At 43.4% G+C, this 72,089-nt stretch overlaps 1 long non-coding RNA gene across 5 annotated transcripts; it reads left to right on the top strand.

Annotated features, from left to right (window-relative positions):
- Nucleotides 1-33,013: 33,013 nt before the first annotated feature.
- Nucleotides 33,014-36,619, top strand: LOC125511262. Of its 5 annotated transcripts, none has more exons than XR_007284939.1 (6): nt 33,014-33,491; nt 33,582-33,636; nt 34,099-34,156; nt 34,694-34,802; nt 35,815-35,890; nt 36,388-36,619. It is a non-coding gene; the product is annotated as an uncharacterized LOC125511262 (long non-coding RNA). The 5 variants fall into 5 exon arrangements; XR_007284938.1 differs by having other exon boundaries at nt 33,014-33,408; XR_007284936.1 differs by lacking the exon at nt 34,099-34,156 and having other exon boundaries at nt 33,015-33,491.
- Nucleotides 36,620-72,089: the final 35,470 nt, after the last annotated feature.

Here is a 72,089-nt window from a genome sequence, read left to right on the forward strand (position 1 = left end):
TATCATTTTAGAATTTGAAAAAATATTTGCATTTTAAAAAGTTGTTCACTGGAGTACCTCCAAATTTTAAAAAATGATAAATGTACGAAAAACGTTTGTGTTTCAAAAAATGTTTGCTGCAGTACCACCTAGGTTTGTAAAAAAAATTTGTGTTTTCAAAATAAATCTTGTTTAGAAAAATATTCGTGTTTTAAAGAAATGCTCGTAAATTCAAAAAAAATCTAGTCTTCCTAATATCTTTTTGAGGAACAAGAGCAGATGTTTTGCATATTAAACACCGCTTAGTTTTAAAAGAATGTTGTCGTTTTCCAAAAATGTTCCAAGTTCAAAAAATGTTTGTGTTTAAAAAAATATGTTGCTACAGTACCTCCTTGGTTTTAAAAAATAATTTGTGCTTTCAAAAAATGTTGTCGATTCAAAATGTTCAAAATTTGAAAAATGTTTGAGTTTAAATTTTGTGTTCAAAACTTTGCAAAATATTCACTTTTTTCGAACAGAGTGTTTAGCCTTTTTTTAGGATCTGGCGCTGCTATTAGTTTGTGACGTTGCCTAACGGACACCAGTGGTCGTTAGTTCTACTGGCTATCATCCCACGCTTGCATCTGTAGCTGGCGCTTTCGATCCCTGCAGCACATGCTTTTCATCTGGAGCGAACTCTAATGGGGTGGCCTATTGCGACTAGTGGGTGCGGAAGGACCCTGGAAATGAAAAATCTCCCTCAAGCCGCAGTCAACAATCCCGGCTTTAAGCTGCCACGTCAGCAATCCCTGTTTGGGAACGCACTTAGGCGTTGTTTGGATAGAAGATATATACAGAATCCGTACTCTATAAACTAGGAAAACGGTTCAACCGAACAAAACCTCGTTTGGCTACTATAACAAATCCATGTTTATAGGAAACTTGGAACTGTACAACCCAAGATTTCGGGCTTATAGAAAAACGAGCTTTATCCGTTTTTCCACAAACACGATTGCTATATGCGTGATCGCAACAACTTTTTCCCGCCCGCTCGCTTCTCAACAACTTTTCTGGCGCCAGTTCTGCGTTTTGCTGCTCGCCCTCCCGCCTTTTTCATTGCTTATATACAGGCCCCATCGCTAATAAAACTGGCTGGCCGTCAATTCCATTCACAGGCGCTGGCTGGGAGACGCTGGCGCTGGTTCTCAGCGGCTTCTTCATCAGGCGGTTCTCATCATCTTCCCATCTTCAATCAAGTTGCACGCCCCTGGTAAGATCAATCATATCCTGTCAATATAAGTTGTAGTCGATGTACATATTTCATGATATTGTCCATTGATCAATCATCCAGATCAACAAATTAGTCCATATAAGTTGTAGATGCACAAATTTCATGGTATTGTTCATCGATCAATCATCTTGATCAACAAATTGGTCCATATGAGTTGTAGATGTACAGATTTCATGGTATTGTTCATCGATCAATCATCCTGATCAACAAATTCGTACGTATAAGTTGTAGATTTACAAATTCATGGTATTGTTCATCGATTCATTTTTTTTTGGTAATGAAGCTCATTTTGCAGAAAGAAAAAAACTCCGGTAATCTGAGATAGCCAATTCGTAGATGAAACTAGAACCACCAGCTTGGCAATTTGTCCCTTCCTCTCTCTAATTGGAAACACACCTTTGTTTGATTATAAAAGAAACCCACTACACTAGTTACTTGCTGCTGTACATGAAAACCAGGTAAATGCCAGATATGAAAAAAGAGTAAATGGCACGCTAACTCTAATTATATATTTATATGGTATTAATAGGCACTAGGCCAATCTGAACTGTGCGATATAAGTATGTATGTTTGTGCTGTAGTCTATATTGTATACACATGTATCATAGTCTAGTATGTAGGCCAATCGTGTACTCCTGGATATAAGGGGCCCTCAAATATAAATTCAACATGCACATGCAGCTTTACCTCTATAAAAACAAATGGTAAGCCAACAGTAGATCACTGAAATACAAGCCATCAGTTCCTTTGTCGACCTGCATTGTGAAAAGAACATAGGAATACACGTAGAAATCAAACAATTAGTAGTAAGTGTTGTCATAGGTAAAACATTAAAGATTAGCTCAGTCCTAGACCCCCATTTGTCTACTGCAATCAGAAGAATACACGCCAAGAGATCACACGAATGCAGTTGAAATATTATTATCATGTTCATTTCTTCCACTTAACAGTGTTCTTCTCAACCAAAAAACTCACTTTGCAATATGGCTTGTTGTAAGTACAACTTTAAATTGGAGGTTTTGAAATGTCAAGAGAAATTAAGTTTGTCAATCACATACTCATTTAAATTTTTTATTTTCTTGTAGATAAATATGGATGATCAGAAGGACCCAAAAAATAGGAAAGAAAACCCAGATAAAAAGAGGCATGTATGGAAATCTTCGGAGGACAAAATACTTCTCACTATACTGAAAGATCAAACTTTACACGGAGGGAAAGAAGGAACAGGTTACACAAAGAAAGCATGGTGTGATATCTTAGAACAATTCAATGATTCAAGAGTAGACAAACTTGAATTACAACAATTGAAAAATCGCCATAAGTACTACAGGAGTTGCTATGCTGCATGGATAGACTTCTTAAACTGACGGGATTTGGTTGGGACGACGATGACAAAATGATAAAAGCTTCAGAAGAAACTTGGGAGGAACTAATTGAGGTAAGTTTGTGCGAGTAGGATTCATATAAAATTGGTATATTATATTTATTAATAAAAAAATTTACAACTTGCAGAAGGATAAGTCACTCCAAGAATATCGAGAAAAGGTGTGGCCTAGTTGGGAAGATCTGCAACAAACGAAAATAATTTGCTACCCATGGTGGTAGCTATGCATGCATGCAACGGCCGACACATGGCCCTGACACACATGCACTTACCTGGTGGCTATTGACACAAAGTACAGTGTGTCATAGATATGTCAGAACGGGTACAGCCTAGGAACCAGGAGTAACAAATTGAGCCCACAAGCCCAGCTAGACGCAAAGCCCAAACCATCTCCCATCCAGGATACTCAAACCCATCATCTTAATAGGCCAGGCCCATTAATCAAACAAGCACCCAACATCTGAGAGGCTGATGCTATAAATAAGCATGTGACCCCAAGACGTAAGCCATACCTAGCACACCATTCCTCAAAATAGGAAAGGAAAAACCTAGCACACCAAGAACACAATGGCTACAAACAGCCAGCTGAAGAGTAGCAACCAAAGCTTCAGCTCCACCACCGCCTTGACAAGCCCGGCATCATTCGCCACACAGAGCTCGCCGGAGCAGTGGAGCGAAGCCCCACCCACGCTGTTGTGCGCGTGTAGTCTGCCGGCTACTGTCTTCACCGCAAACACGCCGAACAACCGTGCTCGTCGCTTCCTCAGATGCGGAAACCCATCGAGGCGGACGGTCAGATGCCAATGCTACAGGGGGGTTCAGGTGCGCATTTATCTTGCTCGCTAAAAAGCTCTCCAATTTTCCCACCTATTACGGCATATAATCCCACTCCAAACACAGGGTTGCTTCCTCTGGATCTGGCAGGATCTACTCGAGAAGTATGCCAGCTCAATGGTGGCTTACAAGAGCAAACATCAGGCAATACAGCAAAGAGAGGCTGCAGAAGCCGCGGAGCGACGACAGTGCAGAGTAGAGGAAGAGTGGGCCTTGACACAGATCGAGCTCATAGAGGCCAGGAACAAAATAGCGTCACTTGAAGAGTCCAACGCCACTATGGCACACCGTATAAATGAAGCAAAGAAAAGCATCCGGAAAATAAGGATGTTTTGTGCATTTTTTATGTTCCTAGTTGTAGCTAGGCTAGCCCTATCTCCTATCTGACTTGTAACCCCGAACAGATCATGATGTTTAGCAACTTCTTTGGAATAAAAAGGGCACCGAGGCACTCTTATTTTTAATTTTTGTGTTCGCCCCTTTTTTGTTTGTTTTAGCACTCATGAATGGCAGCAAACCACACGGTGCAGCCTAAACGTCAAAGCGCAAGGATCAACACAAGCTATAACACATGCATGGAATGTCCGGGCAAGGATTGGCGAAGAACGACGTACGGACACATAAATCATATCTTTCTACTAAATCTCTCGTTTTCACACGGCTAGACCATTTTTTTTCAACTTGAAAAACATGAAACACACAGACATTGGAAACGTAAAGGCATGCGACTACACGTCTAGTCACTAGTTTAGCTCAACATAAAACCAACAACAAAGAACTAGCCAAGTTCAAGGTAAATCCATGCAGGAATCTCATTCCTCATCGGATGACAGGTAGATTATTGGAATCTCTCCGGATCCCGGCGCGTTGGAGGCACACGGTGGTAGGCAGGCCACCGTTGGCTCACCGGAGACGCCGTCGACCTTTCCACCACCGCCCACCATCGGCAGCACTGCCCCATCGAGCTTGGCCCCGCCGGTGAGCATCTCCCTCGCCTGCTTAGGCTCGCCGGTGAGAAGCTCCTCCGCATCTTTAGCCTTGCCCGCCAGTAGCTCTCCAACAGCTTTAGCATCGCCCGCGAGCAGCTCTCCAACGACTTTAGCCCCGCCCGCGAGCAGCTCTCTCGCTGCTTTAGCCTCGCCGGCCAGCTGTTCCCTTGCCTCGGCGAACACCGCCTCCCACTCCTTCTCTTGCGCTTCCCAACGCTCCTCGTCACTATCGGTGGCCACCCAGCTGGCAGCTGCAGATGAATCCGCCATAGCATCATCCACACCTCCTCCATCCAGCTTCCTCTGAAGCTCGGACCCCCCAACCGCCTCCTCCGACAAGCACACATGGCCGTCAGTGTCATCCGCCGTGAGCGCCATGACAACGCTCAAAACGCTCTTCGACATGGAGGCGAGAGGCTTGGTACGTTGTTGATGGAGGCTAGGGGAGGAGGGGGAGGACCGGAGGAGTGGGGTATTTTTCACGAACAAACCGTTGCTTTTTTAAAGCACACATCGGACCCATCTCGCAAACCAGATGACTAGTAACGGGTAGCACGCGAGACATGGGAAAAAGAAGCCGATCGTACTAACACCCCACTCCCATTGGCTGGGTTACAAAGCTGCACCCATTGGCCGATTTGTTTTTTACAACGCTGCAACAGCTATATAGATGGGACGCACAACCATGTCCCTTTTTTTTGCTTTTGTTTTGTGAAGTCACTCATGCAGTAGACATGCAGCCTACCGTTTTATTAGGCACGCGTAGCCCATGTAGAGTCCATATACAATTGTTAGTAGCTGCCTAGGGTCAGGTCGATCAATGGGAAGCACGGACAAGCCAGAGATTGAAACGCTCGTTATATAAAAATATAAAGGGGAGACGCATGACACGCAGACCACTGAGGAATCGACACGCACCATTTGGCCATGCAGCTATAGGAAGCTATGTAGAGAAATAAGATAGGCCATCCGGAAACAATGGGCAAAGGCAGATGTTACGATACGAAAATGACAAATACCGCTTTGACAAGTGGCAGCTGCCACGACCCAAACAAATGATACACTGCCCCGTCTCATCTATTACGATGGAGACAGTAGCTTTTAGCAAGGAAAAAAGATAGCACTAACACACCCACCCCCCATTGGCTGATCGTACGGGAGATACGGGAAGAAGAAGCTGATCGTACTAACACCCCCCCCATTGGCTGGGTTACAAAGCTGCTCAGCACGATGGGAAAGGAGAATCTAACATTTTCTATGCGGGGTAGAAAATACGAACCTGCCGAACTGTCCATCGTGCCCCATCCATACAGCTATACCCTAGGCGCCATCCTATGCTGCCAACAGCTATACTATAGGTAGGTGCCTCGGAGTATCCATTGTACAAAACCAGGTCGACCAATGGAAAGGAGGCCATCCCAAGAACCAATGGTCGCACGCGAGAGAGACATGACGAGACTAGAGGAACTGAAAACCAACACAAACTGGTAAGCAACACAAGAAGAAAGGAATCCCAAGAAAAGTAAATAATAAATCTAGACAATCTTTTATACAGGCTGTCGCGGACACGCACGCAAGCGCTCAGGACATGTTATAACCACCATTCGGAAGCAGGAAGCAAGCAGCCAAGCACACACAACAGCACACACACTCTTACGTGAATCAACCTTTTTTCGTTTGCGAAAAAAATGGGAGTGATACTGAACATCGAGGTCGGCCTAAACGACCTTGCCTTGGTGACCCCGGTGTTCAAGTGCGCATGCGGCATGCCAGCGGCGAAGAGGGTGTCTTGCTCGGGGAAACATGAAGGGAAGTAGTTCTACCGTTGCGACGTTGACTATGTGGAGAACAGCATAACCAACTTGGACACCGACACGGAGGATCCAAGCTGGGAAAGAGTAATGTTTCATTTTCCCCTAACCCATTCAACAGTTTTTATAGTGGCTTTCTTTTCTATGACGTTTTATACTAATTGTTATCCACTAAAAAACATTTTTCCCAGCACTTGGCATGTGATGTGTGGGTGTTGGCGGAGGTTATAGACCAGTTCGCCAAGGATGTTTTTGAAGTGAACAAGCTTTCTGATGCAGACCTCAGGGCATCTCTACTAGGAATCGAAATCGGCAGGTTCACCATGGGAGAAGACTAGGAATGAACGACATCGCACGAATAAATAAGAGTCTTGTGGGAAAGCATTCATTTTCTGTTCCCCTCAGCGGAAACATGTATCATTTTTGCATCTTATTTCATAAGTAGAATTTTTATTCTTCATAAAAATAGAATGTTTTTCTTCACGAGCTTAATTAGCATGGCAATACCAGAATTTCCACATTATCTTTTTCGACATAACCAGTATTATATTTTTTTACACCACATGTACTTTCGAGCGCTTTCAAAAAGCCAAGTATTACACAAAAAGAACAAGTCTCAAACCGATGAGGAATACACGAACACACAACTTTTTTGCGAAAAAACCAAACAGAACGTTCTACACCCAAGTTCACCTGAAGTGCAAAGCATCACAAGCATACATAAAAATTTAAATCGTGCGGTGGACACGCCACTATCGTACTATTCCTTCTCTTTACCGGAGCCCGCCTGATTTTTCTCGCTGACAGTTGAGAAGTCCCCGTGCACGCCCTCTGAAGGACCAGCACCCTTGGAGACACAATGTCGCTGACAGTTGAGAAGTCTTCGTGCACGCCCTGTCAAGGACCAGCACCCTTGGAGACGCAATCGATCGTCACCGTTGAACCTTAAATCGATCTTAAGTAATTGACACCACATCTAATCTATAAGCCAGAGAAGGTGCACCTGACATTCTCCTAATCGCAAACGCCGCAAAAGCGGCAGCTGGAGAGGATCAGCCCCCCACCGGGGGGGGGATGACTATCTGGTGGTGCTGGGAGGGGAGTTTGTAAACCCTAGCCCACCAGCCCGCCGTTGTGACATAACTTTTCACAAAGGGGAACCATTTTTAGCGGCACACCATTTTCATGAAGGGGAACGATGCGCGCGGCCTCCAGCCACAGCCGCCATGTACCAAGCCAGATAGAGAACACTAACCATCTGCATCTGAAACAACCATATGTCGGAACCTTTAAATCGATCTAAATGCAGGGTAGAATGCCCCCTCCCCCCCCACACACACACCAAAAACAAGCCCATGTCCCAGGCGAATCCGGAATGGTGGTCAGTTACCATATGTCGGAGGCACCACCCCCACCCCAAACCGCCACATCGGACCATATCTACGTGCCCGCAAAATGAGGATGGCTATTTCGCCTACCCTACCATGGAGTCGGCACGCGTGCGGAATGCTCAGAAATGTAAAACCGGGACGAACGACTAGGAGGAGGGGGAAACGCAACCGAAACCCCCCTCTGTCGCCGATCAACGACAACCACGACGGCCACACGGGCCATGGCAAAATACATCCAAGTAGGATAGAACCCCCCCCCTCGCGCATGAACGACACAAACCCCGTCGCCCGACGTGCCGGTTCTAGGATAGAAACCTACTACAATGCAAACCAACAAGAGACAATAACTGAACACAGTATGCCAAGTAGTTTGAAACCCGTTTTTAACACGCTAGACTTGGTGTGCAAGAAAGCCGAGGAAGACCAAACAGGGAACCGGGGCGGGAGGGGGGCGGTGATGCGTGATCGCACAACAGCAAAAGAAAGATCACCCCAAAGTGCAACCATGATAGGGGGGGGGATTACATAAGCAGCTAAAGTCAAGCATCACGATACAAGAGAATAGTTCAAGGAGCAACACACTGCAAATTAATAGTGTTGGCCACAAATAGAAAAATACCGATAGCAACCCAAAAGTAAACACCAACAGGTCACGCAAGCTAAAGACAGATAGGTAAGCAACAGCGTGACATCCGTCGTTTCCACGCGGCAGCAATCACTGGGGCTTGGGAGCGATGGCCCTGCACCTCTTCTTGGCATTGGATGCATCGACACAAGCCTTGTAGTAGCCAATGTTCAGTGGGCTAGTGAGAACCTTGTAAACGAGATCCTTGGTGGTCTGGTACATGCAGAAAGAGTTGGGAGCAGTTGACCCTGACGCGCAATCAACCACGCGAGCGCAAGTAAGTGAGTAGACTCCGCTCGAGTTCCTAAGACACAAACCAAAAAAATCATCAGCCCTGCTAGTAAACATCACTCAAATACTAGGATATAAGAAGATTTTTGTAAAAAACAATGAGGAAAACACACCCTTGGATGTTGATCCCGAGGCAATCATGCGCCAAGGTAGTCCAATGGCCAAAGCCATATAACTTATTATTGTGTATCTGGCAAAGAGCGTCCCTGAGATGTGAGTTTATGGCAAAAGAGGGTTTTTTGTGCTTGTCCTCTATGCGCTGGACACTACTACCATACTCCACTGGATCAGCAATGGTAAAATGCGTCTTATAGAAATCCCAAGAATAGCATGCCCAAGAGTTGTTGACTGGCACCACAGCAACAAACTAAAAAAAGATAGAGAGATATATAAGTGTTTTTTTCAAGAGAAAGAACACAATGGCACACACAGTTTCTGCGGAAAAACACACCTCATGGCTTTCGCGGACGTCATACCCAACATTTGCAGTCGAAAGCATCTCAACCAAAGAAGCAACAGAGGTGTTTTTCCCAAGGCAAGCAAGCTGAGTTAAACAAGAAACAAACAAGGTGAGAACAATGAACCAAAAACGTAAGAAGAAACGAAGCAATGGATAGGAAATCTAACAATGTCATCATACCACAAACGAGGCTGATAAGTAATCGCGCGGCGAACGATGAGTTTCCACAAAGAGTGAATGGAAGAGTGTGTGGATTGGGGAGGTTATATAGGGCTAGGGATGGGTAGACTGAATAAACTACCAGCCATATGTGCATCGCTGTCCAGCAACAAATGCATACCAAAAGCCCACAAGCCCAACTACCAGCCCACCGTCATGTTCAAGCCCAAGGGGAACTTTACAGGTCAGCTAGTAGCTAGGTTGTGGCAGGAATATGATAGCCTGGCAATCACAGGGGCAGGCAGGACTCTGCCAAAAAGTGCAATGCACGATGGGGCGAATCGAACGGCAGCTGCTGCATGCGTAGCTGCCACCCCCCGGTGCACAGCTACCACCATGCACATAAATTCGCCTCTCCTGCAACAAATATGTGCTAGTTCAACGGCATCTGGAGTTGGTGCTGTATCTAGCAAAGGGAAAGATGGTTCATGCACAACTAAATCATCTCAAATTGATCTCAATAAGGATGTTGAAGTACATGAAATCGAGTCTGATGAAAATAATGGCTCCCCTGGTGTGTTCACTAAGAAGTCGACAGCCATTGAGCCAGAAAAAAGGAAATTCCCTGGAAGTGGATCAAAAGAAACTACAAGAGGACAAAAACGTACAGCCGATGATGCCATAACCGCAATTGATCGTCTTGCAGATGAATCACTCAGCATTGCTGAAGCAAAGAAAAAAACAGCAGAACAAAATGACACTTACTCGGTTAAATCATGCATGTCAGTATTGAATAGTATGGGTAGCCTCGATGCCAGCACAAAAATGAAAGCAGTAAAAGCATTTACAGATGGTGACAAACGCACCATTTTCATTGAGATGGATGAAGAAACTCGAAAGCTTTGGATTCTTGATCCTTAGTTATTTTGTGATACACCATTATTTGATTTCAGTAATTGTCGTTTTATGTATTTAGAGAACAATTTCCATTGCTTTTTCTGTCAGTTTGTGTTGCAACAATCAACTGTACTTTCAGTTTGAGAAAGTTCATTTCCAACTATTTTATATATCTTATGAAATATTATTCTGAGATGATACAATCAATAGTGTACACTGTGCAGGGAACCATGAACAGTTTGTATGTGCCAGATGATGAATTTTCTGATTCCGAGCAAGTTCTTATTAATAACATTTCTGCAGTGTCCGTGTTTCGTGATGTGTTGTTCACAAGGTTATTCAAAACACCTCGTAACACCTCCATATTAACTGGTGCCCAGAAAACAAAAGAGTTGCTAGAGGGACATCCTGTTAGATTTTATGAACAAATTCGTCTTGAGAAGCACATATTCTACTTGCTGCGAGATGCTTTGTGTGAGAGAGGCTTACTGAAGGATACAAAGCGAATGACAGTGGACGAACAACTACTCATGTTTCTACATACCATTGGTCACAATGTTAGGAACCGTGTCATCCAAGATAGATATCAGCATTCTGGTGAACCAATCAGCCGACACTTCAACATTGTTTTAGATGCCATAAATGGGTTGCGTGATGTTTGCATAACAGATCCAAGGAATGAAACCCCAGCAAAAATATTGGGTGATGCAAGGTTCTACCCATATTTCAAGGTATTTTCCTATCGCAAACACATGTTACTTTTAAATATGATTAAATACTATGTCATGGAAACTTAAACTTCATTGTTTGACTAACAAAAATCCCAACAGAACTGCCTAGGAGCAATTGATGGGACACACATTGAGGCCAAAATCAGGCTAGATAAGCAAACTCCTTATAGAAATAGGCATGGTTACCCCTCTCAAAATGTAATGGCAGCAGTGTCATTTGACATGACATTCTCATATGTCGTTGCTGGATGGGAAGGTTCTGCGTCAGATCAAGCAGTTCTAAGATGGGCTGTTACTAGTGGGGGTTTTGTTGTTCCTGAAGGTAGAAATTCAAACATATTAACTATATATTGATTAATCTTATTACATAAAGATTCTGACCGTGCTATCAAACCTTACGTGCAGGTAAATTTTATCTTGTTGATTCTGGATATGCAAATACTCCAAAATTTATTGCCCCGTACCGTGGAGATCGTTATCATATTGCTTCTTTTCATGGAAGTAATCGACGATATACTAGTGAGAAAGATATGTTCAATCATCTGCACGCACAACTACGAAATGTTGTTGAGCGAACTTTTGGTGTTCTAAAAGCTCGCTTTCCAATTTTAAGTAGGAAATGAGAAATTCCTTATCCATATAAAACACAAGTCAAAATTGTTATGGCTTGTTGTATTATCCACAACTTCATCCGGAAGGTTAATCATCATGATGAGTTGTTCGAGCTTTATGAGCATGGGGAAGCACAACAACATGTTGACCATGGTGATCAGCAAGTTAGAGGGCAAGCAAGAGAAGATGAACGAGCTGCTGGTGAGAGAGTTCGTGCAGGCATTGCTCGACAGTTGTGTAGTAATCATCAACAGCGTTCCGCTCAACAACCAGAAGATGATTGAGCATTACAATATTATTTTTTAAAATTTTATTTATAGATTCATTACAATAATAATTGTTACAATTTTTCATCAATTCATAGGTTCCAAAACTTCCCGTTCTGTATTACAAGATGATAGTAATGCTAAATTATTTTATGTACAACTGTGTGCAATAAATTTGTCATTCGATAAGAAAAATGGCCATTGCAGACTAGAGAATGAAGTTGAAGAACTGAAACTGATATATTTGTGAAAAGAGCCAATGCAGATGAAGGTTATGCATTCAGCAACAAAAAATAAGCACATTCAAGAGATTACGAGAAAACCTTCACATGTGGCATGAGGAATCTGTATGGACCAGCAACCATCATTATCCTCTGCATTGTCAACTTGCCACTCCTTTGTCTCTATGAGCAAAGGCTGTGTGCAACCACTCTCCAAATTATCACTTCGTCGCTATTATGGGAAATAATTAAATCAACGACTTTACCATGTAGCTAATTGTTAAGCCCTATAAACTATGAAGTTTTTTTTTCTCTTGGCAAGTAGAATGGCATTTCTTATTAACACAAGTAGAATCATCATATGAATTGTTCAAGCTCCCAGCTCACATAATTCAACCTTGAAATGCAAACAAAGATGAAATGTTTACCTGCTCCGCCGAATCATCGTCCTCACGCTTGACCTCCAGCCCCTACATGGCCGCTATCAGGGTGGGCGGCGTCGAGCACTCTTTTGAGATCTGAACTTCCATGTACGGACGCTGCTGGACGGCCAGCATCAAGGGGCGGCGTACATCTGGGATGAGCTCGAGAAGAACCTCTCCCCGAGCGAAGCCTGTGCAGGGCCGATGAGAGAGGTCGCCCAGGGGCGGCGGACCTACGGGATGAGCTCAAGGAGCAGATCTCGCCGAGCAGAGCCTGTACGGGGACGACCAGAGTCGGCCTAGGCGACCAGGGAAAGCCTCCGCGCGCGGAGTCGTCGAGGCCGTCCCGACGGGAGGAGGGCACCGGTGTCTGGCGGTGAGGACGAACGACGGAAGAGGAATCACAGGCTGGAGCCGTTGGAGTCGAAGCTTTGGGAAGTCGTCGTCAATGGCCAAAATTGGGGAAAGTAAGAGAGAGAAGGCAAGGGGAGGAAGTGAATCGGTATCCTCCTACCCAAACAAGGAAATGTACAAGCCAGTTTTATCCTTTCCAAACCCAAACGTGTTTCTGTGCAAATTAGTTATCCAAAAATTCATTAGCAAAACCAATTTTGCTAAAATCCGGCTACAAACTCGTTTACCATGTATCCGGCCCTATCCAAACAACGCCTTAGAGTTTAAAATAGACCCTGATTTCAGAGATTGGAAGTTGAGGATTCGATTTAGCTTTTTTCTACAAGTTAAAGATTTGTTTCGAACTTTTTCCTATAAAATAGGGACCGACCGACGGACGGGCGCAGGCCATCGCATTGAGTGGAAAGCCTTTTGAGCCTTTGTGTCCATGCAATTGAATGAATCAGGGAGAAGAGGTATATATACCCTACCTACCTGCCTACGTGAATACCTGGCAGTGGTACGTACAGGATGTTGTACCTACCTACCTACCTACCAAGCGGCCGAGCGAGGGGAATGATAGTACCTACTTACTTACTTAGTATTATGTAGGTATAGGTAGGAGTACAACATAGCACATGCACTGGAGCTCGTGGTGGTCCGTCTGTCCGTCGATACTACTTGATGGATCCATCCATCGCTAGGTACGCCGACGGACCGCCGACGCTCGCCGGCCCGCCCGCGTACGGCACACAACAGTAGTAATCCTGTATGTATGTAATTTCTGTCGCACAAAATGTGATTTCTTGGTTTCATAAGTAAAAGCACTTCGCACCTTACAACTTGCACGTAATCCATGATCAAAATGTCAAGTTGCTAACCCATTGACAGTACACCATCTCAAACTCCGTCATCAAGTATTGTAGTGTAATTGCGCAAGTGAAGAGAACGAAGGTGGCCACCTGGCACGGCAATCAAGGAGATCATATGTTTTGCTTCTTGTTGCTCTACATGTTGGTCAATTTATTGATTCACTCAATGTTGCAACTTGGTGATCATCACATTGTATAGCTCCGGATGTGTCGCCACGCTGTACCATACAATGGAGGACAGGCCCATTCACGTTGATGCATTGTTGGATCAAGTTCAAGGGACATAGCGTCTGGATGACCAGCATTTCCGGATACTGACACATTGTTGGGCTCGAATTACGTTGAATTGGGATTGATGATTTTGAAAAACTTTTTGAACATCCGGTTATATTGGATGTAATAATTCAATTTGAGTGCTCTGGACGCTGGACGAATTGTGCTATTGCTCAATCGTCTTATAATTATTTTGAGTGCTCTGGACATATGAAAAAAAATGATGGCAAATGTTTGATGGATACGGTTTAATGGCAATCTCCTGTATCTGTGTCCCCAGGCGTATTGTGAGCCCGATTTGCGGGATGCTATTGGACATTCCCTTACCACTAGCAAATAGGTGATGCATTCGGTAACACAGTGCTGCCTTTGTTGCTGGACATCTTGAAAAAAATAGCGCAATGTCTTTAGGCCTTTGCCCTTCCAGCCAGGATGACTCCCAAAATTTGGCTTTAGTTCCATTGCCAAGCATTACCTTAGTGTCCGTTGTGAAGAGGTCGCGATCACCGTTGTTGCATGGCGTCCCCATACCACACCAAGACCTAGACATGTCATAGTAGCCAAGACGTAAACATCTTAATCGAAGCATGGTGGCGAACTTCCCGAAATTAAGAATTCCCAAACCACTATACTCCTTGGGCTTGCAAACTTACTCCCAATTTAATTTTGCAGTTGCCATCATTCGTCTTACCGGTCCCTGCCCAAAAAAGGCATGCCTCAGGCTATTAATATTTTAGCCACTTACACCGGGAGGTCAAGCGGTGTAATATGATAATGGCCACTGTCGTGAGTGTCGTCTTAACCAAAATGATGTGACCTACATGGCAACATGCTCCTCTCCAAGGTGCTAATTTTCCTTCCACTTTTTTCATCCAAGGGTTGCAAGTGGATTCTCCTTAGTCTTTTGACCACAGGAGGTGAACCAAGGTACCAGATGGAGAACGATGAGCGGCATGTTAGGAAGGAACGAAGGATGCCATAAAGGTCAATGTTATATTTCTATGACATTACTTGCTATAGGATGATCTTTTATGATCCTCCATAAAGTAAAAACAAAAAACAAAAAGATATGTGTTGAAGATTGACTATAATAGTAAATTTCCCCTATGGAAAACACAATGATTAGTCCTCCATCTGTTGGAGATCATTCGCGAGGGCAATAATCTTTGTTATCGCTGCCTCCTCTTCACCTAGTTGCACTTGTCCATTTTATACATGCCCTCGTGCCTGTCCGTGTATCCTCGCACTACTTGCGGTTGAAGATGTCTAATAGTCATTCTTACGTCATGATGGGAGAGGTGAGAATAGGGAGGGTGACTCGGTATCTCTTTTTGTCGGAACTATTGACACATAAAAGTCGGCATCACATTGAATGGTGGTGGAGAGCCAAACAGTCAACATGAGTCAATTCAGCAGGGTGCATAGCTAGGGGCATCTGATTTGGCCAAGGGTTGTTGTTGCTCTTCCAAGCGGTGTGTTTGGGAAAAAAAGCGACAAGAGCGAAGGCATCCATCCAATTTACATTAATTCATTATAGCAATTTGATGTATGTTCCTCTGTCCACTTACACAAGGCCATGTGGTAGTGGATGGCGAGATCATTTTGTAAAAGAAATGGCTAAAAGAGTTGTCAAGCATTCAATCGATCAAGAATAACAACAATTCGGTCAGGTTGTCTATCTAAACCAAGGTTGTCTATCTAAACCAGGGTGTCATGTAGCAACACAAATCAAATAGTTTCAATGCTTCATATTCTTATCGTTTGAATTGAAGCTTGGTTGGTGATTTCAACCATGCTCATCCTTTATGCTCCTCTACTCAGATGGTACATACCGTCACTTGTGCTAAATCCCAAATCAAACAGACGTTCCTTCAAATAATCAAAACCAGTTAAATTTCTTGGGCAGATATCAGATTAAGGTTCTGGAGGTGTTGTTTTTGTCAATCCAGCATGCCAAATTTCCGCCATGCATCTGCAACATTCAAAATCATCAAGTATTCAGCTTCAACGCAAACCAGTATCTTCTGACACATGTGGCTGAATTATGAAGAAACCTACGATTTCGTGCTTAAAACCTAAACCCAAAATTTGATATTTCCTAACTCGTTATCTTTGTAGACAAATCTTCATTGAATCCAGCAAAAAGAGAGAGAGAGAGAGATAGAGAGAGAGAGAAACAAGCACACATGATCAAACCCTAAACCGTTTTATCTCTGCTAAAACCCCTCTTTTTTTGGCAAAACATCAGATTCGAAAACTATGAATTTCGATTAGCGGGAGTGTAGAAAACAAAACTACTCCCTCCGTCCCATAATGTAAGATGTTTTTTGTCACTAGTGTAGTTTAAAAAAACGTCTTACATTATAGGACGGAGGGAGTAGATTTGAACCGTAGACGGCAAAAAATAGAAAAAAGGCCGAAGACGTGGCGTGTCACAAACTTATGTTATTTGAGTGTAAATTGAGAAGATTTTGAGTAAATCTATCTATGTATTCCGTCCGGGTGAATGGTGTTGGCCCGGTTGGGTTGGGTTGGTCCCAAAACACAACCTGTATCCTAACTAGTTGCCCCCGCAACCTGTATCCTGGCCCTCCATCTAAGGTCCTGTCCAATCAACCTTCTCCATCACGTTGTCAGCCATGCACTGTATTCCCTTGGCCCACATGCATGCTGCGGCTACTCCTACTCCATGTGCATGTCGCCTCTTCAAACAAAATTGCAAGATAAACAAATATGTCACTATTAATTTGAAATAAATTGTGCAAATTTAAATTCGTTAATGTATTTGAATTTCTCACGCTCAGCTCTACAAAACAAGTCCAATATCAATATATTGCAAAAAAGTTCCATAAACTTTTCATTAAAGTTAGGCCAAGCTATCTATAAGTTCTTTGGTTCAAGATACATTTTCCAGCAAAGTTCTTTCATATTTCTAACAAAGTGCCGACCCACTATTTAGAAAGTTCTTCAGCCCCTTATTCTGTTTATTTAGCACTTTACAATAAAAATTAAAAGTTCTTTGCTGTTTAAAGCAAAGTTTCAAAAACATATGTTTCAAATGTATCCAAGACTATACTTGTTCTAAAGAGCTTAGCGTCATGAGTTCAAATATGTAAAAATATTCAAAAACAAATTTTCAGTTTTAAAGATACGTACCATCTAAATTGTCAAAAGAAAATGAAAAGTGATGGAGTAAGAGGAGAGAGGAAAGATAATATAGGCCATGCATGTGTCAGAACTTGCATAGGAAGAGAGAGAGAGAAAAGCCCATGCACATGCAATGGCTCGCATCCCCATGGACCAGCAACGACACTGATTCACGTTGCGCGCTCAACTAGTTAGGATTCGCCTTATTCACCTACCACATTGTCCGCCCTGTTAGCTTAAAACCCTACCATACCTGTATTTTGTGCCATGGCATCTGATTTGTCATGGTTGTCGAAGGCTCTGCAATGGCTGTGGTATCGACGGAGTACCATGAAGGTTTCGCCGCCTTCTCGCATGATGTCCACAACGATGCTCCACCACATCATTCTGTTGTGGCGAGTGCGGTGTTGTGGTGTGGCTGCTATCCGCAGAACTCCGCAAACTCCAGTGAATTGAACTCACCACTGCGATCTTATTGGCACACCATCGTCTTTAGGTTCACTTGGTGCTCTCCGACTGACTTCTGTTAGAAATATAATTATGTTTAAGTTAGAGATTAGGGGTTAGCTAGAGCGAGATAGAATAGGGTTAAATCGTGTATGACTTCCCTCTACTCCAAGTCTCTCTCCCCATATTATACTCTATATATACCCCTACGAAGGTCAGATCAATACAACACATAATTCTAGGATTTCATATTGTCTACATGGTATATATTAGAGCGGTTAGTCTCACGACGTCGATCCTATGTTTTCCCACCACTTCCCCGCCCCTGGGGAGATTAATCTCTTCTCCTCGGACCAAAGATCGGATCGGTTCTTTAATTAGATAGATCAATTTCGAAATTTTCTGCAGTGGCCGCAAATAAATTCCTAGATCTCCACGACCTTGTATCCGGTGGAAACCAGCGCAGATTCATCCTTGACGGCGAGCGCTCCAAGCGACGCCGAGCGGTGACAAGAGGGCGGACTGACTCTCGCAAGCTGCTGATCTCTCGACCTCCAGGGGCGGCCTCGCACGCACACGCCCATCAAGCAGCAGACTGATCCAGCGCACGGTCGCTGGACGGGAGCATCGTTCGAGCGAACGAGCACGCGATGCACGCTACACCGACCCGGCGCATCGATCTTCACCGACCTCTGGCTCTGACCAGCACGCCGGGCGATAGGCGGTCCACGCATACCATCGATCGGTTTTCGATCGGCTTCAACACACAGCGATCGCATCGGCAACTCGGACAGGGAGCCGGCACTTGCACCCATCCATCGACAAGTCAGGAACTCGATCGGAGGCCGGGAGCGTGCACAACTACATCGGCAAGCACCTCCATCGACCCATGCAGCCATGCACAAAAACTGCACGTAGAGTACGTACCTGCTATATCAGATTAGGACTCAAGCTTGGTATCGATATATTCCGCTAGCTTCAACGATGCAACTCCGAGGGCCCGGCTGCACGTGTCTACATCATCCCGACGCACGGCGACTCCGTGGGCGCATCGATCAGCTGTCTTCGTCGACTTCCAACACACGAGCAGACACAGTCTGCACCAAGCCGACTCCATCGACCAGACCACTCGCGCGCCGCCATGCCATCTACACCGAGCCGACACATCGACATACACCCAGCGATCTGCATCAACATTCATCGACCCGAGCCGAACTGCATCTGCATCTGCATTAACCTGTACGACTACGTTCAGCCTATGAACCACATACTTCGTCGAGTACATCCACAAGAAGCATCAACCACACGCAGATCGATGGGTGTGGATTGTGGAACATGACTTCATGTCCGGCAGCAAGGCATCAACACACGTCGTGAGCAAGGGACGCCTTCAAGCGACACACCACTTCACGCATGTTGCCTCGTTGACGACACTGCATCACCAAGGTCTTCATCATCGACTCGTGGTCTTCATCAACACACCGCTGATGCCGCCTCGTCTACAAGATGGACACCTAGCGTTCACTGACAGACTTTTCTGCAAGACGCGACCTCGACGACGGAATCGACCGTGTCATCCACGATGGCACGACTGCATCGAGACGGCGTCACTACAGTGACGACCCTAACACGGTCACACGGTTCTGGCAAAACCGATGTGTGCTCGATGGGCTTCCTCCGGTCTTGGCAAAATCGTTGGACTCATTGCTGACGGCACCCTCTGACATCCGCAAGGTGCATCGTCCACATCTGCAGCTCCGTCATAGCGCATTTTTTTCGCCTCTGGCTTTGTTCGGCTTCATCATCCATGACGACTACACCATCAACCACAGTTACATCACCATCATCGGCTACCTCGACATCGACATTAATGGCTTGGTCTACAGCAACTCATCGGTAGCTACTCCAGTCAACAGCGTCCGCATCGTCACTAGCGTCCATGCCACTTCTGCTATGACTGCGGGAGGGAACAGAGGAGAGACAAGGAAGGCACCAGAAAGGGACGCAGTCACCGCACTAGATGTCGACCCATTAGAGACGCAGTTGATGATGACGCGGCAGAGAAGATGACAGAAGCGCAAGACTTCAAATTCAGTCGCAATTGTCCGCTTCACTCCCGCTACGACTGAGGGGAAATGTTATAAGTATAATTATGTTTAAGTTAGAGATTAGGAGTTAGAGATAGAATAGGGTTAAATCGTGTATGACTTCCCTCTACTCCAAGTCTCTCTCCCCATATTATACTCTATATATACCCCTACGAGGGTCAGATCAATACAACACATAATTCTAGGATTTCATATTGTCTACACCTTCATCTTCTTGAAGAATTTCAGGGCTTCGTGCTTTGTTTTGAGAACTTCCAACCACATGTGTTGTCTATGATCGTCAACAATGAGAAGTAAGTAATTGTTAGCTCCTTGAGTCATTGGATGGATTGCTGTGCGTGGGCTCAACCCGCTCCTTCGCGCGGTACGTTGTGGCGCCGTAGCCCTTGGTGCTGCTTTCCCAATGATCACCCCTCGCATAACTGCTCGTTGCCTACAACCATGTTTTTGGCGACGATGAAATCGTGCAGGATGCGGAAGTGAAGATGCCCATAGTGGGACATGCCAACGCCATGCATTATCCCTTGTTTTGCAAGCAGATAGATCTACGTCTGTCAGGTTGAGGTGGGCGAGTAGAGATGGATTTTTCATCCACCTCGTGCACCAGCACAAATCTCTGCCGATTGAATAGGCTCATGATGTCGTCCTCGACCACCATCTTTAGGCCGATTGAATAGGCTGATGATGTTGATCTGGAGCCGAGGTATGAAGTACACCTTAATCAACACCCTGTGGTCGCCATTATTCCACTCTAACAACACAGACCCAAGACCCTGGATCTCAATTGCAGAGCCATCTCACAATTTTGTTGTACCTTTCACGAGCTCACTGAGGCAGGTGAACGTGAATAGCGGCCCGTTCATGTGGTTGTCGGCCTCTGCATCAAGGAACTAGCACTCGTCGAAAGGAAGCCACATTTTTCGTCTAGGAACACACACTCCTCTCTATCGCTTATGATCGTGGCTGGAAGTGCTGCCATTGTAGCCACTTTGGCTGCCAGACTCACTACAAGCTCTGTAATGGCAGAGGTTTTGCCACCAATGGGCCTTGTGCCGTGACATGAACTTACTACCATGGAAGTCGTATTGGCCCTCGAATGGGCCAAAACGCTGCCATGGCAGCATGTGCTGCCGGTGCCAGTGCACCCGTCGGCTCCAGTGTTGTGATGATGTTGCCAACCACCACGAGTAGCAGTGCAGGTGCATCCTCCTAACCCTGCACGGCATACAGTGCAACGTGAATTTTGGGAGAAGCAACATAATTGTGCCATTCTGTACACGTGTCCCCGCTTCTCAATCTCAAGCCATGCAGGAGTACTAGCCAGTGCAACTGCAAGGCCAGCATTTACATATTGGTGTTCATCATGCAGTCCAAGATATTGATCTTTTAACTGATGTGGCTTCAAAGGAACAGCGACTTGGAGTGAAATCTTCAAAAAGTACACGGTATCTTATATTGCAAAAACTTTATTCCGTTGTATCTAGTATCGTGGTTATAAATCGAACAAACAAGCAGGGGATAAACTAAAAAAAGGATCAAAATTAGCTAAGAAAAAGCATACGGCCCAATTCTGAAGCTCTTTATATGAGAGCAACCATTGCCTCTTCTGGCTGTGGAGCAGTATAAACTGGAATTCCTTTCTAGAAACAACAATGTTAATGGTAACAGAAGATACCACAAATTCTTTCATGCATCTGCTTCACATCGTATGCCCAGCATTTTTCATGCATGCATATTTTTCTTTTCACTTCTACTTGTATTTTGAAAATATTAAATACATATATTATGAAAAAATAGTTATTTTTAAGTGGTCGTTGCACATTTAGAAAATGTGCATGCAGTGTAAAAAATGTTGGCTCAACATTTATAAATTATTTGTACCATTCAAAAAAATGAATGTGACATTTCAAAAATGTTCACGTGTTTCAAAAAAAATGTAAGTGACATTTGACATTTAAAAATTGTTTATAAAAAGTTAAAAAAATGTCAATGTGTATTTGAATTTTTTTAGACATACTGAAAAAATCAAAACATCGTTTGAAAAAATGTTAATCCTGTATTTGAAATATTTGCAAAAGAATGTTAATGATGTGTAACACCCTCGATGCGGCTATATCTCCCACGTGTCGAAGCACGACTTAGAGGTATAACCGCATTGAAAGCAATGTCGCAAGTGAGGTAATCTTCGCAAACAACCCATGTAATACAATAAGGGGAAAGAGATACATAGTTCGCTTACAATCGCCACTTCACACAATTACATGAATAAAACATTACATCAACCAGATACAAACAAGGTCCGACTACGAAACCAAAATAAAAGAAGAACCCCAAATGCGACAAGGTCCCCGATAGACCCCAACTGGGCTCCGCTACTGATCAACTGGAAATGAAACAAGACTACGGACACGATCTTCATAGAGCTCCTCCTTGAGCTTGGTTGCGTCATCTGCACGGTAACCTCGGCACCTGCAAGCTGGTTTTGGAAGTATCTGTGAGTCACGGGGACTCAGCAATCTCACACCCTCGCAATCAAGACTATTTAAGCTTATGGGTAAGGTAAAGGTATGAGGTGGAGCTGCAGCAAGCGACTAGCATATATGGTGGCTAACATACGCAAATGAGATCGAGAAGAGAAGGCAAAAGCACGGTCGAACAACTATGATCAAGAAGTGATCCTATGACAACCTACGTCAAGCATTACTCCAACACCGTGTTCACTTCCCGGGCCCCGCCGAGAAGAGACCATCATGGTTACACATGCGGTTGATGTATTTTAATTAAGGTCAACTTCAGGTTGTCTACAACCGGACATTAACAAATTCCCATCTGCTCAGAACCGCGGGCACGGCTTTTGAAAGTTTAAATCCCCGCAGGGGTGTCCCAACTTAGCCCATCACAAGCTCTCACGGTCAAAGAAAGATATTCCTTCTCCCCAGACATTCTGATCAGACTCGGCATCCAGGTTACAAGACATTTCAACAATGGTAAAACAAGTCCAACAACACCGCCCGAATGTGCCGACAAATCCCGATAGGAGCTACACATATCTCGTTCTCAGGGCACACTCAGATGAGCAGTCCATAGAACTAAAACCAGCCCTCGAGTTTCCCGGAGGTGGCGCTGCAAGGGGCTCTAGTTTGGACCAACACTCAGAGGAGCACTGGCCCGGGGGGGGGGGTAAAATAATGATGACCCTCAGGAGCGCGACTCCCAAGGGAAAAGAAAAAGCTAGGTGGCGAATGGTAAAACCAATGTTGGGCATTACTGGAGGAGTTTTATTCAAGGCGAACTGTCAAGGGGTTCCCATTATAACCCAACTGCGTAAGGAACGCAATATCCGGGAACATAACACCGATATGACGGAAACTAGGGCGGCAAGAGTGGAACAAAACACCAGGCATAAGGCCGAGCCTTCCACCCTTTACCAAGTATATAGATGCATTAATTAGATAAGAGATATTGTGATATCCCAACAAGTAAACATATTCCAACAAGGAACAACATCTCCATGTTCCAACAAGGAACAAACTTCAATCTTCACCTGCAACTAACAACGCTATAAGAGGGGCTGAGCAAAGCGGTAACATAGCCAAACAACGGTTTGCTAGGACAAGGTGGGTTAGAGGCTTGGTACAACAATATGAGAGGCATGATAAGCAAGTGGTAGGTATCGCAGCATAGGCGTAGCAAAAGAGCGAGCAACTAGCAAGCAAAGATAGAAGTGATTTCGAGGGTATGGTCATCTTGCCTGAAATCCTACAAGGAAGAAGAACGAGTCCATGAAGAAGACAAACAGACGTAGACGAACGGGTCCTCACAAACGCGACGTAATCGGAACCAACCCGAAGAAGCAACACCGGAAAGAAGCACAAAACATAGTAAACAACCAACACATAAACAAGGCATGATATGCGGGATGCGGTATCCGATGCAGATGCATGATTTGGAAAGTAATGATTGAACCTGGCCTCAACATGGAAATCCAAGAGTGCCACTGGAAAGAGGAGGTGATTTCGGTTGAAATCGATATAAAGATCACCGGAATTGGATGCACAGTTTGGAAATGGCAAGCAAAACAAATATGGCACCGGTCTGCGATAAACAGCAAGTAGCCATCTAAATGCAACAACATAAATATGCTACATCACTCAAACATGGCAACAAAATACATGGCAGGGATCCACTCAAGATGCTTGACAAAAGATGAACACTTAGCTACGGCTAATTCATCCATTAACAGGTCCAAACAAGCATGACAAAAGTGCAAATGATAACAGGTTTCAGACTAAGTGAAATTAACACAAGTCTGGAATTTATCATCAGGAAGCACACTTTAGAGCATGAAAACTACATGCTACAGGGACTTAACATGGCAAAGCAAGGCATGGCATGAAACTACTCAAAGCACTTAACAAAAGTCCCTTAGTGACCATGAGTCAAAAGGGATCAGAGAATACAATTGCAAGCATGTGAACATGGCAAAAACATAAACAGATTCAGACTTAGTGAAAAACTGGAGCATGCAAAACAGTAACGAGTAGGCATGTATACGATCTCGATGCACTCACTACAAAGCATGGCATGACAAACTAATCATACATCCATCAAGAAGACATGGCATAGAAGCTAGACATGGCAAGAATAATAACATAGCATGCATGGATCAATAGCAACATCCTCGGCAAAATCGCTAAACATGTCAACAATCTGCCAGGATCATTTTATAGGAAAAGTAGAGCTCGATTGACTCAAGCTAGGTTACTCCATAATTGCAAACAAAGGCATGGATGGATAGCGCACAACAATATTAACAAAACATCCTTACTGATCATCCTCAAAAGAGGCATGGATCACTAGGAAACAACATGAACATAAGGCATAACAACAAAATCAGGATAAGGACTTTGTGAAATTCGAAGTCCCTGAAATCAGCATTACCGATTACGCTAATTTGCAAGCTTGTGCTAGTCACCACAAATATCACAAAACTACATGCCATACACCCCTGTAAAGATGGCATGGCATATAACAAAACACATGTAGAGCTGAGGATCATATCATGCACACATTAAACATGGCAAAAATGACAAAAAGCTATTTGATGAAACAGATCTGACAAATTCATCACATAGCCCTCTTCCAACAGCATTTCCGGCATCAAGATGAGCTCAAATGAAAATGGTGCAATGAGACAAAATGATGTACTCGTCGAGATGAACATTTTGATATGCTACACACACAAATGGGAATCACGGATGATGAGTTATGATGCTGTGAAGATTGCTAAAAAAATATAACGAAAAAGGGACTTAGAAAATATATCGGGTCAACCTCGAAAACGGATCTGGATCTGGACCGAGGAGTTCGCCGGAGACTTAGCCGGAGCCGGGACCGGACGGGGAGGACGCCAGCAGGCTCGAGGACGGCGGAGGATGACGAGGCTGGAGGGGAACGGCGACGGGGAGGCGCGCCCACAGGGTCGGCGTGGTCAAGCTGGCCGGTTCCGAGCGCGGAGTTCGCCGGAGCTCCACCGGCGAGCGGCGATGACCGGAGCCAACGGGGCAGCGCGGACGCAGAGGTGGAGGAGCGGCGACCTCGGGCGGGCGGCGCGCTCGGCGCGGAGGCAGAGGAACGGCATCGTCGGGCGGACGCCGCACTCGGCGCGGAGGCAGAGGAGCGGCATCGTCGGGCGGACGACGCACTCCGGCGAAGCGGCGGCCGGCGGAGGCGGCGCGCGGGCGGCGCGGCCGGATGGCGAGGCGCGCGAGGCGGCGCTGGTGAGCGGCGACGGAGGGCGAGCCCGCCCCAGGCCGAGGGCGAGCCCGGCGCGGCCCGGTTCGGCCCGGGGCGGGCCGGATCTGGGCCCCGGGAGGATGGCGGCGAAGTGGGCGCAGGGGAGGTGAGGTGGCGGCTCCGGATTGGATGTGGGCGGCGGCGTGGTGACGTAGCAACACGGGATAGGCTGGAGTGATGTGGCCAACGGCGGTGGACATGTCCGGCCGGTGCGAGAGGAAATGTCCGGCGGCGCGGGGAGGAGTTTTTAGGGTTTCATCTGCGCGAATTTCGGAGGGGATCACATATTTATAGGTAGAGGGAGCTAGGAGAGTCCAAATGAGGTGCGGTTTTCGGCCACGCGATCGTGATCGAACGCTCTAGATGATGAAGAGGGTTTTGGTGGGCTTTGGGCCACTTTGGAGGGGTGTTGGGCTGCAACACACACGTGGCCTTTTCAGTCCCTCGGTTAACCGTTGGAGTATCAAGCGAAGTCCAAATGACACGAAACTTGACAGGCGGTCTACCGGTAGTAAACCAAGGCCGCATGGCAAGTCTCGGTCCAATCCGAAAACGTTTAACACCCGCACACGAAAAGAGGTAGAAAGGGACACCGGATGACATAGGAGCGCCGGATTGCAAAACGGACAACGGGGAAAATGCTCGGACGCATGAGACAAACATGTATGCAAATAAAATGCACATGATGACATGATATGCAATGCATGACACGCAAGCAATGACAAGGCAACAACAGTGAATAACTGGAAGACACCTGGCACATCGGTCTCGGGGCGTCACAACACTCCACCACTACGAGAGGATCTCGTCCCGAGATCTAGAATGGCACTGGAGGGAAAACGAAAGAGGAAGAGGAGAGGTAAAACTAAGTTGCTTCTTTGACGAACGAGTGAAACCAAGGAACCTTGAAAAGGTTAAGCCATTTTGAGAAAAGAATACAACAGAGATGAACAAAGTTGAAAACACTCCGTTAGGAAAAAAGAATAAGGAAGAACAAATTCGGACAGCACTCCGATTGAATAGGGATGCAAGATTTGATAGGATGAAAAGGACTTGAGCAAAGGACACAGCACTCCGGTTAAATGGATAAACCAAGAAAAGAACACGATCCTGACAAAACAAGAAGATGGGTTGAAGAGAGCAACATCACAATGCCTTCGGAACAAAAGTAAGACTGGAATGGAATGAACGAAGGGAAACAAGATCTTGAGAGAGCACGCTTACAACAAATGCTAGAACAGAGTTGTTGGAAAACCAACAACGAAAAGAATAAGCTTGATATGGTCTTATGGAATACATCTCAAATTATTAGGTGACAACCTGCCGCTAACAAAACCAAGGTTGGATTGATATCAACAAGGAGACGAGGAACTTATTCACCGGGAGGATAAAAGAAGAACTTGGGTCACTTATAAGCACCATAATTAGCAACAATCCTTAGGGAAGGCTTTAGGTGAAATATAACCCAAGATAACTCCGATGAAGAGATTGATTGATTTAAGATACCTCATTCTTGACAACATGTGAATCATGAAACATGAACTCAGATTATCAAGAATGACATAATACAACCTTCAGTGATACGGTAGAAAGAATTGCACTCCGGATTGCAAGATGAAGAATGCTTGAGCTCCTCTGAAAAGAATCTCGATGAACACTTCAAGAAGGAATTAAATCCTTTATGAAGCATCATGTAGAGCCTCCATGAAGAACTCCTTTAAACAAAAGAATGATCAAACGGAAGGAAAAAGAAGTTGAAAACACAAGGTGAATCCTTGCGATGATTTAGATGTATCTCCGTGATGATATAATTGCGAGAGCTTGGAACTCCGGAAAAGAAAGAAGAACAAATGAGATCAAGAATTTGATGAACCTCCGGAATAAGGAATTGAATAAACTCGATGAAACAAGAATAAGAATTACATTATGCGTATCCTTCTCCAATTTAACTGATGACAAGCAACGGATTTGGCATACTACTTATTCTCGTGGAAAGGATTAAGATAGATATAGCGTCAGACTTGGGAAGGTCTTCAATGAATCGCTGGTAGGATTGAAACAACGAATGAATTGATACGTAACGAAGGAAGAGATCTCCTGACGAACCACTGTAAGAATTGAAAATGAATGAAGAAAAGTGATGAATCACCTGGTAAGAATTGTGAAATGAATGATGATACTTCATGGAATTTAGATACAACTGAAATGAAGAGATCACGAGCTGATTAGAAAATATTTGAGCGCTGCACCGGTAAGATTGGAGAATGACAACTGAAACCTAAGAATGAATAAACCTGAACTGATGGACTCCGGATAACAAACTGAGAAGACTCTTGAATTGCTCCGGATAGGTGAAAAGAATTCTCACAACTAAAACAATTATGAGAGGATGGCAACAAACTAGAATGACGAATCTCTTAGAGAACGGAGCAAGATTGAGAGAAAAAATCTTCTTCGGTCTTCAAAATCCGAGAATGACGACGAGAAACACCACCATGAATTGTTGAGATACTCCGGTAAGAAAATTATAAAGGTTGAACCAACGATGAAAAGAATTTGAGAGATCTTGGAGGAAAACACATTTAACTGATGATAAATCATACTTACGTCAAACTTTAAGATGAATTTGAGGGTAGCTCCGGGAAGATTAGAAGAGTCGGGTAAGATCCTGGGAAAAGACCTGTGGGTTAGGGCCCACTCAAAAGACACACCGTAGAACGATTGCTCGAAAGAGAGATAGCACCGGTAGAATTAAAATGGCTTGAATGATATAACAATCTCGAAAGAGTTTGAATGAATGTAGAGTGGAAACACGAATCTTAGAGATACCTTGAGCACCCCGGAACAATTGAATAGCGAGAGATGGATGATTAAGAGGTGCACCGGCATGAGAAAGCATTAGAACGAGGAAAAGGAATATGATCAACACGAAAAGCTTGAATTAAGACCACCGGAGAAGAAAAGCGAATGAAGAATAATGAACTAGTAGAGCATCTTCAAGAGAACCACCGGGTAAGAACGTTGATTGAAAAGAATGGAGAGACTTCTCATCAATAAAAGGATACTTGATTAAGAAATCTGCATCCTTGAAGAAATAAGGGTGGGAGGGCGGGAAAAACAAAGACAGCTTCGGACGGAAGAAATGACCACCGTTGAGAAGAACTGATAATTGATCTTGCGGATGTTGAAAAGATCGGATCCACTTGAAGAGAAAACACGCCGGTTGAGAAGGATTGACATGACAATCTCAATGATCAAGAAGGATTAGTATCCACATAGAAATATGAGAACAACGCTTAGGAAAAGTATGGAATCAACACTCAGACATTGAAGCAATTCGAATACCACAACTCGAAACAAAACCAAAGGATTGGCTCGTAGAATAAGCCAGAAATAACCGCGTGATCCTAAATTTTTTTTCGCGAAATATGAGAAGAGAAGAGTCAAAACTCTACGTCAGGATACCTCACCAGAGCGACGAAGGGACTGAGGAGTAAAAAATGTCCTAACTCACCGATATATATATAATCCCTAAAGGACTCAAAACCGTTTTCTAGAATCAACAACGCCAACGATTCGATCAAGCAGGGGGCTCCTAAGGTCGGGAAAGGCTCTGATTACCAACTTGTAACGCCCTCGATGCGGCTATATCTCCCACGTGTTGAAGCACGACTTAGAGGCATAACCGCATTGAAAGCAATGTCGCAAGTGAGGTAATCTTCGCAAACAACCCATGTAATACAATAAGGGGAAAGAGATACATAGTTGGCTTAAAATCGCCACTTCACACAATTACATGAATAAAGCATTACATCAACCAGATACATACAAGGTCCGACTACGGAACCAAAATAAAAGAAGAACCCCAAATGCGACAAGGTCCCCGATCGACCCCAACTGGGCTCTGCTACTGATCAACTGGAAACGAAACAAGACTACGAACACGATCTTCATAGAGCTCCTCCTTGAGCTTGGTTGCGTCATCTGCACGGTAACCTCGGCACCTGCAAGCTGGTTTTGGAAGTATCTGTGAGTCACGGGGACTCAGCAATCTCACACCCTCGCAATCAAGACTATTTAAGCTTATGGGTAAGGTAAAGGTATGAGGTGGAGCTGCAGCAAGAGACTAGCATATATGGTGGCTAACATACGCAAATGAGATCGAGAAGAGAAGGCAAAAGCACGGTAGAACAACTATGATCAAGAAGTGATCCTATAACAGCCTACGTCAAGCATTACTCCAACACCGTGTTCACTTCCCGGGCCCCACCGAGAAGAGACCATCACGGTTACACACGCGGTTGATGTATTTTAATTAAGGTCAACTTCAGGTTGTCTACAACCGGACATTAACAAATTCCCATCTGCCCATAACCGCGGGCATGGCTTTCAAAAGTTCAAATCCCTGCAGGGGTGTCCCAACTTAGCCCATCACAAGCTCTCACGGTCAATGAAGGATATTCCTTCTCCCCAGACATTCCGATCAGACTCGGCATCCAGGTTACAAGACATTTCAACAATGGTAAAACAAGTACAACAACACCGCCCGAATGTGCCGACAAATCCCGATAGGAGCTGCACATATCTCGTTCTCAGGGCACACTCAGATGAGCAGTCCGTACAACTAAAACCAGCCCTCGAGTTTCCCCGAGGTGGCGCTGCAAGGGGCTCTAGTTTGGACCAACACTCAGAGGAGCACTGGCCCGGGGGGTAAAATAATGATGACCCTCGGGAGCGCGACCCAAGGGAAAAGAAAAGGCTAGGTGGCGAATGGTAAAACCAATGTTGGGACTTGCTGGAGGAGTTTTATTCAAGGCGACTTCAAGGGGTTTCCCATTATAACCCAACCGCGTAAGGAACGCAAAATCCGGGAACATAACACCGATATGACGGAAACTAGGGCGGCAAGAGTGGAACAAAACACCAGGCATAAGGCCGAGCCTTCCACCCTTTACCAAGTATATAGATGGCATTAATTAAATAAGAGATATTGTGATATCCCAACAAGTAAACATGTTCCAACAAGGAACAACATCTCCATGTTCCAACAAGGAACAAACTTCAATCTTCACCTGCAACTAACAACGCTATAAGAGGGGCTGAGCAAAGCGGTAACATAGCCAAACAACGGTTTGCTAGGACAAGGTGGGTTAGAGGCTTGGTTCAACAATATGGGAGGCATGATAAGCAAGTGGTAGGTATCGCAGCATAGGCATAGCAAAAGAGCGAGCAACTAGCAAGCAAAGATAGAAGTGATTTCGAGGGTATGGTCATCTTGCCTGAAATCCTGCAAGGAAGAAGAACGAGTCCATGAAGAAGACAAACAGAACGTAGACGAACGGGTCCTCACAAACGCGACGTAATCGGAACCAACCCGAAGAAGCAACACCGGAAAGAAGCACAAAACATAGTAAACAACCAACACATAAACAAGGCATGATATGCGGGATGCGGTATCCGATGCAGATGCATGATTTGGAAAGTAATGATTGAACCTGGCCTCAACATGGAAATCCAAGAGTGCCACTGGAAAGAGGAGGTGATTTCGGTTGAAATCGATATAAAGATCACCGGAATTGGATGCACAGTTTGGAAATGGCAAGCAAAACAAATATGGCACCGGTCTGCGATAAACAGCAAGTAGCCATCTAAATGCAACAACATAAATATGCTACATCACTCAAACATGGCAACAAAATACATGGCAGGGATCCACTCAAGATGCTTGACAAAAGATGAACACTTAGCTACGGCTAATTCATCCATTAACAGGTCCAAACAAGCATGACAAAAGTGCAAATGATAACAGGTTTCAGACTAAGTGAAATTAACACAAGTCTGGAATTTATCATCAGGAAGCACACTTTAGAGCATGAAAACTACATGCTACAGGGACTTAACATGGCAAAGCAAGGCATGGCATGAAACTACTCAAAGCACTTAACAAAAGTCCCTTAGTGACCATGAGTCAAAAGGGATCAGAGAATACAATCGCAAGCATGTGAACATGGCAAAAACATAAACAGATTCAGACTTAGTGAAAAACTGGAGCATGCAAAACAGTAACGAGTAGGCATGTATACGATCTCGATGCACTCACTACAAAGCATGGCATGACAAACTAATCATACATCCATCAAGAAGACATGGCATAGAAGCTAGACATGGCAAGAATAATAACATAGCATGCATGGATCAATAGCAACATCCTCGGCAAAATCGCTAAACATGTCAACAATCTGCCAGGATCATTTTATAGGAAAAGTAGAGCTCGATTGACTCAAGCTAGGTTACTCCATAATTGCAAACAAAGGCATGGATGGATAGCGCACAACAATATTAACAAAACATCCTTACTGATCATCCTCAAAAGAGGCATGGATCACTAGGAAACAACATGAACATAAGGCATAACAACAAAATCAGGATAAGGACTTTGTGAAATTCGAAGTCCCTGAAATCAGCATTACCGATTACGCTAATTTGCAAGCTTGTGCTAGTCACCACAAATATCACAAAACTACATGCCATACACCCCTGTAAAGATGGCATGGCATATAACAAAACACATGTAGAGCTGAGGATCATATCATGCACACATTAAACATGGCAAAAATGACAAAAAGCTATTTGATGAAACAGATCTGACAAATTCATCACATAGCCCTCTTCCAACAGCATTTCCGGCATCAAGATGAGCTCAAATGAAAATGGTGCAATGAGACAAAATGATGTACTCGTCGAGATGAACATTTTGATATGCTACACACACAAATGGGAATCACGGATGATGAGTTATGATGCTGTGAAGATTGCTAAAAAAATATAACGAAAAAGGGACTTAGAAAATATATCGGGTCAACCTCAAAAACGGATCTGGATCTGGACCGAGGAATTCGTCGGAGACTTAGCCGGAGCCGGGACCGGACGGGGAGGACGCCAGCAGGCTCGAGGACGGCGGAGGATGACGAGGCTGGAGGGGAACGGCGATGGGGAGGCGCGCCCACAGGGTCGGCGTGGTCAAGCTGGCCGGTTCCGAGCGCGGAGTTCGCCGGAGCTCCACCGGCAACCGGCGATGACCGGAGCAACGGGGCGGTGCGAACGCAGAGGTGGAGGAGAGACGACCTCGGGCAGGCGGCGCGCTCGGCGCGGAGGCAGAGGAGCGGCGTCGTCGGGCGGACGGCGCACTCCGGCGAAGCGGCGGCCGGCGGAGGCGGCGCGCGGGGCGGCGCGGCCGGATGGCGAGGCGCGCGAGGCGGCGCGGGCAAGCGGCGGCGAAGGGCGGGCCCGGCGCCACTACACCACGACATTGCATTCCCTTCAGACGTGTGTTGGGAAAAGTCACTTTCGCCGACCGACTGTTTGCTGGTAAAACTGTTATTAGATAGTTGGTCGGTATTACTTGCATGTAACCACCAATTGTCGGTCGGTAATACTGAAATCTATAGCATCGAACCATTGGTCGGTAATAGTCGCACTCTTGACACACAGTCGGTCGGCAAATGTTCCCGACCGACGGTGGGTCGGCAGCTGGGCTGCCGAAAATATCAGTTCGCTCGCCTGCGAAAACTTAGCGCGAAGCCCATCCGAATTTTCATGCCGCGCGCCCCCACAGCCCAACCTCCTAATACACCGTCCACTTGAAAAAAAAACACCACACTGCTATCTCTCTGCTCTCTCTCCCTTATCTCTTTCTCTCCCAATCTGAGCGGCGGCGGCGACGCTCGCATCTGGCGAAGCCCAAGCGCCCGGTGAGGCCACCTCTCCCCTCCGTCCCATGGCACCACCGCCCCAACCCATAGCCAGCTCCCTCTCCCCCCTCGCATGGTAGCAGATCTGAGCGGGACAAGGCCCCTTCGGTTCTGGTGGTTCGGAACGGGGCGGGTGGCCTCTGCTCCCTTATCTTCTAGCGACTAGGAGCGTGGCGGCTGGTGCCCCCAGCCATCCATGGCGGCAACGACATCCATAAGCCCCCCCTTCTCTGTAGATTTTAACTCCCAGCAATGAACCTTCCATAGCTCTGGTGGTTGGTACGCCCATCTCTCTGCAGATTGTTCTCTTTAAAAAAACTAGTACTGCTTTGATTCATGGAAATAAAGAAGCTTTTGAAGCAGTAAAGTTCAAACCCTAGCCATCGATTACTATTACTGTCTATTTATATTGTGCGATTGTTAGACACTGAATTGGATAATGGTTTTTGCAGGGCTACCTTTAGAATCCGCAGGTAGAAGATTTCTGCAAAGATAAAGCAAAATGAGGTACAAAAAAATTCATTGGAACTTCTCTAAGCTTTGTTTATAAAATGTTGTGTGTCCAATTTTTTCTTTTAGTATATGATGTTGTGATTTAGTAGCGTGGAGGCTGGCACTTTAATTCAAAACTGAGGTGAATACCTAAAATGCTAAATAGAAAAGTAGGAAATAGTGGCTAGCAAACATATATTTATAAAATTGGTGAGCTGAATATCCAGGTAATGCATTGTTTATAACTAATTTGGCTGCTAGATTTATTGAAGTTGTTAGACCGTAGTTTGATGGTTATATATTAGAGCTAAAGAAGAGTATGCACTTTTACTCTTAACAGAGCTTCTCTAAGCTTTTCTAATATGTTATCCTAGTTTATTCCTAGCAGCTCCCAGCCAATGCAGTGTGTGAACAAGTACTAAATATTTTGTTTAGGCTCTGATTCTTGTGTGATTTTTTCTTCAAAAAACTACACAGTGGGCATTGTTCACCTTCAAGTGATCATCCATTTAATGTGCTTGTTGCAATCACTCATGTGAGTTTCTCCACCACATGTACTAAGGCCCTCCTTATCTGTGGATGTCATGGCTGTATACAATGCCTTTTCACACTTTCGATTTTCCTTAACACCGATCATGCATGTTGATTGCTTAAGTAGATTACTTTGACGGTATTGCAAGTGTTTTCACCTACATATGACATCTGAACTAGCAGTTTTGTCTAGTACAGTCTCTCTTCTAAAACTTTGAAAATTTTCCATTGCAACCATCAAAGTTTGTCCACCCTGCGATTTAACTCCTAGATATTTCTCATGGCAATCATAATCCAATTAATTCTGTTGTTCATGACCACTTCTTATAAAGAAAGAGATGCTAAGTCTGAAAACCTCTCACTTCTAATAAAGAAAGAGATGTCATTTGATTCACAGGAATTTTTCTTTGTTGAATTGGCTATCATATGCTTGGTCTTCCTTGACAAATAACAACTTGGGTTTAACTTGTTTATTTCAGATTTTGATTTCTTATAGTTCATCTTGTATGGAAAATGTGACACCACCTGTAAAACCTCGTAGGTGAACATTTAAAACACTGCTCAGCAAATGAAGGGTGGAAACAGTACTAACCAGGAATGCCACTATTCAGTGATGTGGTAGATGCGAATGACGCCTGGAATTCCGAAAGGTGGATTATTATGCTTTGTTTTGATATTAAGTCATACCTGTAGGATCAAATATATACACATGGTATAGTTATCCCTACGTATTTCTTGTGTAGCAATAATACATTCTAAGGCAAACAAAAACATGAGATTATACTGATATTATATATGTATATTCATAAAAGGAAAATTTGTGTCTTCGGCCTATTTCTTGTCTCTTTCAGTGAAATTTAGCAGGCAATTTGGTTATCCTTCACTAAAGTTCCTGGACTTTTGCTGGCTATTCCTACTGCTCCTCCTCCTGTGTAGACCATGGGCAATATATATAAATTGTGCCATATATGTCATTCCTGGCCATTTGCTGTTACTATCATGGCATACTAATCTCAGGTGTTAATCTGAAACTACCACAATAATTAGCATGGTTGGTATGTTTGAAAGTTCATCCAAGAAATAAACAAAGAGAAGATTGGGTTACATGTAAACAGGAAACTCTAATATACTTCCCTATTGTCTTCTAGTTACTACTGTCCAAGTGCTGAGGTTGCATTTCTTGCAGCATGTTCCCCTTACTCCTTGAGTAAAAGGGTTTCTTTCTTTAAAAATACGGTTTTTATGCAACCCTTTGCAGGCACTGCCAGGGTTGTCGAGTGGCAAAATGTTATTCCTTAGGTTCATGAAATGGAGAAAAATCATATGAGTTTAAATTTTCTAGATTACTGCATCAATAATTTAAGCAAATAAGTTCTCCTTTATTAGACCCCTCCTGTTATGTACTTTTGCTGCCACTAATCGTGAACTATATGCAGCATTGAGCATTCTAATTATTCTTCTGCATTGTTCTCTCGACAACTACTATAGTGCAAGCTGAAGCTATGGCATGTATGATTGATGTAATTCCATCTCAATAAGAACAATTTTATGCATGGTATATTGGTTCCAGCCTACTTGCTGTAATATACTTTGGTGTTGTAGCTTCTTCTCTTCTTACTCATTTTTTGTGTTTCATTTGTTTTAATTCCTATTTCCATTCAGGATGAAAATGTTGGGAATTGTTTGGACACATCTACCTTTTAAGTGTTCTCTCCCTTCCTGCCCAAAACAATGTAAGGTGAGCCAAGACAATACTCATTTGGAAAGAATCACATATATAATTAGCTTTCAGCTTGCTATATCCAGTGTGAACTACTAGAAACATCTGTACATCTACTGAAAGAGTCACAGTTTATATATATCTAGCTTTCAGCTCACTGTATCCACTATTTATAAAGTTGTATGTTGGATGCTGGTACCTATGTACAGTAACTTAAGTATATCCCTAGGACACTATATGATCAATCCCTAGGACACTATATGATCAGCAATCATGCAAAGTAAATGATGCATTTCCTTTCAAATGGAGAGACAAAAAGTGGACGGAGGGCTTCTAGCCACATCCATGGCTACTACTAGAAGTTGATTAGCAGTTTTCACGTCCAGAAATGCTAGTTTTGTAGATTAGGCAAGCGTATTCTTCATTTTCTGCTGTTGTGTGTGCACAGTGCACATGTGAATTCTGCATGCATTCATTTTCATTCTAATAATTGGGACTTGTTTAACTTTCTGTAGGAAGCAAACATAAGGAGTGGACTCGTAATAAACCATGAACCAGTGATCCGTGTCAACTGGATGTTTTAGTTTTCATTTTGTACAACTGATATCTCATACTTGCAGACTTTAAGTGTCCTTTGTTGAACCTGATGTATGGTGTCTTGGTGGTTATGTTTAGAACCGACTGAAGTGCATGTATGTGACAATTAGTTAATGGAATAAAAAATTGGTGCACCTGATGTGAACCTGATGTATGTTGTCTTAGTTATTATGCTTAGAACACATGAACTATATGTATGTGGCAAACAGTACGTACCATATGTTAATTAAAGTTGTGTTGGATAAAAAGAATGTTAATAAATTGTTGGCTGCAAATGAAAACACCGTCTGATTGTTGGTCGGCAAAACAAACCTTGCCCGATAATCGGTTGGGAAAGGCTACCACTAGGCCCAACAGAATGTTGGTCGGGAAAGAATTCCCATCTGATAGTTGGTAGGGAAAAGCCCATGGCTACCTCAACTGACTGTTGGTCGGGAAAGGCCCATGGTAGGCCCAACAGATTGTTGGTCGGGAAAGATATACCATAGCCATCAAGTAGTTGGTGGGAAAGATATGTCGGTCGGGAAAGGGTTTTCCGGTCTGGACTTTCCCCAACAGACATGATTGGTCGGCAATAGTCTTTCCCGACCGACTGTCTATTGACGGAAGTTGTTTTCCCAACCAACTTGGTTGTTGGGAATGTAGTGTTGTGGTGTAGTGCGCGGCCCGGTTTGGCCCGGGGCGGGCTGGATCTGGGCCCTGGGAGGATGGCGGCGAAGTGGGCGCAGGGGAGGTGAGGTGGCGGCTCCGGATTGGATGTGGGCGGCGGCGTGGTGACGTAGCAACACCGGATAGGCTGGAGTGATGTGGCCGACGGCGGTGGACATGTCCGGTCGGCGCGGGAGGAAATGTCCGGCGGCGCGGGGAGGAGTTTTTAGGGTTTCATCTGCGCGAATTTAGGAGGGGATCACATATTTATAGGTAGAGGGAGCTAGGAGAGTCCAAATGAGGTGCGGTTTTTGGCCACGCGATCGTGATCAAACGCTCTAGATGATGGAGAGGGTTTAGGTGGGTTTTGGGCCACTTTGGAGAGGGTGTTGGGCTGCAACACACATGAGGCCTTTTCGGTCCCTCGGTTAACCGTTGGAGTATCAAGCGAAGTCCAAATGACACGAAACTTGACAGGCGGTCTACCGGTAGTAAACCAAGGCCGCATGGCAAGTCTCGGTCCAATCCGAAAATTTTTAACACCCGCACACGAAAAGAGGTAGAAAGGGACACCGGGTGACATAGGAGCGCCGGATTGCAAAACGGACAACGGGGAAAATGCTCGGATGCATGAGACGAACATGTATGCAAATGAAATGCACATGATGACATGATATGCAATGCATGACACGCAAGCAATGACAAGGCAACAACAACGAATAACTGGAAGACACCTGGCACATCGGTCTCGGGGCGTCACAGATGTATTTGAAAAAAATGTTAATGATGTATTAAAAAAGGTTAATGATGTATGTGAAAAATATAAAAATATGTATAAACAGATTGAAAATTTGTTCCTGATGTATACGAAAAATATACAATGTCTATGAAAAATTAGACATTTCTGAAAAAAGAAGAAGGAAAGAAAACCGGTGAAAACCGAAAAACAGGGAAAAGTAAACACAAAAGAAAACCCGAAGAAAATAGTTGCAAAAAAGTGAAAACCCATGATTAACTAGTAGAATGCCACGGGCTCTTGAAATAGTTTACAAGAGTTACATGTTAATTTCCACACGTACAAACAATATATAACAAACAAAATTATTTAATAACTGAAGCCCATTTTTGCAATGTAAATTGATAACATAAAGAAAATTAACGACATGTCCATGTAACAAACTGAGCGATGTTCCAACTAAACATCTGTTACAAAACTATTAACATCTAGATGATGCGCTTAAGAAATTCTTTCACAATATCAGAAAAGTTTCCTTTAGCTTCATTCCCACGATGTTTTAGCAAGTATAGTAAAAACTGCTTCTTCAATTCATATCCATCCTGCACAAACAATACATGTAGTTAGTATGAAAATTTCACGCCGAAGGTCTTAAAACATGTAAGGGACAATACTCACCGCGCAAATCGGCTTGACCAATTCTTTACCATTCCACCAGAGCATAAAATGAAAAACAAAATAGCCAGACACATTCCTGCAAAATTTTAAATTAATAATATAAAGAATATAGTGATGACAAAAGTAAATGTTTTTGTTATGAATTCATTACCCGTCTATACTCGCTGGAACACCGAACGGAAATAAACGTTGCCATTTAGATATATCATAATTCCAACACATGAAAAAATTAACAAAATTTCCAGCTTAGGTAAACCGAGCAAGTTAAATATAAAAAATGGAGTACATATAGCACGAATGATTTAATTACTACATTGATAAATTAGGACACTCGTTTGAACTTACAAGTAGATATTTAAAACACATTACTATGGAATTCACTTGCAAAATTTCACCTTTCATGTTACGAGACCAAAGAAGCATCCCATTTAAATAGACCTTGTGCCTCCGCAAGCACTTGCAGTAATGTCGGTTACTGGTCAGAGTTAAAATAGCTTTTCATTAACAATAATTCTTTTCCATGATACCCTAAGCCTGCTGCGATTCCTTTCCACAACTGAATTTAATCAGACCAATGAACAACACAGTTGGATCAAATAGAGATAGGTTGTGCAAGTGAAGAATGCAACAAATCACTCATCAATCTAAGGTTCAAATAGAAGACAGTTCAGATGCAACCAAATGCCCCAAAATCTTCAATGTACACAAGAATGCCGATAAAAGCTAGTTCATCTTGTTGTTCCCTTCATGCTTCGACAGTTCCTATGATTCATGTCCATCAGTCTGTAGGGCATTCCCACATGCACATGTGAAGTCAAGCACCAATCAAGAAATGAACAAGCTAACAAAAACTATACTAAGTGGAGGCCATCAAAGTTAAGTTGAAAGAAAGGTCCAATAGTTAAGTGATATTCTCATATTACAAGTTTGGCAATGTCAATTTCAATATCTACATCAAACAAAGCCTTTTAAGAAAAAAAATCATATCAACGGATTTAAGATGGAAAGAGGATTCTAGATAGTTGGTCTCACTGAAAATAGAGGTGCCGGGTTGTGCTTTACACTGATGCGATAGTAAAACAAAGACATCCAGACAATTTTAATGCAGGGCATGCACTGACACGCCGCTGGTATTGTAGCCCTCCACTCTATGTGTGATTTCAGATTTATATTTGTTTGATAGAAGAAAGGTGGTAGACAATACAACCATCAGGTTGGGCACTGTTTATGCATTGGAAGGTAATTACTAAGGCAAATAAAAGATTCATTAAGGACATGTAAACAAAAAATAAAATGAACTCCGGCCGTTATCACCCAACTAAAACCATTGGATAATGTACAACTCTATATTTTCAACATACCTTGAGTAACAGTAGAGAGAAGATGGCCGCATGTCAGTTCTGAATGGGAACATCTTAAGAATCGCATGCCCTGTAGAAAGAATAGCAGGATGGGAAGTTTATGGCTCAAATGGATCAAAGAATATTTTTTACAATCATACAACTCTAGGATTCGATTCGGATGAAGTAGAAATATAGATAAACATAATTTTTTTCAAGAACACAAATATAGATAAACATAATCAGTATGAAGGAAACACTGTTATCATTTTTTCACCGACCAATGTACTCACTGAATTCGAGCGACCTGTGAACAGTGCCCAAATCATGATGGTTGTGCAAAATTTCTAGTAACATTACTTCTAACAGTACATGAATTAGTAACGTATAAATATATTTTTTCAGTCAGCTTGGAATCGGCAAACCAAGAGAATGTACAGGTTTTTCTTCTTTAGCTTTTTGGCCCAGCGTTGTCACAGATTTTTGTGATATTCTCTTTTGGGATCCTCGATTACTACCTTCATGTAAAGCATAACCATCTACAATAGATCTCGACTGTTGAATTTCTAGGTAGTAGGTATCGGTTCACATAAGCAGGCAAACACAAAGCTCTAAAAGTAACATATCCTTTCTTAGTAGGACCGGAATTCTATCATTTATCTATTCAATTCTCAAGGAAATATTATCTCCTAAAGCCTAGCTAATTCGTGATGAATTTCAGACTGCAAGTACGCAGTTGCAGACACAAAGGACATATGCAGTTGACCATGAGGCTCTTAAAGGCAATTCATCGAATAACAATACTCACGGTTTGGAGAAATGGGGTGAGGTCTTTAGGCTGGTACAGCTGCGCTTGATGCCCCCATCGTCACATCCTTGCGCTAGTGTGTGGGTCGCTACGGATGTCCCATGCCCAGGCCTTCTCAACCCAACAATGCCTGCCGTACCCGATGACCTTTGTCGTATTTATCAGCGCTCGCTTGCCACAATCAACGAAGCCTGATGATCTCGCTCGATGAAACTTTTGTAACCCCTGCGTTGGACCATAGCCATGGAAGCAAAGCGACGAGGAGTACCCAACAATAAGAGAGAAGCACATGATATGTGTGTGCTTGTAAGGTGAAAATATGCGTCGATGTTTTATGTTCTTAGCTTTGTGTGAAGGACAGTCAATTTCAGGACGACGACATCCATTTTAAAGCAAATGTTAGTTGGTAGAAATAAACATGCAACGACACTTAACTGCTTTACCATTTGTACTTCACAAAAAGTTTTAAGCTTAAACTGACAAAAAAAAACCTAGTTTGCAGGATTACAAAAGTTGTAAGTAACTTACCGGTAATGATCTAAAAATTTATCCACCAAAGTCAGTGCCAATTCTTCTAGTGATAACATGAACATTGTGACAAGGTAAACCGAGACATTTGCAATATTAATTTCGGTTTCCTCAGTGTACTGGATTGAGCTATAAACAATCGTGCAATTATCCTCCTCATGTATGGCTAGAGCAGTTTGTGTTTCCGTGTAGAAGTACTAATGTTCAACTATGCACTCTACCAAGCTCCCCCATGGCGTTTCGTGCCCACTGTTTTCACCGACAAGCCAAAGGTTAAATCAGTATTAGTACAAAAATAGATCACATTAATTTTTTTTGGCATAAGATCACATTAAAATATTGTTGAAGATGGAAGAGCCAATACATTTTGACAGAACAAAAGTGTAATAGAACATTTGATACAAACACTACATTTGATAGAAATACTTAGTAAAACATACAGTAAACCCTTCAACTCAGTGTTCTTCGGATCAAAGTAAAACATACAGTAAAATATACAACAGAAGTGCAATATATAAGCAGTCCGTACCAAAGGAGGTCCCCTCGTCAACTCGGTGTTCTTCAGATCAGCACCAGTTTGGAGTAAACCCTTCAACTGGTTAAAACCACCATAAAAGGCAGCACAATTTACTCTTCAGGTCAGCTCTGCCTATTGCCTCCCTGTGGAATGTGATGTGTGATTTTATATGTTTGACGCGCCTGCATATCCATTGTTCTGCAGCCAAAGGCAAGCAGGCAGCACATCTCTGGGGTTGCTCAATTATTTTTCTTTCGTCAAGGAAATAAATCTGCAACATTTTTGCAAGGAGCATAAATCTTCAATGAGCCTGCATCATCGTTACTCCCCTACATCTCTGCCCCTGTTGGCGGAACAACCATTGCAGTTGGAAGAGAGTGACCTGGTGCTCCACATCCATAATCTTTAGAGACTCAAGCTTCATTTATGGCTCTCATGAGCCTTATTTATGTGCAGAAACAAACGTTCTGGGAAATGACCTGAAACTCCATGGAACTTACTTTTGGAAAATAAGAAAAAAAACTGGCGAAAGAATCAAGGCCAGGGGCCCCACACCCTGTCCACGAGGGTGGGGGGCGCGCCCCCTGCCTCGTGGGCCCCCTGGTGCTCCACCGACCTCAACTCCAACTCCATATATTCGTGTTCGGGGAGAAAACAAATCAGAGAGAAGAATTCATCGCGTTTTACGATACGGAGCCGCCGCCAAGCCCTAAACTCTCTCGGGAGGGCTGATCTGGGGTCCGTTCGGGGCTCCGGAGAGGGGAATCCGTCGCTATCGTCATCATCAACCATCCTCCATCACCAATTTCATAATGCTCACTGCTGTGCGTGAGTAATTCCATCGTAGGCTTGCTGGACGGTGATGGGTTGGATGAGATCTATCATGTAATCGAGTTAGTTTTGTTAGGGTTTGATCCCTAGTATCCACTATGTTTTGAGATTGATGTTGCTATGACTTTGCTATGCTTAATGCTTGTCACTAGGGCCCGAGTGCCATGATTTCAGATCTGAACCTATTATGTTTTCATGAATATATGTGAGTTCTTGATCCTATCTTGCAAGTCTATAGTCACCTACTATGTGTTATGATCCGGCAACCCCGAAGTGACAATAATCGAGACCACTCCCGGTGATGACCGTAGTTTGAGGAGTTCATGTATTCACTATGTGCTAATGCTTTGTTCCGGTACTCTATTAAAAGGAGGCATTAATATCCCTTAGTTTTCATTAGGACCCCGCTACCACGGGAGGGTAGGACAAAAGATGTCATGCAAGTTCTTTTCCATGAGCACGTATAACTATATTCGGAATACATGCCTACATTAAATTGATGAATTGGAGCTAGTTCTGTGTCACCCTAGGTTATGACTGTTACATGATGAACCGCATCCGACATAATTATCCATCACCGATCCAATGCCTACGAGCTTTTCCTATATTGTTCTTCGCTTATTTATTTTTCCGTTGTTATTGTTACAATCACTACAAAACCCAAAATATTAGTTTTGCTACCGTTACCTTTGCTATCGTTACCACTACTATCATATTACTTTGCTACTAAATAGTTTGCTGCAGATATTAAGTTATCCAGGTGTGGTTGAATTGACAACTCAGCTGCTAATACTTGAGAATATTCTTTGGCTCCCCTTGTGTCGAATCAATAAATTTGGGTTGAATACTCTACCCTCGAAAGCTGTTGCGATCCCCTACACTTGTGGGTTATCAAGACTAATTTCTGGCGCCATTGCTGGGGAGCATAGCTCTATTCTTTGAGTCACTTGGGATTTATATCTGCTGGTCACTATGAGGAACTTGAAAGATGAGAAAACTAAAATTTATCCCTCAACTACGAGGGGAGGTAAGGAACTGCCATCTAGCTCTGCACTTGATTCTCCTTCTGTTTTGAGTAAATTTGCGACACCTAAACCTGCTACTGTTATTAATTCTGATATGTCGCATGTTATTGATGATGCCACTTCTGCTATGTGTGATACTTATGATGAAACTACTTCTATGCTTGATACTACTGTGCCACTTGGTGAATTTCTTGATGAACAACTTGCTAGGGCTAGAGAGAATGAAATTATTGATAATATTGAAGATAGTGATTATGAAGGCTCTACCCCTAATAAATATGAATTGCCAGTTGTTCCTGAGGGCTATGTTATGGATGAAGAAACTAAAAGAGACTTTCTTGCTTGCAATGATAGAAGTGATCTTAAGAAATTAGTAGCTAAGCTTAAACAAAAATCTTTGAATTCTAGAATGAAATATGTGTTGGGGATCGTTGCAGAAATTAAAATTTTCTACGCATCACCAAGATCAATCTATGGAGTCATATAGCAACGAGAGATAGAGAGGAGTGCATCTACATACCCTTGTAGATCGCGAGCGGAAGCGTTCAAGAGAACGGGGTTGATGGAGTCGTACTCGTCGTGATCCAAATCACCGATGATCCTAGCACCGAACGGATGGCACCTCCGCGTTCAACACACTTATGGAGCGGAGATGTCTCCCGCGCCTTGATCCAGCAAGGAGGAGGGAGAGGTTGAGGAAGAGGGCTCCAACAACAGCACGACGGCGTGGTGGTGGTGGAGCAGCAGTACTCCGGCAGGGCTTCACCAAGCTCTTAACGGAGGAGGAGAGGTGTTGGGGAGGGGAGGGGCTGCGCCTTGGATGTCGTGTGCAGCCCTCCCCTCTCCCCTCTATTTATAGGGGAAGGGGGAAGGAGTCCAGCCCCCTCTAGATGAGATCTAGAGGGGGGCGGCCAAGGGGAGGGGGCTTGCCCCCCAAGCAAGGGGGCGCCCCTCTAGGGTTCCCCCCCAACCCTAGGCGCATGGGCCCAAGGGGGGGATGCACCCAGCCCTCCAAGGGCTAGTTCCCTTTCCTCTATGGCCCATGAGGCCCTTCGAGAGAGGTGGCCCCTCCCGGTGGACCCCCGGAACCCCTCCGGTGGCCCCGATACAATACCGATATGCCCCCGAACCTTTCCAGTGACCGTATGACAACTTCCCATATATAAATCTTCACCTCCGGACTATTCCGGAACTCCTCGTGATGTCCAGGATCTCATCCGGGACTCCGAACAACATTCGGTAATCACATACAAGTCTTCCTAATAACCCTAACGTCATTGAACGTTAAGTGTGTAGACCCTACGGGTTCGGGAATCACGCAGACATGACCGAGACAGCTCTCCAGCCAATAACCAACAGCGGGATCTGGATACCCATGTTGGCTCCAACATGTTCCACGATGATCTCATCGAATGAACCGTGATGTCGAGGATTCAAGTAATCCCGTATACAATTCCCTTTGTCAATCGGTACGTTACTTGCCCGAGATTCGATCGTCGGTATCCCAATACCTCGTTCAATCTTGTTACCGGCAAGTCACTTTACTCGTACCGTAATGCATGATCCCGTGATCAACCACTTGGTCACATTGAGCTCATTATGATGATGCATTACCGAGTGGGCCCAGAGATACCTCTCCGTCATATGGAGTGACAAATCCCAGTCTCGATTCGTGCCAACCCAACAAACACTTTTGGAGATACCTGTAGTGCACCTTTATAGCCACCCAGTTACGTTGCGACGTTTGGCACACCCAAAGCACTCCTATGGTATCCGGGAGTTGCACAATCTCATGGTCTAAGGAAATGATACTTGACATTAGAAAAGCTCTAGCAGACGAACTACACGATCTTGTGCTATGCTTAGGATTGGGTCTTTTCCATCACATCATTCTCCTAATGATGTGATCCCGTTATCAATGACATCCAATGTCCATAGTCAGGAAACCATGACCATCTGTTGATCAACGAGCCAGTCAACTAGAGGCTCACTAGGGACATGTTGTGGTCTATGTATTCACACGTGTATTTCGGATAACACAATTATAGCATGAACAATAGACAATTATCATGAACAAGGAAATATAATAATAACCATTTTATTATTTCCTCTAGGGAATATTTCCAACAATATGATCCCGCTTATGCTACTTCGCCTATCTTTGTTACTGATAAGGATTATGAATTCTCTGTTGATCCGGATATAATTACTTTGGTTGAATCAGATCCTTTCTATGGCTAAGAATCTGAAACTGTTGTGGCACATCTTACTAAATTGAATGATATAGCCACCCTATTCACTAATGATGAGAGAACTCGCTACTTTTATATCCTTAAAATATTTCCCTTCTCATTAAAGGGTGATTCTAAGATATGGTTGAAGGAAATATGCCCTAGAGGCAATAATAAAGTTATTATTTATTTCCTTATATCATGATAAATGTTTATTATTCATGCTATAATTGTATTAACCGGAAACATAATACATGTGTGAATACATAGACAAACAGAGTGTCACTAGTATGTCTCTACTTGACTAGATCGTTAATCAAAGATGGTTATGTTTCCTAACCATGGACAAAGAGTTGTTATTTGATTAACGGGATCACACCATTAGGTGAATGATCTGATTGACATGACCCATTCCATTAGCTTAGCACCCGATCCTTTAGTATGTTGCTATTGCTTTCTTCATGACTTATACATGTTCCTATGACTATGAGATTATGCAACTCCCATTTGCTGGGGGAACACTTTGTGTGCTACCAAACGTCACAACGTAACTGGGTGATTATAAAGGTGCTCTACAGGTGTCTCCAAAGGTACATGTTGGGTTGGCGTATTTCGAGATTAGGATTTGTCACTCCGATTGTCGGAGAGGTATCTCTAGGCCCTCTCGGTAATGCACATCACATAAGCCTTGCAAGCATTGCAACTAATGAGTTAGTTGTGAGATGATGTATTACGGAACGAGTAAAGAGACTTGCCGGTAACGAGATTGAACTAGGTATTGAGATACTGACGATCAAATCTCGGGCAAGTAACATACCGATGACAAAGCGAACAACATATGTTGTTATGCGGTCTGACCGATAAATATCTTCGTAGAATATGTAGGAACCAATATGAGCATCCAGGTTCCGCTATTGGTTATTGACCGGAGACGTGTCTCGGTCATGTCTACATTGTTCTTGAACCGTAGGGTCCGCACGCTTAACGTTACGATGACAGTTTCATTATGAGTTTATGTATTTTGATGTACCAAAGGTTGTTCGGAGTCCCGGATGTGATCATGGACATGACGAGGAGTCTCGAAATGGTCGAGACATAAAGATCGATATATTGGAAGCCTATATTTGGATATCGGAATCGTTCCGGGTGAAATCGGGATTTTACCGGAGTACCGGGGGGTTATCGGAACCCCCCCGGGGGTTCTTGCCTCCTTTCCTCTTCTCCCTTAGGGCCCATGTAGGCCCAATAACCCCCGGGGGGGTTCCGGTAACCCCCGGTACTCCGGTAAAATCCCGATTTCACCCGGAACGATTCCGATATCCAAATATAGGCTTCCAATATATCGATCTTTATGTCTCGACCATTTTGAGACTCCTCGTCATGTCCATGATCACATCCGGGACTCCGACCAACCTTCGGTACATCAAAATACATAAACTCATAATGAAACTGTCATCGTAATGTTAAGCGTGCGGACCCTACGGTTCGAGAACAATGTATACATGACCGAGACACGTCTCTGGTCAATAACCAATAGCGGAACCTGGATGCTCATATTGGTTCCTACATATTCTACGAAGATCTTTATCGGTCAGACCGCATAACAACATATGTTGTTCGCTTTGTCATCGGTATGTTACTTGCCCGAGATTTGATCGTCAGTATCTCAATACCTAGTTCAATCTCGTTACCGGCAAGTCTCTTTACTCGTTCCGTAATACATCATCTCACAACTAACTCATTAGTTGCAATGCTTGCAAGGCTTATGTGATGTGCATTACCGAGAGGGCCCAGAGATACCTCTCCGACAATCGGAGTGACAAATCCTAATCTCGAAATACGCCAACCCAACATGTACCTTTGGAGACACCTGTAGAGCACCTTTATAATCACCCAGTTACGTTGTGACGTTTGGTAGCACACAAAGTGTTCCCCCAGCAAATGGGAGTTGCATAATCTCATAGTCATAGGAACATGTATAAGTCATGAAGAAAGCAATAGCAACATACTAAAGGATCGGGTGCTAAGCTAATGGAATGGGTCATGTCAATCAGATCATTCACCTAATGGTGTGATCCCGTTAATCAAATAACAACTCTTTGTCCATGGTTAGGAAACATAACCATCTTTGATTAACGATCTAGTCAAGTAGAGACATACTAGTGACACTCTGTTTGTCTATGTATTCACACATGTATTATGTTTCCGGTTAATACAATTATAGCATGAATAATAAACATTTATCATGATATAAGGAAATAAATAATAACTTTATTATTGCCTCTAGGGCATATTTCCTTCAGTATCCCACTTGCACTAGAGTCAATAATCTAGTTCACATTGCCATGTGATTTAACACCAATAGTTCACATCATTATGTGACCAACACTCAAAGGGTTTACTAGAGTCAATAATCTAGTTCACATCGCTATGTGATTAACACCCGAAGAGTACTAAGGTGTGATTATGTTTTACCTGTGAGAGAAGTTTAGTCAACGGGTTTGCCATATTCAGATCCGTATGTATTTTGCAAATTTCTATGTCAACAATGCTCTGCACGGAGCTACTCTAGCTAATTGCTCCCACTTTCAATATGCATCTAGATTGAGACTTAGAATCATCTGGACCAGTGTCAAAGTTTGCATCGACGTAACCCTTTACGACGAACCTTTTGTCACCTCCATAATCGAGAAACATATCCTTATTCCACTAAGGATAATTTTGACCGCTGTCCAGTGATCTACTTCCTAGATCACTATTGTATCCCCTCGCTTAACACAGTGTAGGGTATACAACAGATCTGGTACACAGCATGGCATACTTTATAGAATCTATGGATGAGGCATAGGGAATGACTTTCATTCTCTTTCTATCTTCTGCCGCGGTCGGGCTTTGAGTCTTACTCAATTTCACACCTTGCAACACAGGCAAGAACTCTTTCTTTGACTGTTCCATTTTGAACTACTTCAAAATCTTGTCAAGGTATGTAGTTATTGAAAAAACTTATCAAGCGTCTTGATCTATCTCTATAGATCTTGATGCTCAATATGTAAGCAGCTTCGCCGAGGTCTTTCTTTGAAAAACTTCTTTCAAACACTCCTTTATGCTTTGCAGAATAATTTTACATTATTTCCGATCAATAATATGTCATTCACATATACTTGTTAGAAATGTTGTAGTGCTCCCACTCACTTTCATGTAAATACAGGCTTCACCACAAGTCTGTATAAAACTATATACTTTGATCATCTCATCAAAGCGCATATTCCAACTCTGAGATGCTTGCACCAGTCCACAGATGGATCGCTGGAGATTGCATATTTTGTTAACATTTTTAGGATTGACAAAACCTTCTGGTTGCATCATATACAACTCTTCTTTAAGAAATCCATTAAGGAACGCAGCTTTGTTTATCCATTTGCCAGATTTCATAAAATGCGGCAATTGCTAACAAGATTCGGACATACTTAAGCATAGATACGAGTGAGAAACTCTCATCGTAGTCAACATTGCACTTGTCGAAAAACTTTTTTTGCGACAATTCTAGCTTTGTAGATAGTAACACTACTATCAGCGTCCGTCTTCCTCTTGAAGATCCATTTAATCTCAATGGCTTGCCGATCATTGGGCAAGTCAATCAAAGTCCATACTTTATTCTCGTACATGGATCTCATCTCAGATTTCATGGCCTCAAGCCATTTCGCGGAATCTGGGCTCATCATCGCTTCCTCATAGTTCGTAGGCTCATCATGATCTAGTAGCATGATTTCCAGAACAGGATTACCGTACCACTCTGGTGCGGATCTTACTCTAGTTTACCTACGAGATTCGGTAGTAACTTGATATGAAATTACATGATCATCATCATTAGCTTCCTCACTAATTGGTGTAGTAGTCACAAGAACAGATTTCTGTGATGAACTACTTTCCAATAAGGGAGCAGGTACAGTTACCTCATCAAGTTCTACTTTCCTCCCACTCACTTCTTTCAAGAGAAACTCCTTCTCTAGAAAGGATCCATTCTTAGCAACGAATGTCTTGCCTTTGGATCTGTGATAGAAGGTGTACCCAACATTTTCTTTTGGGTATCCTATGAAGACGCACTTCTCCGATTTGGGTTTGAGCTTATCAGGTTGAAACTTTTTCACATAAGCATTGCAACCTCAAACTTTAAGAAACGACAGCTTAGGTTTCTTGCCAAACCATAGTTCATACGGTGTCGTCTCAACGGATTTAGATGGTGCCCTATTTAACGTGAATGCAGCTGTCTCTAATGCATAACCCCAAAACGATATTGGTAAATCGGTAAGAAACATCATAGATTGCACTATATCCAATAAAGTATGGTTATGACGTTCGGACACACCATTATGCTGTGGTGTTCCAGGTGGCACGAATTTGTGAAACTATTCCACATTGTTTTAATTGAAGACCAAACTCGTAACTCAAATATTTGTCTCTGCGATCAGATCGTAGAAAACATATTTTTCTTGTTACGATGATTTTCCACTTCACTCTGAAATTCTTTGAACTTTTCAAATGTTTCAGACTTATGTTTCATCAAGTAGATATACCCATATCTGCTCAAATCATATGTGAAGGTTAGAAAATAACGATACCCGCCACGAGCTTCAACACTCATCGGATCGCATACATCAGTATGTATTATTTCCAATAAGTCAGTTGCTCGCTTCATTGTTCCGGAGAACGGAGTTTTTAGTCATCTTGCCCATAAGGCATGGTTCACAAGCACCAAGTGATTCATAATCAAGTGATTCCAAAATCCCATCAACATGGAGTTTCTTCATGCGCTTTACACCAATATGACCTAAATGGCAGTGGCACAAATAAGTTGCACTATCATTATTAACTTCGCATCTTTTGGTTTCAATATTATGAATATGTGTATCACTACGATCGAGATCCAATGAACCATTTTCATTGGGTGTGTAACCATATAAGGTTTAATTCATGTAAACATAACAACAATTCTCTTACTTAAATGAATAACCGTATTACAATAAACATGATCAAATCATATTCATGCTCAACGCAAACACCAAATAACACTTATTTAGGTTCAACATTAATCCCGAAAGTATAGGGAGTGTGCGATGATGATCATATCAATCTTGGAACCACTTCCAACACACATCGTCACTTCACCCTTAACTAGTCTCTGTTTATTCTGCAACTCCCATTTCAAGTTACTAATCTTAGCAACTGAACTAGTATCAAATACTGAGGGGTTGCTATAAACACTAGTAAAGTACACATCAATAACATGTATATCAAATATACTTATGTTCACTTTGCCATCCTTCTTATCCGCCAATCGCTTGGGGTAGTTCTGCTTCCAGTGACCAGTCCCTTTGCAGTAGAAACACTTAGTCTCAGGCTTAGGACCAGACTTGGGCTTCTTCACTTGAGCAGCAACTTGCTTGTCGTTCTTCTTGAAGTTCCCATTCTTCCCTTTGCCCTTTTTCTTGAAACTAGTGGTCTTGTCAACCATCAACACTTGATGTTTTTCTTGATTTCTACCTTCGTTGATTTCAGCATCACGAAGAGCTTGGGAGTTGTTTCCGTTATCCCTTGCGTATTATAGTTCATCACGAAGTTCTACTAACTTGGTGATGGTGACTAGAGAATTCTGTCAATCACTATCTTATCTAGAAGATTAACTCCCACTTGATTCAAGCGATTGTAGTACCCAGACAATCTGAGCACATGCTCACTAGTTGAGCGATTCTCCTCCATCTTTTAGCTATAGAACTTGTTGGAGACTTCATATCTCTCAACTTGGGTATTTGTTTGAAATATTAACTTCAACTCCTGGAACATCTCATATGGTCCATGACGTTCAAAACGTCTTTGAAGTCCCGATTCTAAGCCATTAAGCATGGTGCACTAAACTATCAAGTAGTCATCATATTGAGCTAGCCAAACGTTCATAACGTCTGCATCTGCTCCTGCAATAGGTCTGTCACCTAGCAGTGCATCAAGGACATAATTATTCTGTGCAGCAATGAGGATAAACCTCAGATCACGGATCCAATCCGCATCATTGCTACTAACATCTTTCAACACAATTTTCTCTAGGAACATATCAAAATAAACACAGGGAAGCAGCAACGCGAGCTATTGATCTACAACATAATTTGCAAAATACTACCAGGACTAAGTTCATGATAAATTTAAGTTCAATTAATCATATTACTTAAGAACTCCCACTTAGATAGACATCCCTCTAATCATCTAAGTGATCACGTGATCCAAATCAAATAAACCATAACCGATCATCACGTGAAATGGAGTAGTTTTCAATGGTGAACATTGCTATGTTGATCATATCTACTATATGATTCACGCTCGACCTTTCGGTCTCAGTGTTCCGAGGCCATATCTGCATATGCTAGGCTCGTCAAGTTTAACCTGAGTATTCTGCGTGTGCAAAAATGGCTTGCACCCGTTGTAGATGGACGTAGAGCTTATCACACCCTATCATCACGTGGTGTCTGGGCACAACGAACTTTGGCAATGGTGCATACTCAGGGAGAACACTTTTTATCTTGAAATTTAGTGAGAGATCATCTTATAATGCTACCGTCAATCAAAGCAAGCTAAGATGCATAAAAGATAAACATCACATGCAATCAATATAAGTGATATGATATGGCCATCATCATCTTGTGCTTGTGATCTCCAACTCCGAAGCACCGTCATGATCACCATCGTCACCGGCGCGACACCTTGATCTCCATCGTAGCATTGTAGTCGTCTCGCCAATCTTATGCTTCTACGACTATCGCTACCGCTTAGTGATAAAGTAAAGCATTACAGGGCGATTGCATTGCATACAATAAAGCGACAACCATATGGCTCCTGCCAGTTGCCGATAACTTGTTTACAAAACATGATCATCTCATACAATAAAATTTAGCATCATGCCTTGACCATATCACATCACAACATGCCCTGCAAAAACAAGTTAGACGTCCTCTACTTTGTTTGTTGCAAGTTTTACGTGGCTGCTACGGGCTTAAGCAAGAACCAATCTTACCTACGCATCAAAACCACAACGATATTTTGTCAAGTTGGTGCTGTTTTAACCTTCGCAAGGACCGGGCGTAGCTACACTCGGTTCAACTAAAGTTGGAGAAACTGACACCCGCCGGCCACCTGTGTGCAAAGCACGGCGGTAGAACCAGTCTCGCGTAAGCGTACGCGTAATGTCGGTCCGGGCCACTTCATCCAACAATACCGCCGAACCAAAGTATGACATGCTGGTAAGCAGTATGACTTATATCGCCCACAACTCACTTGTGTTCTACTCGTGCATATAACATCAAACCATAAAACCTGGCTCGGATGCCACTGTTGGGGAACGTAGTAATTTCAAAAAAATTCCTACGCACACACAAGATCATGGTGATGCATAGCAACAAGAGGGGAGAGTGTTGTCTACGTACCCTCGTAGACCGAAGCGGAAGAGTTGACGCAACGTAGAGGAAGTAGTCGTACGTCTTCCCAGTCCAACCGATCCAAGCACCGTTACTCCGGCACCTCCGAGTTCTTGGCACACGTTCAGCTCGATGACGCTCCCCGGGCTTCGATCCAGCAAAGCTTCGGGGAGGAGTTCCGTCAGCATGACGGCGTGGTGACGATCTTGATGTTCAACCGTCGCAGGGCTTCGCCTAAGCACCGCTACAATATGGCCGAGGTGGAATATGGTGGAGGGGGGCACCGCACACGGCTAAGGAACGATCACGAAGATCAACTTGTGTGTCCTAGGGTGCCCCCCTGCCCCCATTTATAAAGGAGCCAAGGGGAGGGGGCGGCCGGCCAAGGAGGGCGCGCCAACGGGGAGTCCTACTCCAGGACTCCCACCGGGAGTAGGACTCCCTTCTTTCCTAGTTGGAGAAGGAGAAGTGGGAAAGAGGAGGAAGAGGGAAAGGAAAGGGGGGGCGGTGCCCCCCTCTCCTTGTCCTATTCGGACTAGGGAGGGGAGGGGCGTGCGGCCACCTCTTTCCTCCTTTCCTCTTCTCCCTTAGGGCCCATGTAGGCCGACCGAGGGACTCTCGCCCTAACGCACGCTAACAAACAACAATAGAGCCGAATGTGGAACCTACATGAGTGGCAACCCCAGCGGGCCCCACAAAGCCACCAGCACCGGCTAGGATACGACACACGTACACCACAGAGAAAAACAAACTTAGAGTGCTCCCATAGCGCGTAGCCCCCCAACTCGCCCACCCACAGTGATAAACAGAGCCCGAAGGCGAGAGGCACCCCCAACACAAAGCGCCCCGGCCCAAGACGGCGCCGCCCACAGGGAAGTCTACTCACAGGACTCACACGGAGTCTCGCAGCACTTCCCTCCTACTTCACCATAGTCGCACGAGAAGAGAGAAAAAAATGGAAACGCAGGAGCCAAAAACGAGCCGAAAGGAGAAAGGGGGCGCAACATAGACCCCTCCCTCTGTCCCCTCTCAAGCGCCACCACTAGGGACCGACGGAAAGGGAGCAGCTAACGCGGCCCTCCCCAAACCCCCCCTCCAACACACCGCCACCCCCCAACAAACGAAAAACCCCAGAACCCAGTTATACCCACAACCAACCGAATCATGAAGCGCCCCCCCCTTTACCCATTAAATAATCTAAATTATATCTCACCTATAAACTCACACCACCAATAAGGCGCCCACCATGATAAGGCCCCAATAACCCCCCGGAAGGGGGAGGGCGGTTCCGAGTAACCCCCCCCGAGAACCTAAACACGGTAAAACAATCCCCGATCTTCACCGAAAAAGACTTCCGCATATCCAACACATCAAGGCTTCCACATACTAATTCCAATCTTCTATGATCTCGACCATTCTCGAGGCACTCCGTACACATCGACCAAAATACCCGCCAAGGACACTCCAACCCACACACCACTTCGGTACAACTCAAACAAATACATAAAACTCATATCAAACTGTCCAAGAGCCACGCTACGAAACGACCTAGCGACAACCCCAAAAGTTCAACAGAACAACTCGATAAGAATAGCAAACAAACGAGACAACGATCACCGGTCAATAACCAATAGCGGAACCTGGATGCCCACACACTGAGGATCATCCTACAAAAATTCTAAACAGCCAACCAGAAGAGAAGATCATCGTCAGACCGCATAACAACATACATTGTTCCCTTTGTCACTCGTATGTTACTTGCCCGAGATTCGATCGTCGGTATCTCAATACCTAGTTCAATCTCGTTACCGGCAAGTCTCTTTACTCGTTCCGTAATACATCATCTCGCAACTAACTCATTAGTTGCAATGCTTGCAAGGCTTAGTGATGTGCATTACCAAGAGGGCCCAGAGATACCTCTCCGACAATCGGAGTGACAAATCCTAATCTCGAAATACGCCAACCCAACAAGTACCTTTGGAGACACCTGTAGAGCACCTTTATAATCACCCAGTTACGTTGTGACGTTTGGTAGCACACAAAGTGTTCCTCCGGTAAACGGGAGTTGCATAATCTCATAGTCATAGGAACATGTATAAAGTCATGAAGAAAGCAATAGCAACATACTAAACGATCGGTGCTAAGCTAATGGAATGGGTCATGTCAATCACATCATTCTCCTAATGATGTGATCCCGTTAATCAAATAACAACTCTTTGTCTATGGTTAGGAAACATAACCATCTTTGATTAACGAGCTAGTCAAGTAGAGGCATACTAGTGACACTCTGTTTGTCTATGTATTCACACATGTAGTTTCCGGTTAATACAATTCTAGCATGAATAATAAACATTTATCAATATAAGGAAATAAATAATAACTTTATTATTGCCTCTAGGGCATATTTCCTTCAGCAGGGAGGTACCAAAGTAATCCAGGAGTGGATCACTGGACAGCGGTCAAGAACATCCTGAAATACCTGAAAAGGACTAAGGATATGTTTCTCGTTTATGGAGGTGACAAAGAGCTCATCGTAAATGGTTACGTTGATGCAAGCTTTGACACTGATCCGGAGACGATTCTAAATCGCAAACCGGATACGTGTTTACATTAAACGGTGGAGCTGTCAGTTGGTGCAGTTCTAAACAAAGCGTCGTGGCGGGATCTACGTGTGAAGCGGAATACATAGCTGCTTCGGAAGCAGCAAATGAAGGAGTCTGGATGAAGGAGTTCATATCCGATCTAGGTGTCATACCTAGTGCATCGGGTCCAATGAAAATCTTTTGTGACAATACTGGTGCAATTGCCTTGGCAAAGGAATCCAGATTTCACAAGAGAACCAAGCACATCAAGAGACGCTTCAATTCCATCCGGGATCTAGTCCAGGTGGGAGACATAGAGATTTGCAAGATACATACGGATCTGAATGTAGCAGACCCGTTGACTAAGCCTCTTCCACGAGCAAAACATGATCAGCACAAGGCTCCATGGGTGTTAGAATCATTACTGTGTAATCTAGATTATTGACTCTAGTGCAAGTGGGAGACTGAAGGAAATATGCCCTAGAGGCAATAATAAAGTTATTATTTATTTCCTTATATCATGATAAATGTTTATTATTCATGCTAGAATTGTATTAACCGAAACATAATACATGTGTGAATACATAGACAAACAGAGTGTCACTAGTATGCCTCTACTTGACTAGCTCGTTAATCAAAGATGGTTATGTTTCCTAACCATAGACAAAAGAGTTGTTATTTGATTAACGGGATCACATCATTAATGAATGCATGTGATTGACATGACCCATTCCATTAGCTTAGCACCCGATCGTTTAGTATGTTGCTATTGCTTTCTTCATGACTTATACATGTTCCTATGACTATGAGATTATGCAACTCCCGTTTGCCGGAGGAACACTTGTGTGCTACCAAACGTCACAACGTAACTGGGTGATTATAAAGGAGCTCTACAGGTGTCTCCAGGTACATGTTGGGTTGGCGTATTTCGAGATTAGGATTTGTCACTCCGATTGTCGGAGAGGTATCTCTGGGCCCTCTCGGTAATGCACATCACATAAGCCTTGCAAGCATTGCAATTAATGAGTTAGTTGCGGGATGATGATATTACGGAACGAGTAAAGAGACTTGCCGGTAACGAGATTGAACTAGGTATTGAGATACCGACGATCGAATCTCGGGCAAGTAACATACCGATGACAAAGGGAACAACGTATGTTGTTATGCGGTCTGACCGATAAAGATCTTCGTAGAATATGTAGACAATATGAGCATCCAGGTCCGCTATTGGTTATTGACCAGAGACATGTCTCGGTCATGCCTACATTGTTCTCGAACCCGTAGGGTCCGCACGCTTAAAGGTTACGATGACAGTTATATTATGAGTTTATGCATTTTGATGTACCGAAAGGTTGTTCGGAGTCCCGGATGTGATCACGGACATGACGAGGAGTCTCGAAATGGTCGAGACATAAAGATTGATATATTGGAAGCCTATGTTTGGATATCGGAAGTGATTCCGGGTGAAATCGGGATTTTACCGGAGTACCGGGGGGTTACCGGAACCCCCCCCCCCCGGGGGGGGGGGGTTATTGGGCCTACATGGGCCCTAAGGGAGAAGAGGAAAGGAGGCAAGAGGTGGCCGCGCGGCCCTCCCCTCCCTAGTCCGAATAGGACAAGGAGAGGGGGGCGGCGCCCCCCCTTTCCTTTCCCTCTTCCTCCTCTTTCCCACTTCTCCTTCTCCAACTAGGAAAGAAGGGAGTCCTACTCCCGGTGGGAGTAGGACTCCCCCTTGGCGCGCCCTCCTTGGCCGGCCGCCCCCTCCCCTTGGCTCCTTTATATACGGGAGCAGGGAGGCACCCTAGGACACACAAGTTGATCTTCGTGATCGTTCCTTAGCCGTGTGCGGTGCCCCCCTCCACCATATTCCACCTCGGTCATATTGGAGCGGTGCTTAGGCGAAGCCCTGCGACGGTTGAACATCAAGATCGTCACCACGCCGTCGTGCTGATGGAACTCCTCCCCGAAGCTTTGCTGGATCGGAGCCCGGGGAGCGACATCGAGCTGAACGTGTGCCAAGAACTCGGAGGTGCCGGAATAACGGTGCTTGGATCGGTTGGACCGGGAAGACGTATGACTACTTCCTCTACGTTGCGTCAACGCTTCCGCTTCGGTCTACGAGGGTACGTAGACAACACTCTCCCCTCTCGTTGCTATGCATCACCATGATCTTGCGTGTGCGTAGGAATTTTTTTGAAATTACTATGTTCCCCAACAATGGTTTAATTCTCTTGCTCCTGGTTGTGTGCGTAGTCCCCAGGATATGATTTATTACTTATCTGCTAAATATTTCCCTGCTCATAAGAAACAAGCTGCCTTAAGGGAAATATATAATTTTGTGCAAATTGAAGAAGAGAGTCTCCCACAAGCTTGGCGGAGGCTTCTCCAATTACTTAACGCTTTTCCTGATCATCCTCTCAAGAAAAATGAAATAATTGATATCTTTTATAATGGACTAACCGATGCTTCCAAGGACCACTTGGATAGTTGTGCTGGTTGTGTTTTCAGGGAAAGAACACCAGATGAAGCTGAAATTCTATTGAATAATATGTTGACTAATGAAAATAATTGGACACTTCCTGAGCCAATTCCTGAGCCTATTCCTAAACCCACTCCGAAGAAGAGGGGTGTTCTATTTCTCAGTCCTGAAGATATGCAAGAGGCAAGGAAATCTATGAAAGAAAAAGGTATAAAAGCTGAAGATGTTAAGAATTTACCTCCTATTGAAGAAATACATGGTCTTAATCTACCGCCTATGGAAGAAATACATTGTCTTAATCCATCACATATTGAAGAAACACATGGTCTTGATAACCCGACATAGGTAGTAAACATAAATTCTCTCTATAGATTTGATGAAGGTGATATTCCTCATTATAAGTCTGCTAGCCAATGCTTAGATGAGTTTGATAATTTTATTGTTAAACAAGAAAACTTCAACGCTTATGTTGGTAGAGAATTAAAGCGCAATGCTAATATGCTTGAACACTTGGGTGGTTATATGTCTAGAGTTAAAGGTGAACTTAAACTCATTAGTAAACATGCTTCTATGGTTACCACTCAAGTAGAACAAGTACTTAAAGCTCAAAATGATTTGCTCAATGAATTAAATAGTAAGAATAATGATTTTGCTGTTAGAGTGGCTACTAGAAATAGTAGAATGACTCAGGAACCTTTGTATCCTGAAGGCCACCCTAAGAGAATTGAGCAAGATTCTCAGAGAAATAATGTTGATGCACCTAGTCCTTCTAAGAAGAAGAAAAAGAAAAATGATAGGACTTTGCATGCTTCTAGTGAACCTATTGTTGACACACCTGAGAATCCAAATGATATTTCTATCTTTGATGCTGAAACACAATCTGGTAATGAACATGAACCTAGTGATAATGTTAATGATGATGTTCATGTTGATGCTCAACCTAGTAATGATAATGATGTAGAAATTGAACCTGCTGTTGATCTTGATAACCCACAATCAAAGAATCAACGTTATGATAAGAAAGACTTTGTTGCTAGGAAACACGGTAAAGAAAGAGAACCATGGGTTCAGAAACCCATGCCCTTTCCTCCCAAACCATCCAAAAAAAGGATGATGAGGATTTTGAGCGCTTTGCTGAAATGATTAGACCTATCTTTTTGCATATGCGTTTGACTGATATGCTGAAAATGAATCCTTATGCTAAGCATATGAAAGAAATTGTTACAAATAAGAGAAATATACTGGAAGCTAAAATTTCCACCATGCTTGCTAATTATACATTTAAAGGTGGAATACCTAAGAAACTAGGAGATCCAGGAATACCAACTATACCATGCTCCATTAAAAGAAACTATGTTAAAACTGCTTTATGTGATCTTGGAGCCGGTGTTAGTGTTATGCCTCTCACTTTATATCATAGACTTGAATTGAATAAGTTGACACCTACTGAAATATCTTTGCAAATGGCTGATAAATCAACTGTTATACTTGTCGGTATTTGTGAAGATGTGCCAGTTGTGGTTGCAAACGTGACTATTTTAACGGACTTTGTTATTCTTGATATTCCCGAGGACGATAGTATGTCTATTATTCTTGAAGACCCTTCTTGAATACTGCAGGGGCTTTTATTGATTACAACAAAGGCAATGTCACTTTCCATGTTAATGGTAATGAGCATACGGTACATTTTCCGAGGAAACAACCTCAAGTCCACAGTATCAATTCTATTGGAAAAATTCCAACTATCATTATTGGAGGTTTTGAATTTCCTCTTCCTACTGTCAAGAAGAAATATGATATTCTTATTGTTGGGGATGTGCATATCCCCGTTGAGGTAACCTAGTGCTATTCGAAAATTCTCCGGTTTCATGCATGTCGGAATGAGTTTGTTAACAAGACCTGATCAACCTTGTTAGTGGATTCCTTTTGATGAGCATGAGATGGATGAAGTTAGAAAGCACAACTTTCTGTACTCTCCTTTTACTTTCTGTTATTTAGAAGAAATAAAGTAAAATTAGTATTTTCTGCCTGTTTTCTGAATTATCCGTGCAATATAAAAATACCCCGAAAATAAAAGTTCTCCGAATGCCCGAAAATGAAATATGATTTTTTCTAGAATATTTGAGAATATCTGGCACTGAGAACACATCAGGGGGAGCAAGCACCTGGCCACGAGGGTCCAGGGCACGCCCCCTGCCTCGTGGGCCCATGGTGGCTCCCCTCCACTTATTCCTGCACCCACACACTTCTTCTTCCTCCCAAAAAAATCACCAACCAGCTCAAGCACGAGTTCTAGCTCATTTTTCTGCAATTTTTGATCTCCTTGCTCAAAGCCTCATTCACAAAACTGCTTTGGGAGATTGTTCCTTGGTATGTGACTCCTCCAATGGTCCAATTAGTTTTTGTTCTAGTGCTTTATTCATTGCTTATTTTTGTTGCTTAGGTGACCCTGTTCTTGAGCTTGCGTGTCAAATTTATTTAGTCCCAAGTAGTTCTAATGCATGATATGGTCTCTAGGCACTTGTGGGAGTAGTTGCTACCAATTTTATTGAGTTTGGTTCACTTTTATTTGAAGTTACAAAAAATTTCAGAATTTTTCAAAAAATGATGAAGAGATTTTTGAGGGGCTCATCGAGCCGAAGCTCGAAGGAAAAGCAAAGTGAAGAAAAGGAGAGGCCCAAATATAATCTGCCTCGTACCGCGGAGGTCCGGCCGTGTGAATGGCCTTGTGATGATTTCTTGAGAGTAGCCGGGATTTATGATGATTTTTATGAATTGGCTGAGAATGCAGGCCTCACCGACTTCCTCCATGACCAACGCGAACAGTATCTCTTACTCACCAATACTTTTGTGCAAAACTTCTACTATTATCCTAAGGAATCACCTCCTTCAGTAGAGTTTCATTTATATGATGTGGTTAAGAAGATGTCACTAGATGAATTTTGCAGGGTTTGCAAAATATCTTTCGAGGGTGGCTTAGAGGAACCACAGCGTAAAGATGTGGAAGGGTTTATTGATACTATTACTATAGGGGAAACTAGGAAGGTTACCGATGCAAGAATCACTAGCATACATTTTCCTCTTTTACGCTACTTTGCATTATTTGCTAGTCGTTCCTTAATTGGTTGCGGAAACTGTGGTGTAGCGACCCGACCCGAATGGATCAAGTCTACTGTGCTCCGGTGTCATCCCTGGATCAGTAATGCTGACACCACATAGTACATCGAAGGATTTATAGCAGAGTGGCAATCACACGCTTATTACATCGTTGTCTCAAAGAGAACTTATTACAATAAATATGGCTTAAGGCCATCTAATAACGATAACAGCGGAAGGCTCGGAAGATAAATGGGTCCATCAACTCCAACGGCATCACTGAGTATAGAACCACGACCTAAAAGCACCTTACTCGTCGTCTGAAAAGTCTGCAACATGAAAGTTGCAGCCCGAAAACGGGTCAGCACATGGAATATGCTGGCAAAGTAACACATAGAGAGTAATGGAATGAAACAGCTATACTATATGCATATATGGCTGGTGGAAAGCTCTATGGTTACAGTTTTGCGTAAAGCCAGTTTTTCCCTACTGCAAAGGAATAAATTTATTTAACTAACAAGGTAGTTGTTAAACATCGAGAATGGTTGACAGCATTCCGATCCCAATTAAGTAATTAAAACTCAACAACATTAATTAGAAGTAACGTGATGAGATTCACATGATATTCAAGTACTAGATACTCAAGTTGTCCATAACCGGGGACATGGCTAATCATGATTAGTTTGTACACTCTGCAGAGGTTTGCGCACTTTTTCCCACAAGACTCGATCGCCTCCGTTTGGTTTCTCGCACTACATGGTGTTTGAGAAGACGGATGACCGAGACACAGTCTTTCAGAAGCGCTAGCACCTTACATGTGGGTAGACCGGTACACCTACTTTCCCCTACATCTGCTAGTCTACCCGTAAGAGTTCGCACAACTTAGTCAACTATGCCAGAGCCCATAATGGCTTGTGGCTGCACATGGAAGTTACTAGCATGAATGATCTTATGATCCCTTTGAGCCTGGGTGGCGGTCCGAAATAAAAACAGGCAAGTCCTGATAGACATCAGGTGCCTCAATCCACCCAGATGTGTGTTTAAGTTGCCACCTTAGATAAACCCTTAATTAACAATCTCACATCTGTCATGGATTTCACTCACCCAATCCACGTCTACTAGCATAGCATGGCATATTAAGCAAACGTAGAAGTAACTCCCAAAGGTTTGATAATAATACAGGTAATAGGTACTACCTCATCTACTTCCCATCCCACAATTTAATTAGATCCTAATCATGCAATGTGAGAGGATTGATCTAATGCAGTAAAACATGGGTTGTAGAAAAGGTATGATCAAAGTGTTACTTGCCTTGCTGATGATCCGCGAGTCCTAGGGTTTCGAAGTAACAAGCGGCGCAATCCGGGTGATCTATCGCAGACAAACAACAAGCACACAATAAGTACTCATCTAATGCACAGGTAAAACTCGAACAAGAGAACGAACCAGAAAGTTCAACTTAAGAACTCCGGTTGCAAAGAAAGAAAGAACCGAATAGACGACGGAAAACAAACGGCGGAAGAAAACAACTCGGTTCTAGCAAGTTGCAACTAGGTCAAATTTTACTGTAGCACAGGCTTGTTCAAGTTGATTAGACGGAACGGGGTTTCGAGACGAAACTCCAGGCGCTTGAATCACCTGATTCCGATAAACGAGCGGGAAGAAAGACTAGAACGAAGATCGGATCTGAGATCGCGATCGCGGAATAAATCCGACGAAAAGAAAGAGATGAACGGTTAAACGAACGGGCATCGTTAACCGGGAAAAATCGGTGATCACGTTCGTTGAGACGAACGGTCGGAAAGAAGAACGAAAACCGATCTAGGGTTTTTGGAAAAGAAACCGAAAAGAAAAACCGGAAAGAAAACGGAAAATAAACGGAACGGTTCTTTTAAGAAAAACCGAACCGGGGAAAAGAAGAGGCGGCGCGGCTACCTCGGGAGGCGGGGCTCCGGGCGGTGGCTTAGGGCGGCGGCGGCGGCTTAAGGCGGCGGCGGCGGCGCTTAAGGCTTGGGGTGGTGTGGGGAGAGGGGGGGTGTTGGTATTTATATAGGATGGGGGGGTCTCTTGCTTGGGGAAGGGGCAAGAGGAGGCGGCGGCGGCTTGGAGTCCCGCTGGGACTTGGCCTGGCGGCGGGGCTGGCGGCTGGCGCGCGCGGCTGGGCCGGCCTTGGCCCAGGCGGCTGGGCCTGCGTCCCCTTTTTTTTTTAAATTGGTTACGCGCGCAGAAGAAACAAAAGAAAGAAAATCTAAACGAACTCCAAAATTTCTAAAGTAAATTTTCCCCGACTCCTACAAATGAGCCGAACAAAATGAACTTTCCTCCGGACCTAGATGCAATTTTGGAAACACGCATTTTTCCCTATCCAAATAAAATGCAAATAAAACTCCGGAAAAACCAAAATTTGTTTTATTCATTAGATCTTCATTTTTCCTAACTTTGGGAAAGTCATATTATTCCCTCTCTCATATTTTTGATATTGGAAAAATAATTGAAGATGAAATAAATAAATCAAATGATCCTCTTTTCAAATTTGAGAAAACTCTCAAATATGAAAATAACGAAATCTCCAACTCTCTCCGAAGGTCCTTGAGTTGCGTGAAATTTCTAGGATCGACCAAAATGAAAGAAAATATGCTATTCATGATGATCTAGTGTATAACATTCCAAATTGCAAATTTGGGATGTTACATGTGGAAACCTTAGTGTTCCTGATATTATCATTTTGTTCCATGGTTTATTCTGTGATGACTCTGTTAGTATGGGCGGTATTATTGTCAAACGGTTAAGTCTGAACCGTACAAAGGGCCCCATCTTTGGAGGTATCTATGCTTCACGCCTCACTGCATACTATAACATACCCATTAGGAATTATGAGAAAGAAGAAAAATTGCTACCTAATGTTTATTTAGATTATAATAGTATGGTAGCGCATGATTTTATTGTTAAGAACAGGGAAGGGGCGCTTAAATACAAATTGTTCTTGGATAAACATCACCCTGAGACTATTACCTTGCATGCTCCTTCTTTGTTTGATTTATCTGCATTACCCTGGCGACCATCCAAGCATACCGGAACCCTACATCAGCCACAGAGCCAGAGCTAGAGCCACAATTTGATCCTCCACAACAGTCTAATTACCAGTGGGATCCGGAGGTGATTGCCAACCAGTGGCAATCGAAGTCCTCATCTTCGCAGTACGACCCCAGCTATAACTTTGGATATCCGCCAGGCCATCCGTGGCAATAAACCAACTTAGGCCAAAAGCCTAAGCTTGGGGGAGTACATATTTCTCACCGGCATTACATTCATGTTCACACACTCATTCTAGTTGTCGGTGCTTATACTCTTTCATTGTACTATCCATGCTAGTTTGTTTTCTTTTTAGCTTTCTTCTTGTGTGTTTGAAAAACCTTAAAAGAAAACCCAAAAAAAAGATTTACCGTTCTTCTTTTGCTTGTTGGGAGCTTTCCCGTGTAAATAGTTTTATTTCTTTTCTTTTCTTTGGGGGTCGATAGGAGGAGACCATAATTAAAATGATGAAGTGGCTCTTATATGCATTATTGTTGATTTAACCAAGAGCCCATATTGCCTTGTCTTCTCCTGTTTATTGAATGCTTGCAGATTCCAGCTTAGTCCAATGCACGTGCACTATTATCATTTTACACACCATTCGGTCGTGCGAGTGAAAGGAAATGATGATGATATATGATGGACTGATTGAGATAAGAGAAGCTGGTATGAACTCGAACTCTCTTGTTTTTGTAAATATGATTAGTTCATCGTTCCTGATTCAACCTATTATGAATAAACATGTTTGCAATGACAATTAGAGATTATAGTTACTTATGCCATGCTTAATTAGCTAGGAGTTTATAATGGTTTACCTTGCGTGCCAACATGCTATTAAAATGGTTGTGATGTGGTATGATGGGGTGGTATCCTCCATTGAATGATTCGAGTGACATGACTTGGCACATGTTCACACATGAAGTTGAAACAAATCAACATAGCCTCCACGATATTTAGGTTTATGGTGGATTATATCCTACTCATGCTTGTACTCAATGTTTATTAATTTTAATGCATGTTCATGACTATTGTCGCTCTCTAGTTGGTCGGTCCCCAATCTTTTGCTAGCCTTCACTTGTACTAAGCGGGAATACTGCTTGTGCATCCAATCCCTTAAACCCCAAAGTTATGCCATATGAGTCCACCATACCTTCCTATATGCGGTATTTACCTGCCGTTCCAAGTAAATTTGTATGTGCCAAACTCTAAACCTTCAAATGAAATTATGTTTTGTATGCTCGAATAGCTCATGTATCAACTAGGGCTGTATGTATCTTCCATGCTAGGTGGGTTATTCTCAAGAGGAGTGGACTCCGCTCCTCATTCACGAGAACATGGCTGGTCACCGGGATGCCCAGTCCCATGCTTTATGCAAACTAAATCAAAATAACTGCAAACAAAACTCCCCCAGGGTTGTTGCTAGTTGGAGGCACTCGTTGTTTCGAGCAAGCCATGGATTGATGCTTGTTGGTGGAGGGGGAGTATAAACTTTACCATTCTGTTTGGGAACTGCCTATAATGTGTGTACCATGGAAGATATCGCCATCTCTCGGTTGTTATGTTGACAATGAAAGTATACCGCTTAAAATATTATTTATCTCTATTTCAAAATCGAGCTCTAGCACCTCTACAAATCCCTGCTTCCCTCTGCGAATGGCCTATCTATTTACTTTTATGTTGAGTCATCACTGTCTTATTAAAAAGCACCAGCTGGAGAGCACTGTTGTCATTTGCACCCATTACTATTAATTTATATTGGGTATGACTATGACTGGATCTCTTTTACCATGAATTACAATGTTTATTCAGTCCTTGATCTTTAAAGGTGCTCTGCATTTATGTTTTGCGGTCTCAGAAAGGGCTAGCGAGATACCATCTTGTTATATCATATTACAATGGTTTTGAGAAAGTGTTGTCATCCGAGATTTATTATTATTTCTCGCTAGTTAATTATGCCATTGATATGAGTAAACATGACACCTAAGTGTTATTGCGAATATGGTTAATTCATAATCTTTGCTGAAAACTTGAATGCTGGCTTTACATATTTACAACAACAAGAGCAAACAGAGTTTGTAAAAGTTTTTCTTTATCACTTTCAGTTTATCCACTGAATTGCTTGAGGACAAGCACAGGTTTAAGCTTGGGGAGTTGATACGTCTCCGTCGTATCTACTTTTCCAAACACTTTTGCCCTTGTTTTGGACTCTAATTTGCATGATTTGAATGGAACTAACCCGAACTGACGCAGTTTTCAGCAGAATTTCCATGGTGTTATTTATGTGCAGAAACAAACGTTCTCGGGAATGACCTGAAACTCCACGGAACTTATTTTTGGAAAATAAGAAAAATACTGGTGAAAGAATCAGGGCCAGGGGGCACACCCTGTCCACAAGGGTGGGGGCCCGCCTCCCCCTGGGACCGCCCCCTGCCTCGTGGGCCCCTTGGTGCTCCACCGACCTCAACTCCAACTCCATATATTCGTGTTCGGGGAGAAAAAAATCAGAGAGAAGGATTCATCGCGTTTTATGCTACGGAGCTGCCACCAAGCCCTAAACTCTCTCGGGAGGGCTGATCTGGGGTCTGTTCGGGGCTCCGGAGAGGGGAATCCATCACCGTCGTCATCATCAACCATCCTCCATCACCAATTTCATGATGCTCAACGCCGCGCGTGAGTAATTCCATCGTAGGCTTGCTGGACGGTGATGGGTTGGATGAGATCTATCATGTAATCGAGTTAGTTTTTTTAGGGTTTGATCCCTAGTATCCACTATGTTTTCAGATTGATGTTGCTATGACTTTGCTATGCTTAATGATTGTCACTAGGGCCCGAGTGCCATGATTTTAGATCTGAACCTATTATGTTTTCATGAATATATGTGAGTTCTTGATCCTATCTTGCAAGTCTATAGTCACCTACTATGTGTTATGATCCGGCAACCCCGAAGTGATAATAATCGGGACCACTCCCGGTGATGACCGTAGTTTGAGGAGTTCATGTATTCACTATGTGCTAATGCTTTGTTCCGGTATTCTATTAAAAGGAGGCCTTAATATCCCTTAGTTTCCATTAGGACCCCGCTGCCACGGAAGGGTAGGACAAAAGATGTCATGCAAGTTCTTTTCCATGAGCACGTATGACTATATTCGGAATACATGCCTACATTACATTGATGAATTGGAGCTAGTTCTGTGTCACCCTAGGTTATGATTGTTACATGATGAACCGCATCTGACATAATTATCCATCACCGATCCAATGCCGACGAGCTTTTCCTATATTGTTCTTCGCTTATTTACTTTTCCGTTTCTATTGTTACAATCACTACAAAACCCAAAAATATTAGTTTTGCTACCGTTACCTTTGCTATCGTTACCACTACTATCATATTACTTTGCTACTAAATAGTTTACTACAGATATTAAGTTATCCAGGTGTGGTTGAATTGACAACTCAGCTGCTAATACTTGAGAATATTCTTTGGCTCCCCTTGTGTCGAATCAATAAATTTGGGTTGAATACTCTACGCTCGAAAGCTGTTGCGATCCCCTATGGTGTTTGAGATGGTTTGTAGTCTGAATATCCAGAACGACTCAACACCTTCTCAACATAATAGTACTACAAAAGTGTAATCCCATCCTCATTATCTCTAAGTAGCTTGATGTTCAAGATAACATCAGCCACACCAAGGTCCTTCATCTCAAAGTTTTGAGATAAAAACGACTTAACCTCCTCAATCACTTTGAGGTTGGTTCCAAATATCAGTATGTCATCAACATACAAGCACGATATAACCCCTTCGCCCCCACCATGGCGATAGTATACACATTTGTCAACTTCATTAACAATGAAGCCAACAAATGTCATAGTTGTATTAAACTTGACATGACATTGCTTAGGTGCTTGTTTCAGGCCATATAAAGATTTCAACAACCTACACACCTATCCTTCCTGACCATCTATCACAAAGCCATCTGGCTGTTGCATATAGATTTCCTCGTCTAACTCTTCGTTCAGGAAAGCCGTCTTAACATCCATCTGGTGGACGAGAAAAGCATGTGAGGCTGCCAATAAGAGTAATACTCGAATGGTGGTCAGTCTGGCCACAGGTGAATAAGTATCGAAAAAATCTTCCTCTTCTTTCTGGTCATAGCTCTTGGCCACAAGCCTAGCCTTGTACTTTTCAATCGTACCATCGGTCTTAAACTTCTTTCTGAACTCACACTTACATCCCAATGGTTTGCCACCATAGGGACGTTCAGTGATCTCCCATGTCCCGTTAGCCATGATGGAATCCATCTCGCTACGGACCGCATCCTTCCAGTTGTCAGCTTATGGAGAGGCATATGCTTCTGAAATAGAAGTGGGGGTATCATCCACGAGGTACACGAAGAAATCATCACCAAAGGTCTTTGCAGTCCTTTGTCTCTTACCCCTACTAAGGGTTTCCTCGTCATCCTCCTCAGGATTTTCACCATGTGTTTGTTCATAATATTCCATGGAATGGCAGGCTCAGGAGTCTCCTCAGATTCCTATCTAGAAGTGCTTTGCATATCTCTCATAGGAAAAATATCCTCGAAGAATGTAGCATCCTTAGACTCCATAATTGTACCAGCCTTCTGGTTAGGTACCTCGGATTTTACTACTAGAAGTCTATAGCCAATGCTATTCTTAGCATAGCCCAAATTAACGCAGTCCACGGTCTTTGGTCCAACCTTACGCTTTTTAGGGATCGGCACATTGACTTTCGCCAAACAACCCCAAGTACGCAAGTATGAGAGTGTTGTCATTCTCTTTGCCCATTTATCATAGGGAGTGATCTCATTATCCTTTGTCAGGACTTTATTCAGGACATAACATGATGTCAATATAGCCTCCCCCACCATGCCTTGGATAAACCCAATGTATTTAACATGGCGTTAACCAAATCAATTAGAGTACATTTTTTCCGCTCAGCAACCCCGTTTTACTAGGGTGAATAGGCGTCCTCTCATGAATAATGCCGTGTTCCACACAGAAGGAGTCAAACTCACTAGAGAAGTACTCTCCACCATGTTCTGACCAGACTTGTTTAATTTTCTTTTGAAGTTGATTCTCAACTTCAGCCTTATAGATTTTAAAGTAGTGTAGAGAGCCTCATCTTTAGTATTTAACAGATACACATAGCAATATCTAGTGGAATCATCTATCAGTGTCATGAAGTATTTCTTTCCACCTTTAGTCAGCACACCATTCATCTCACAAAGATCAAAATGTATGAGTTCTAATGGTGCCAAGTGTCTCTCCTCCGCAGGCTTGTGAGGTTGCTTAGCTTGCACACATGAAAGACACTTAGAACCTTTGGCTAAAGTGAAACTCGGGATTAAATTCAACTTAGCTAGCTGCGTCATAACACCGAAATTAATGTGACAACGACGTGAATGCCAAACTTCAGATTCATTAACACTCGAATGAATATGGTTCACGACTTTATTATACAAATCTGTGAGAGAAAGGCGAAACATCCCTCCGCTCTCATAACCTTTTTCAACAAAGAGTTCATATTTTGTAACAACTAATTTATTAGACTCGAAGACCAACTTAAACCCTTCTCTCCATAGAAGGGAGCCACTAACGAGGTTCTTCTTGATGGCGGGGACATGCTGCACGTTCTTCAGCTGCAAGATCCTTCCTGAAGTAAACTTCAGATCGACAGTGCCAACACCATGAACAGAAACACTCGCGCCATTCCCCATCAATACGGACCCATGGCCTGTCACCTGGTAAGAAGAAAACAATGAAATGTTAGCATACACATGAACACATGCACTTGTGTTCCTGCCCAAGTACCACCTCGAGACGGCGGCGCTTCGTCCCGAAAGTCCTTTCTCTATTTTTTCTAGGTCAAAATGACTTATATACCAGAAGAGGGGCAGCGGAGGTGGGCCGAGGAGGGCACAACCCACCAGGGTGCGCCTGGGCTCCCTGGCGCACCCAGGTGGGTTGTGCTCACATGATGGGCCCCCTCTGGTAGTTATTTGCTCCAATATTCTTCATTTATTCCAAAATAATTCTCCGTAAATTGGAGATGTGCAGAATAAGTAACTCTAACATAGCTTTTTCAGGTCCACAATTCCAGCTGCCGGTATTCTCCCTTTTTGTGTAAACCTTGCATGTAAACCTTGCATATTATGAGAGAAGGCATTAGAATTACTCCAAAGAGCATATTGTACATAAAAGCATTATAAGTAACAGTAGGAAATCATGATGCAAAATGGACATATTAACAACTATTAAAGACTTCAGACCCATTAGTCTTTGCCTTGTGCTATATAAAGTGATCGCCAAGTGCTTAGCAAACAGACTCAGACCCATTGTGGCAGAGATTATTTCCAGTAACCAAAGTCCATTTGTCCCTGGGAGATTGATCACGGACAACGCACTAGTGGCGTTCGAGTGCTTCCACTTCATTGAGCAAAATAAAAATCCAGAAAACTTTTGTGCGTATAAGATTGACCTCTCGAAGGCGTACGACCGTGTGGACTGGGGTTTCTTGGTGAATGCGATGAAAGGCCTAGGTTTCGCTCACCGGTGGATCGAATGGATCATGTCGTGTGTGACCACGGTGAGTTATTCTGTCAAATTTAATGGAACCTTGCTGGAGTCGTTCCTCCCCACCCGTGGTCTGCGCCAAGGAGATCGCCTTTCGCCCTTTTTGTTCCTTTTTGTGGCAGATGGATTGTCAACATTGCTCCAAAGAGAGATCAATAACAATCAGATTGTGCCACTAAAAGTTTGCTGAAATGCCCCTGGAATATCACATTTTCTTTTCGCCGACGACACACTCCTTTTCTTCAAGGCGGAGGTGGACCAAGCTGCTCGGGTTCAGCAAGTTATCAATTCATATGTTCAAGGGACGGGCCAACTTGTTAACTTTGGCAAGTGCTCTCTCATGTTTGGAAAATCATGCCCTACCGATATTCAGGAAGGAATTAAAACGTTGCTGCAGATCACCCAGGTGGAGTTCGAGCCTAAATACCTAGGCTTGCCGACGCCGGAGGCCAGAATGACTCGGGGTAAATTCCAAAGCATACAAGAGAAAATGGTTAAGAGAATTGTATAATGGGAAGAGGGCTCCCAAGGAGGGGAAGAAGCGAAAACTCGAATCTGAGCCCGAGCTCATCTGCACCTGCGCTCACGAAAAAAATCAAAATAAATACTAGAAAAATTCAAAAAATTCCAACAAAAAATTGAGTGGTAGATAATTTGATGTCTGAGGTACGCTCCAATTTTCAAAACATTTGGACTTCTGTGCAGCTCTCAGCAAAAAAGACAAATTGGAGGTCTGTAAAAATGTGTACTGTTCATATACTGTTCTGGTCTGATTTATCTTTTTTGCTGAGAGCTGCACATAAGTCCAAATGTTTTGAAAATTGGAGAGTACCTCACGCATCAAATTGTCTACCACCCTAATGTTTTTCGGAATTTTTTGAATTTTTCTGAATTTTTTACGAATTTCTTTTTGACCGAGTGCAGATGCACCCGGGCACCGAAACGCCGCTCTTTCATATTAAGGCGGTTGCGCAAGCTCTTCCCACGTTTTTAATGGG

The sequence above is a fragment of the Triticum urartu genome, chromosome 5, assembly GCF_003073215.2.
Source record: "Triticum urartu cultivar G1812 chromosome 5, Tu2.1, whole genome shotgun sequence".
In the NCBI taxonomy this organism is placed as follows: Eukaryota; Viridiplantae; Streptophyta; class Magnoliopsida; order Poales; family Poaceae; genus Triticum; species Triticum urartu.